Genomic DNA, 72089 nt, shown 5'->3' on the forward strand with positions numbered 1-72089 from the left:
TCAATAGGATGGTCTTTTGAAGATTTCCAAGCTGGTGGAAGGTCATTCACTTCAGCTGTCCTTTCTTCCTCATCTTCTTCATGACTAGTGTCTTCCTCCTTCTCATGGGCAGCTGTTATGGACTGATCAGTTTCCGTAACGGCTTCCTTGAGTATGTCTTCTGTAGATACACCTGCGTCATCAAAAGAAATACTTTTTCCGACACTTTTCGGATAAAACTCATCAAAAGAAACATGGACAGATTCTTCAACAGTAAGTAAACGCTTATTACATACTCTATATGCTTTACTTGATTGTGAGTATCCAAGAAAGATACCTTCATCCGCTTTTGCATCAAACTTCCTAATATTTTCCTTACCATTATTCAAAACAAAACACTTACAACTGAATACGTGAATATGTGACAAGTTTGGCTTTCTTCCTTTTAAAAGTTCATAAGGAGTTTTATTTAAAATAGGACGAATTAAGATCCTGTTTAAAACATAACAAGTTGTGCTAACTGCATCAGCCCAAAAATATTTTGGTAGTCCGCCCTCATTTAGCATTGTTCTTGCCAACTCCTCTAAAACACGATTTTTACGCTCCACAACGCCATTTTGTTGTGGAGTTCGAGGAGCTGAAAAGTTATGCTCAATACCATACTTGTCACAATACTTATCAAAGTGATAGTTTTGAAATTCACCACCATGATCGCTACGAATTGTAACTATTTTGGAGTTCATTTTGTTTTGGGACAGATTTGCAAAATTCTTAAAAGCAGAAAAAGTTTCATCTTTGCTATGAAGGAATATAGTCCAAGTAAATCTAGAATAGTCATCAACGATTACAAGACCATAATAATTTCCACCTAAGCTCTTTGTCCTAGAAGGTCCAAAGAGATCCATATGGAGAAGCTCAAGGAGTCGTGAAGTTGAAATTACATTTTTGGATTTAAAAGAGACCCTCGTTTGTTTTCCCATTTGGCACGCGTCACATAGGTGGTCTTTTGAAAATTTTATCTTTGGAAGACCGACTACTAGATCCTTAGATACAACCTTATTAAGCAAATCGAAATTAACATGCGCTAAACGTCTATGCCAAAGCCAAGAATCATCATTCAAGGTAACTAGACATTTAGTACTTGTTAAAGATACATCAAAAAGGTCAAGCATATAGATATTGTTTACTCTTACACCCTTAAACATAACGTTCTGTTCAGCATGTTCAATTATGCAACAAGTTTTTGTGAAAGAAACTTTATAACCCTTGTCACACAATTGACTTATGCTTAACAAATTGTGTTTAAGCCCCTCTACTAAATGGACATTAGAAATAGTAGTGGTAGAGGGATTACCTACACTACCTTTGCCGAGTATAGCTCCTTTGTTATTGTCTCCATAAGTAACATATCCCTTCTTCTTAGCTTTGAAGTCTATAAAAAGCGATATGTCACCGGTCATGTGCCTTGAGCAACCGCTGTCAAGCAACCATCTCCTATCTACGGAAGCAAGGCACTCATCCTACAATATCAAAAGAGAGAAGTTGGTACCCAATTTTCATTGGGTCCAAGTGGGTAAGTGCTAACATGGTTGCCTTTTGGCTTCCATTGATAAATACCTTTAGGAACAAGAAATCTCCTAAACTTGCATTTCTCAATGGTATGGCCAGCATGACAATAATAATGACATAAACCATGATGATGTGTTTGTTTATTCTTGTTCATTAAATCCTTTAGAATAAAAGAGTATTTTGCATATGGTGGATTTAATGACTTCTTAAACAACCTAGAGTCAACGACATAAGTAACCTTAGGTTGTAAAGCTTTTTCCAATTTGACCTTGAGAGTGTTTACCTCTTTTTGCCAAATATGACAAGCTTCACAATACCTAACTTTACTACATCCATCAATGTCAATATTTTTTGAATTTTCTGCAATACTAGCTTTTAACCATTCTAAATCTTTTTCAGCTTTGTATACTCTACCTTCCAGAAATGAAAAAATTTGTTTATCGGAAGATAATCTTTTAAAAGCATCTACAGCTTTGTTATGCAGTTTTTCAAAAGCTATTTTCAGTTCAGAAAAAGTCATAGAAGAGAAATTATTATAGTAGGCTTGTTTTACCTTTCTATCCTTGATTTTCTTCTTGTGGTAGGACAAATTTTTGGTGTGCGCCATAAGGCACAGATTTGCGGTTTCATCACTATCACTTGAACTTTGTGTGCTTGATGAATCACTATCACTTTCCCATGCAATGTAAGCTCTTCTTTGTTTGCTGTACCCTTTTGTTGGAGCTTTTCCTTGATCCTTATACTTCATAGGATAGTCTGTTTTATAATGTCCAGATTTACCGCAATTAAAGCAAGATCCTTTTCCTCTACTCTTCTTATTCTCTTCCTGTTTTGAATCTGTAGATTGTCTTCGAAACTTCATGAGGTTTTTGTCGGAATGCTTGACTCCGTTCTTTCGAATGAATCTATTATATCTCCTTACAAAAAGTCCCATTTCCTCATCATCCGAATCTTTGTCACTACTAGAATCATTGTCACTTTGCTCTTTTCGTGAGGACTTAGAGCTAGAGGCCACAAGAGCTATTGGCTTCTTCTCTCCCTCTTTGTCTCTCTTCTTTTCCTTTTCCTTCTTACTTTTGTTCTCAAACTTTTCAAGACTTTCTAATGCTTGCTGATGTTCTTCCAGCTTTCCAAACAGAGTTGTAATCGTAAGTGTCGTTAGATCGTTGGCTTCCTTAATAGCTGTTACTTTAGGTTGTCATTCCCTGCTAAGACATCTTAGAATTTTATTAGTAGCTATTTCATTGGAAACAGGTTTTCCAAGTGCATTTAACCGATTTGTGAGATGAGTAAATCTCTTTTGCATGTCGGAGATAGATTCTCCTTGTTTCATGCGAAAGAGCTCAAACTCTTGATTGAGTGTGTTAATGCGGGACTGTTTTACTTCAGTAGTACCCTCATGGGCAACTTCTAAAGCATCCCACATTTCTTTAGCTGTCGTGCAATGGGATACCCGATAATACTCATCAACACCAAGTGCTGAAATTAGCATATTTCGAGCTCTCCAATCACACGACCACTTTTTCTCATCTTTCTCATTCCAATCAGCTTCTGGTTTAGGAACTATGGCGCCAGCCGCATTTGTCATAGTAATTTGAAAAGGACCATTTTCAATGGCAGCCCATACTAGCCTATCAACAGAATTTATATGAACTCGCATGCAGTCTTTCCAGTAGCCATAATTTTCACCGTTGAAAATCGGCGCTCTATTATACGCCCCCTTTGGTTCAGAATCCATATCGTTACAGGCAGTCACAGAGCACCAGCGAACCGACGCTCTGATACCACTTGTTAGACGGTGTGGCTAGTGATCGAGAGGGGGGTGAATAGATCACCTCTTTAAAATAAACAGATTTAAAAATTTTATCAGAGTTATTGAAACTTAGCGAAAAATTACAGTTCCGAATCGACTTCCGTCTATTCTGAACCGCTACTAGAAAACCGGACACGCAAATTTATTGCTGGATTTGAATTAGAACGATAGAGATTATTAACACCAGAATCTTATCAAATCAAATGCACTTATCACTAAATCCTAATTCCAATGAATAAAACTCAGCTAACAGTTTTGTCAAACAATTGGTGTGTATGTGATCAATGATGAACAATAGTGGAGTTTAGATAAAGAAGTTTTCTTACCACTATTGTATCACGAAATGTACAGCCACAACACACCAACTGAAATCACAAAACTGTTGAAAACGTAAAGAGAGATAAGGAAAGAATACGATACGCGGAGATTTGGTAAGGTAGTTCCCCACTGTCGTCCTCGTGTGTGGGTACGTCTCCCTCTCAATTTCAAATGAAATTGAGAACTGTGATTATCAATAATGCCGAATTCGTTGATACAAGGTTACTATACAAAGACAGAATTCTAAATGCTAAGATCTTCTTCTTGTATAAAACCTCCACTTGATCTGAGCTCGGTCAAGAATTTCCTGCAAGAAATTGCAAACAATTCATCGGTTCCACGACCTGTTTGCGAAATTACCCAATTTCCAAACCTTACGCTACGGCTGAATCTGTTCTGCAAACGTGACTAAAAAACCCGCAAGAACACTCCAGTTCTTGAAGGACAAACCATTTGGTTTTTCCTCGAAACCCCCTTCAACCTTCAACTCAGCTAGATCCTCGATCGTTCCACTGAACACCTCAGCTAGATCCTTGATCATTCCACTAAACGTTATCTCGTTGATCCTTTAATCCAAAGAACAAGAATGATTATGTGTTGATGTTCTTGAATAAAAGAGATTGAGAAGATGAAGAAGATGCAGTCTCTTTCAGGTTTCTATCTGCTCAAACAATTGCTGCTACACACTCCTTGATTTGTGTTACAACTGTTTTTCACTTCTGAATTCGTACTTTTTCTTTTGCTGTCAAAATACTTCTTATATGTGAAAGACAAAAGCTGTTAATAGACAAAACAGAATTATGTATTGATACAAAAGGTTATGCATCGATACATACTGTGGCTTTGATTAATTTTAGAGAATTCATGTAAGCATGTATCGATGCAAAGCTCGTATGTATCGATACATAAAGCATTTTAACTGAGCATGTATCGATACAAAGATCGTATGTATCGATACATAGAACATTTTAACTAGGCGTGTATCGATACAAGACTCGTATGGATCGATACATACTGAAGCAAAAACGTTTTGTGATTTAAAACAAACTTATGGATCGATGCAAAAGAACATGTATTGATACATACTGACACAAAACAATTTTTATGAGTTCTTTTAAGAAATGTATCAATGTGGATCTTTATGTATAGACACGAAACAATAGTATATGCTAAAAACACAAATGAAACATGTAGAATAATGCACAACCAACAATTAGACAATGATCACACAATTTGCTATCATTCAAAACTTATTCAAAGTAAAGAATTTGCTCACAGATTGTTTGGATACGAGTTTCCTTACTCGGCCATTCGAGCAATCTTCATCCAACAAAATATACTCAAACACATCAACCTTAATTTCTCGCCTCCGTGCGATCAACAACTTTTTTTTACAAAATAACACTATTTAGTCTGTTCTAAAGCGAACTCAAACTAGCGCTTAAGCCTCCACCGCGAGCAAACAAGTCAATCTTTAACCATTAGAATGTGATCTAAACACTTGTTCGATAAAACAAACTTCAACCAATCAAACCTATATTTTCTCTCCCCGTGTGCGATCGAAACCTTTTCACAAACGAACATCGTTTAGTCCATTCTACCGCAATATAAACAAGCTCTTAAGCCTCCCCCGCGAGCATACAAGCCAAACGTTTAACGACTAGAATGCGACCTAATTTTTTTTCCACTAAAATCAATAAACCAACACTCATTTTCTACCAAGAACTTTGTAGTTTTGAGTTCTCCATCGCACCTAGAGATATGCAGGAGTGAGATTTATCATCTCGTTAAACACTATAACAAAAACCCAAAAACATCTTTTGTCTTGTACAGAACCACGTCGCTTTGAATTCCTCATCGCACCCGAGGATACGTAGGAGTAAGACCCGTAATCTTGTCAAACACCATAAAAAACATTTTTGCAACCTCTTTTCTTTTCCTTTTTACACTTTTTATCACTCGAAGAAAATAAGTAACATAAGCTAACTTTCAATCGAAAATTTAACTAAAAGTTTCCCGTTGAGTACAACGGACGTGAGGGGTGCTAATACTTTCCCCTTGTGTAATCGACTACCGAACCCGAAGATGGTTGCGATGACCATTTTCTTTAACTTTTAAGGGTTTTATTGATATTTTCCTTTTCCTTCTTTGGAATAAATAAAGTTTGGTGGCAACTTTATTCGTAACAGTTTCCGTGAGCGCACGAGTGTTTTGCGAATGATCATATTTTTCGAGATGCGATAGTCGGGGACTTTGCTCCAACCTAGAGAGAGTCAAGCCTATTTTAGTTCTAGAGAGATTCAAGCCTATTTTAGTTCAATTTATGATGAACAATAGCTTTGTTGACTTTTTTTCTTCTATCTTCTTTTCTTTATCTCATTATTTTGTTGTTAACTGTTATCTGTTGTTGGTTCTCATGATAATATTGGGGGCTCTCTGATTATTGGTACTTTGTGAGATAGTCTCTCTACCAGAGTATGAGGAAAATCATAAGATTATGACGGTGGTAGTGTAGTATTGGCCCGCAAGGTACCTTCCTCGTAAAGATGATACGAAAACCCCACCTATAGTAGATTATCTTGGAAATGTTATTGTCTCACGAGCCTTTGGAAAAGTAGGCCACACATGACCATGATATGCTTTAATTGTGGGTTATTGATTTTGTTTGACTGGAAAAGTAGGAAAATCCTATGGCCTTGATATGTTTGATCAAAAGAGAGATCTAAGGCACAAGATCAATCATGTAGCCACACGAGTTAGCCTTGTTTTTTGTTTGTCTTTAGCCCTGAGCCAATGGTCTTTGGGCCTAAGAGCTTTTACTCCACTCTACTTCTTGCTCCTCTTATTGCGCCCCCTTTTTCTTTTTATTTCTATATCATTTTTTCGGGCCTCAAGCCCACTCCATGTTATTATTTTTGCTATAACACTCCCATGTATAATTACACCCCTCCCTTTAGTATTTTTGTGTTCCTATTTTATTTTATTTATTTAGTTTTTAGTTAATTAAATAAATATTAAATAAAATCAACCTTTCAAAAATAAAATAAAATAATTAATCAACATCAAGTGGTTTTAAAAAATATATCACTATTTCACCATCTAATCAAAAAAATTTCACATCAATTTCAAACAATTGTGAATCAAATGCTTGATCAACATCAAGTCTTTTCAATTTAATCAAAAGTGTTTCAAACATCTTTTTTTCATAAATAAATCAGATGAAGAAAGGACATTGGGGTGCACACTCCTTTAAAACCTCGAATAATCGCTCCCGAGGCACACGCCTTGGTCTTACCAAACATTCATCTTCCGGCATAAAACACTTAACCAAATTAGGATGAAAAATGACATTATGGTGCACACTTCTTTGAAACCTTGAATAGTTTCCCCTGAGACACACATCTTAGTCTTACCGAGCATTCGTCTTACGCAAATAATTTTCCAAAAACACTTGGATAAAAAAGGATATTGGGGTGCATACTCTTTTGAAACCTCGAATAATCGGCCCCGAGACACACGTCTTGGTATTATCGAGTATTATTCATCCTCCTAAAAACAATCCAACTAATCCAACTATCTTTTCTCTCAGCCGCGTGATCGAAAACCTTTTCACAAACGAACAATATTTTATCCATTCTATCATGATACAGACAAACGCTTAAGCCTCCCACGCACGGGTATACAACCAACATTTAACCACTATAGTGTTACCTAAACATTCGTTCACTAAAATTAACCAACAAGTACATGGTTTTCTATCGAGAACTACATAGATTTGAGTTCCCCATCGCACCTAGGGATACGTAGGAGCGAGATTCAACGTCTCGTCAAACACCCTAATAAAAAACTTATTTTTCGTCCTTCTCTTTTTCCTTTCAAACTGTAAATAACTATAAGAAAACAAATAACGAAATCTAACACTATATTCATAAATCTAATTAAATAGTTCCAACGGATGTGAGGGGTGTTAATACATTTTCATCACATAATTGAATCTCGAACCCGAATTTGGTCATGACAACCATTTTCTTTTTATTTAAGGGTTTTATAGATATTTTCCTTTTTCTTTTGCAATAAATAAACTTCGCTGGCGATTCTGTTATTATTTCGAGCGTGTGAATGTCTAGGATATTCTTTGCGCCGTGACAAGTTGATCCAAACGCCGATCATACATTATGTGGTAAACATCTTTATGGAAATTGGAGAAAGAAGTATCTAGGAGAACTAAGGAAACAATCTTTATGGAGAGCTGCTCGAGAAACCACAATTCACAAATGGGAGAATGCTAGTGATAATATGAAAAAGTTAAATGAAAAGGCATGGAAGGAAATAACTCAATTGCCTCCATCTATGTGGTCCATGTCAGTTTGTAATCTTCATACAAATGGTGACTTGTAAGTTAATAATATGTGTGAAGCTTTTAACAAAGCCATTTTAAAATATAGGAACAAACTATAATATCTCTCGTAGAAGGTTTAAAATTCTATATGACCAGTAGGATTGTTAAACTTTGGGGCTTTATGCTTAGATATGAAAAAATATATGTCCTATAATACATAAGAGGTTGGAGAAGTAAAAAAAAGTTGTAAGTTGGAGTCCCATGTGATTTGGAGACTTGAATCAATCTATCTTTTATGTGTAAATGGAACTAATCAATGTGGTAAATTTGAAAGATAAGACATGTCTGAGTATGGGCTCTGATTTAACTAAGATACCTTGTGTACATGTTATTTGTTGCATGTGGCTTAATAGCAACAACTCAAAAGATTTTGTTTTACACCGATACATGTATGCATTGTAATTGTGTTCTTTAATGTGTTTAAATAGTAAAATTGTTGCTAATTCTATTTTTTAATTTGCAGGAAAACTACCTTTGTGAACTGTTATAACAACATCATTTTGTTGAATAATGGACATAAATTATGGCTAAGATATGAAGGATTGTCAATTCAGCCTCCATTTGTTAAAAGAGCTCCATATAGATTAAAAAAAACAAGAAAGGCCAATGATGAGCCAAACACTAAAATAATAAAGAGAGTCATAGAAGGACAAATAAGATATTCGACTTGTAATAATTTTGGACACAATAAGATAATATTTATAGAGAAGATAACAGTTGACAAAATGATACCAAATAAGGAATAAATTTGTTAATTTATTTTGTTTGTTCGGTTATATATTCTATTTTATTATGATAATTTTTATAGTTGTTATTATGATATGATAATTGTTATAATCGTCTTTATAATAATTATTTATTTGTTTGTTCATGTAGTCACACAAATCATTTAAGGATCTAGGAACTAATTCAACACATTTAAGTTTAAAAATAAAAATAAAAAGTTATTATTTGTTGATTTAAATAAATTAGAAAGAGTTAGGTTAAAGACAAAATGAAGTTATAAATTAGTTTCGGTAGTCGTTTTTTTCCTCAAATTATTCAGTAGTTCTTACCTATATAATGAGATAAAAAAAGTGTATTGAAAATGAACCATACGATATTTTGTACTACATAGATTCATTGTGGGTCTAGGGCAGCAGGGCAGGAGAAACGAGTGGAGGACGAAATTGGAAATGATATTTCGAGCTACATTCCACGTTATTTGCATTGTCTTCTTTCTACTTGGAAAGCGCCGAACAAAATTTTAGATATTATTATTCACCAAATACTCACTCATCGAGAAGAGTCAAAATTCGCTCACTGAGTCACAAGAAAGTTAGTAGAAAAAACAATGGAAGAGGAAGGAATAGGGTTAGTGTTAGCCAGAGCCACAGAACTTCGATTCAAGATCACCAACTGCATTCACCACAATCCCAAATCTTCTCCCAATGCTCTCGGCGACGACGAAGAAGAAGACGATGATGCTACTGATAGGCTTCTCAATATTTGCGATGCACTCGAAGCTTTGGAGACTCAGCTTTCTTCTCTGCAGGTGCATACTCTCCCCAAATTAAAATTACTCCTTTTTGTTATTAAGTAATAATTGGGTTTTTATTTTTAGTTTTTATTTTTTCACTGTTCATTGAATATGAATTTAGGTCATTTTTTATATTTTTGTTAATTAATCTTTTTGTTTTGTTATGTTACTTCAATACAAGTGTGGTTGAGATTTGGCGACTTAGTTGTATTATTGATGTGAAATGAAACTTAGCTTACTGCAACTACTAAATAGTTTATCAATCAATATACGTTCGGTGTTTCACACTCTTTGCTACTTTTTGCTACAACAAAAATAGATTTTTCATCTCTACTATTACTATTAGAGAGTGTCTTGGGGTAGCACTATAGTAGAAAAGATTGTGGGAAATAGACGTCGGTTGTTTGGGCATATAGAGAGAAGACCGGTAGATATTGTGGTAAGAAGGATAGATCTGATGGAGAGGAGTTAGACAGGTAGAGGTACAGGAAGACCTAGAAATACTATACGAGAAATTATTAAGAAAGATCTCGAGATTAACGATTTGGATAGAAACATGGTCTTAGATAGAACATTATGACAGAAGCAAAGTAGAATCATTCACGGATAGCGGCACGGAGTGGTCGACCACAAAAGTGGAATAGCGGGATGACCCTCTATTTGTTAATTTTTTTTTGTGTGTACAAATTGCATATAATAATTATAAACATACATTTGATATTTTTCTTGAAGTGCATAAATGACTACATAGGAAGGTTAAAGTTGAGTCTCAATTCAATTTTGATTGAAAAAAATCCAAAATTGTCCTTAAAACTTAAAAACGTTGTAAATTTATGGGGTAATTTTGTTTTTTTAGAGGGAAAAGGATAGTGGGCCAGAAACCGCTCCAGACCGGAAACCGCTCTGCTCCGCTATCCTGCTATTTACCCTATAGCAACCGTTATAGTGTTCTGCACCGCTAAGACTCTTCCCATAGCGGCTGGCCTCTGCTCCGCTCTGCTATTGGCCGCTATTGACTACTATGGACAGAAGTTGATTTATGTATCCGACCTCACTTAGTGGGCTAAGGCTTGGTGGTGGTTGTTGTTGTTGTTGTAGTATTTCTACTATTAGTAGAAGGTTATGAACTTATGATCATTGATTTTGTAATAGTATTTGTATAGTATTTGTTATATGCGTTGTATTTTTTTTTATATTTCTTTTAAGAATATTTCTACAATAACAAGACATCAAATTGTTGTGGTTTTTGTTGTCTTCTTCACTTAATGGCAAAAAGATCTTATTGTTGTTGTTTGGTTTATGTAGTCGGCTTCGCTAAATGGGGAAAAATCTTATTGTTGTTGTTTGGTTTATGTTGCCGGCTTCACTAAATGGCTAAAAGATTTTAGTGTGGTTGTTTTGGTAAAACATTCAAAATATGATTGAGATAACATTTTTGGAATACCAAATTGGTGTGTATAATTTACAGGTTCTGCAACAACAACAACGGTACGAAAGAGAAATTGCCTTGGCTGAGATTGAAAACAGTCGCAAAATGTTAATTAATAAACTCAAGGAGTATAAAGGTAAAGATTTGGAAGTGATACATGAAGCTTCCACTTTTGCCAGTGAAACAGTGGAGCCAAACAATGATCTGCTACTTCCTCCTTATCCAACCCGTCCTCCATATTCTATGTCTCTTGACAAGGAATATCTGTCACAGAACCCTTCTGTCAACAAGTCTGGTCGCAATGGATTAATCACACTTGATAACGTGATCGAGCCTAAAAAGAATCCAAATGAAAAAGAGAAAAATCATGTTGAAGATGGAGGCAAAAGTTCAAGAAAAGGATTATGGTGTGTTATAACTTCTGCAGCAAAAACAATGCTCACAGTTGTTGGCGTGGTATCAATATTGAGTTTGTCTGGATTTGGTCCTAATTTGCACAAGATTCGTTTCAATGCACAAGGCAGGCATCACAGACTAGAAAACGAGAACGTGACATCTACCATTGAGAGATTGTGTCCACCTGGGAGAGTTTTGGTGATGGAAAACGGGGAGGCTCGATGTCTAGTGAAAGAGAGAGTTGAAGTTCCATTTTCATCTGTTGCTGCAACACCTGATATAAACTATGGAAGTGGTTAAGATTAGCATTTATTCTCCGCATTGTATATCATTTCCCCCAATTTTATGTTCTAATTTTTGTTGATATGATGTTGAAAAAATTACCTTGGTGGTTGATTTCATAGTCTTTTTTTAGTAACTGATTGATTGTCATGGTTAGTGGTTGATATTTAGGTAACTGTTGCATTTGATCCTACTTCTAAAGTCGTGGGATCAGGCAGTCCCTTTTTTCCTCTGGGGATTTGTCACAGAGCAGCATAGCAATTCCCTCTTTTTCATGCAGATTTCTGCTCAATGTTGTGTAAGCCTCGTGTGAGACACGCAGCGACCAACCCACTCCTTGTTGTGCAAAGCATATCCCTTTTGTAACTTTCTCTCTGACCTCATTTTTTATGTACAAAGCTGTCAATGAGCTCCTCCTATTTGTGAGAATGTGATCAGCCTTTCTGCATATTGTTTCACATCAGTGGTGGTCTTTACGGGATATATTTGATCGCACTTTTGTGCAAACAGAATTGAAAATGCTCCATTTCTTGTATATCTCTGCAGATTTGTAATCTCAATTGATATTGAGTGAAGTGTTTTAAGGTGATGTGTGATGTGGTTGACTGATATGATGTAGGATTTAAACCACCATTCGAAGATGGAGTTGAAGCAACAGAGCATATTTTGGATGAACATAAAAAACTTGGTGGAACAAATCAAGATGCAATCCGAATGTAAAAAAGGATCAAACTGCCCAGTTTCGACCCGCTTTCATTAATCCTACGGAAAATTTCATTTTAAGTCCTTTGATATATCTGCATATGAAAGATAGGTAACATAATTTTGAACTTGATGGATAGAGTTTTTGAGGAGGCAGGAAAAGAAAATTTTGTCCAAATTTATAACCTGTTAAACGTATTACAAGACAATTTAAATCAAATTACAAAACAATTGATAAGCTGATCCCTCTACAATTTTGAAAGAAAAAAAAAACAAATTTTTTGTGATAGAATAATTATTCGTAAGGTTTTCTTTAAGGGTATTCTTGAGGATTATATCTAGATCTTTTGAATGTGCTGAGAACACCGGTATAAAGGAGAATATGAAATTCTTTATGATAAATGGATGTTTAGTAATTAGATCCCATGTAATGATTTTAGTAATGATATTAGGTATAAGAGCTACTAATTAGATCCCATCTAATGATTTTAGGCCTATATAGGTACGCTCCTTTAAAAAAAATGGCACCCCGTCTTATTTTCTAGAAAAAGAATGGAAGATCTACAAATGATTCTCTCGTGTAATAGATTAATATGGAATATTTTATCTAACACAATAATCATTCAATATTTTGGTACATCTTGGTACTGCAATACTCTGGTACATGCTGACACGGGTGGCAAAATGATGTCTTAAGTTGGGTCATCCCCTTTAATCCGCTTTTAAAATAGGTTGAGAATAGGGCGGGGCAGGTTAATTTTTTGAATCCAAATGGATTATTTTAGGGTTTTAGTGTGTTTGTTTTAAGTTTTTGGTATTATAGTTACATTGTTTTGTTTATGTTGAAGAATATGACATTTACATTAAAACTTGTTAAAGTTTTACTATGTGTTGTTAAAATTTATCGATCTCTTTGGTAATGATTAACAATTTTGTAAATTATGTAGTAAATCAAATTGCAAAAAGATAAATGGCGGGCCAACCCACCAACTCGTTAGTAAACGCGGCAAGCTTGGCTTTTGAGATCAGACGTCTAAGTTGACCCGCCCCGCCCCGCCCCGCTTTTGGACGGGTTTAAACGGGGCAGACCTAAATGGACCGGGTCACCCACTTTGCCATCCCCACCTGCTGGTACAAGCTGTCAACAATATTATCTTGTCTCAAGTACTCAAACTCTGTCAGGTTTCTCTAGTCAACTATAAGTTATAGAGTTTATGTTTTTAATCCTCTAGTAAAAGATCAAATTGTCAATCTCTGAGAGTTCATTTCTCTAGCTACCATAAAGAAAGTATATTCTTTGAAAGAATAACTTAGTTAATTTTTCCTCTCAAATGTATGAATCGAGAAAAAACTAAGCAACAATACAAATTGTACAAGTTTTTCATGACATAAAGTACAACTTCGGGTGCAATAAGCCTCGTTGCAAAAGCAAAGTACACAAAAAACTTGCTGCAAAAAGTACAAGATCTCAATGGCTCGTTTCTTACAAGATAAAAATTATCCAACAGTTATAAAAAAAATAAAATTATTTAATGACTAAACTTCTCACTATTTTATTAATGATTCAGTAAACCAACTTGCATAACAATTCTAAATAAACATTTTCAAGAATCAACTTAGAAAAAGAAAGAAATTCCATAAACATATTGAGAAGAAGCTCTACTAAAAGAAAGAAGCAATTGAGTGATCTCATTGTAAAAAAATTCTATTAAAAAATTCAAACACTTGTATGTGTGCAAGTAGAAAGTCTAGGAGAGAAAAGATATGTCTTTATGTGTGTTGTTGACTACTCAAGATTCACTTGGGTCAAATTTATTAGAGAAAAATATGACACATTTGAGGTGTTCAAAGAGCTATGTCAACTTCTTCAAAGAGAAAAATGGATGAGGATAGTAAAAATCAGAAGTGACCATGGGACAAAGTTTAGAAATTCTAAATTCTCAGAGTAATGAATGTACTTCAGAAGGAATTGGTCATGAATTTTCATCTCCTATCACTCCTCAACAAAATGGGGTGGTGAAAAGGAAAAATAGAACTCTTCAAGAGTCAACCAGAGTTATGTTACATGCCAAGAAACTTCCTTACTATTTATAGGCTGAAGCAATGAACACAACCTGCCACATACATAATAGAGTGACCATCATAGTTGGGGCTAAATGAACTCAATATGAGTTGTGGAAAGGGAGAAAGCCAAGTGTCAAGTACTTCCACGTCTTTGGGAGAAGGTGTTACATCTTGGCAGATCAGGAACAAAGAAGAAAGATAGATCCTAAGAGTGATGAAGAAATCTTCCTTGGATACTCTACAAATAATAGAGCTTATATAGTGTATAACAAGCACACTAAGACTATGATGAAGTCCATAAATATGGTCATTGAAGACTCTCCTAAAGATAAGAAAGAGGAAGAAGATGAGGTTTCTCCTCATCAAACTGATGTCCCAGACAAAGTCCCACCCAAGGAGTCTGACATTGTGCTTGAGATCACAAATTCTAATGATCTTCAAATCAACAAGGGAACATCTATCAGGGTTCAGAAGGATCATCCTATAGAGAATATCATAGGAAATCTCAACGAAGGAGTTATGACAAGATCCAGAGAAAGTATTTCCAGTTCATGCTTTATCTCTAAGATTGAGCCCAAGAATCTCAAGGAAGCATTTAATGATGAATTATGGATCAATTATATGCAAGAAGAACTTTGCCAGTTTGAAAGAAACAAGGTTTGTGAGCTAGTTCCTAGACCTGAAGATGTGAACGTCATTGGTACCAAGTGGATTTACAAGATCAAATCTGATGAAAGTGGTAAAGTGACAAGGAATAAGGCAAGGTTAGTTGCTCAAGTGTATACTCAAATAAAAGGAATGGACTTTGATGAGACATTTGGCCAAGTAGCCAGACTAGAATCCATTAGACTATTGCTAGAAATTTCATGCATGCTGAAATTCAAACTGTTTCAAATGGATGTTAAAAGTGCCTTTCTAAACGGGTATCTCAAGAAGAGGTCTATGTGGAGTAACCTAAGGGATTCACTTATCCAAACTCTCAAGATCATGTTTTTAAATTAAAGAAAACTCTATATGGTTTAAAACAAGCTCCAAGGGCATGATATGAAAGATTAACTGAGCTCATGATCAACAAATGGATACAATAAAGGATGAATAGACAAAATTCTATTTGTGAAGAATGATGGATGGAAGCCCATGGTAGCCCAAGTATATGTGGATGCCATAGTTTTTGGTGGGATGTATGACACGATGATGCAACATTTTTTCAACAAATGAAATCCGAGATTGAGATGACTCTTGTAGGAGAACTAACTTACTTTCTTGGTCTTCAAGTAAAGCAAATGGAGGACAATATTTTTGTGTCTCAAAGCAAGTATGATAAGAGCATAGTGAAGAAGTTTGGTCTTATCAATGGAAGCCATAAGAGAAATCCTGATGCAACTCACTTGAAACTTTTTAGGGATGAAAGTGGAGTTGATGTTGATCAAAGTATCTACAGAAGTATGATAGGAATTTTTCTATATCTCGCAACTACTAGACCTGATATTACATTTGTTGTAGGAGTATGTGTTAGGTACCAAACCAATCCTAAGATGAGTTATCTTACTCAAGTGAAAAGAATCTTGAAGTACATAAGCGAGACCTACGACTATGACATATTGTACTCTCATGATACAAATCTCATACTTGTAGGGTATTGTGATGCAAAATGGGTTGGAAGTGCTGATGACAAAAAAAGTACATCAGGGGGATGTTTTTTCTTGGAAAAAAATCCGATTTCTTGGTTCAACAAGAAGCGAAATTGTGTTTCATTATCTATTGTTGAAGTTGAGTACATTGTTGCTGGAAGTAGTTGCATGAAATTACTCTAGATGAAACAGATGCTGAAGGAGAACAATCGAACAAGATGTCATGACATTGTTCTGTGACAACTTAAGTGCTATCAATATTTCAAAAAATCTTCTTCAACACAGCAGAATCAAACATATTGACATTCGTAATCATTTCATTAGGAATATTGTGAAAGATAAAGTGGTCAATCTAGAGCACATAGCAACTAACAAACAACTGGAAGATATTTTCACCAAGCCATTGGATGATGCCCACTTTTAAAAGTTAAGAAGTGCATTTGAAGTGTGCATATTGAAGATCCTATAGCAGTCAAAGACTAGGAAAGATGCAAAGAGACCAAGTCAATATCTCTCTCTTATTCTCTATGATGCACATATATTCAGGGTGATTAATTCCTTTCCAATCACTCTCTTTATCTGGTCTACCAATACAAGCAAGAGAAAAATTATCACATCATTTTCTTGCATCTTCAAAGTGTGTGTGTTGGTCATCATGAGTCAAAGACCTGGAGCTTCAAAGAAGAAATACTCTGACAAGGGAATTAAGGCTGAAGAAACGAAGAACAAGGGTATTAGTTCCACCTCCCCTGTAAATGGAGGGCATGTTCAAAGTGCCTCATCTGTTAGAACATCTATAGTTGGTAAGAAACCTGTCACTGAGACGAAGGTCTTGAAGAAGCAACGCGTTCAAACTCATGATTCTGACTTAGAGGCTGATGAAGACTATGTTACCTTCCTTGAGTTAGGTCGTTGGTCAAGTGATGTAGTCTGAAGGATGTTTCAAGTTTTTCTATTCTGGCCCTCGTATCTGGGCGTTTTTTTTTTTGGATTTGTAAAGGCTTTATAGCCTCTTTAAACTTTTTTTACAATAAAACAACCTGATAAAATGAGCTTTATTCTCCTATTTTTCTGAATTTATTATTTCTAATTATTTTCTCATAATCATATCTTTGACCCAACTAACCAAATATTTATTATTACTAGCCTCACGCTTCCAATATTCACATTCTCCACCCCATTCTCATTATTTATATAATTCTAATTAATTAATTAACTTTATTACTCACAAAATATATTTAATTAAATAATTTCATACCCAATTAAATTAAATAAATAAATAATTAAAGTTGACAATTAAATAAGTTAGGGTGTTACAAAAGCTTTCTCATAAAAAATATTATTTGTAGTAGTGAAAGTCACATATAACAAGGGATTTTGCCAAAATACAAAACAAGAAGGCCAAATCCCTAACATCTTTTTGGAGATGATATCGCCAACCAGCGTTCCACCATTGATGGTGATTTTTTCCTTCAAACCTTCCATAACTCTCTTCTTTTGAAACCATATTAACATAAATAAATACAGAAGAAAAGAAAGGTTTTGAAGTGTTACCTTGAATATGACAAGCTTACTTACTCACAAGTTGTATACTCCACTAGAGAAGTGGTGCAAATGTATCAGAATGAAGGTCAATGTTGAAACAGTTTTTAAGTGTCGGGTTTTGTTATCGTATCCACAGAGATTGTAAGATATCACTGCCGTTCAATGGTTGAATTAATCTTAACTTAATGTAACACTAGGGTTTTGGTTTTAATCAAGTTATCTTGCATACAAAGTAATTAATTGCGGTAAAAGTTACGTTTTGATTAATATGAGAAATATTGTCAGAGTTAGGTTTCAATGATTACATTTGCTTTGCATGTATTTGCTCGGTCAACAATCTTATAAACTCCCTTAGATGATAAATAATTTCACAAAGTCCTCTCAATGCGTTTCTCTCGAACACCCATTGTGAGTTTTGTCATTTTGATCCATTGTTTCTCTCGAACACAATCTATCAAAAAGACAACGTTTTGGTTCAACCTTATGGTGAACAAAATCATTCGTTACTATCTCTAGCTAACAAACAAGTTTGGATGAAAACCTAGGTCAAGAGTCGGTAAACATCTCTCGATCAAATACCAACACAAAAGAGTTTTAAATAGAAACAAAGTTTTCATCATATATTTACCGTTAAAGAGTTTACATATGAGGATCCTTACATTTACACACAAAGCTAGCAATCACCTACATCTAACCTTGACAAATGGAAGACTTAGCTACTCATTTTCATGGTAGCTTGGTCGGCAAGTAAGGAAAGAGGGTTGATCAACATCCAAGTTGAATAATCGAAGTTGGATGGGAATCCACCTTCTTTTTGTGGAAGATGGTTGCTAGATGAAGAGAAATGAAATTAGGGCATAAAATCTCCCACAAAGCAATGCTGTAAAATATCTAGGAGAAAGTACAAAAAATGGAAAAGTTGGTAAAAATGAGGTCTGGTGCCCAAAAGTGGCACCTGCTACTTATAGACAAGTGCAGAACTGTCATGTTCGCTAGGCGAGCAGAATGGCTCGCCTAGCGAAGGTCCAAAATGAGCACAGAAGGCTCCTGCGCCCAGAGAAAACAGGGCGTTGGTGAACTGTCATGTTCGCCTAGCGAACATACCTTCGCCTAGCGAAGGAAACGCCTCAAGCTCGCCCCCAGCGAGGTTGAGAGGTTTTGCTACTGGAATGCTCGCTGGGGACTCGCTAGAGCCTCGCCTAGCGAGTGAGTGCTGGCTGCACTTTTTCACCAAAACAGAATGAATTCGCAGCAGACTTCGCCATGAGCTCGCCTAGCGAATTAATTTGCTAATTTACTGGAGCTGTTCGCCAGGAGCTCGCCTAGCGAACCCATTCTTCGCCACAGCCTCGCCTAGCGAGCAGGCAGATGAAATGCTCCTTTGCTTTGGTTCCTTTGCCAATTCTCTTGTGTCTTTATTATCAATTAATTCATGCCTTTCCTGCACAATAACAAACACATCAAAGGCACCAAGCTTGTTTATCAATGTACGCATTCCATGTAAAATAAATGTGATTTTGACAATTTTAGCAAGGCAAAAGAGTGAAAGATGCCCACATATGATAGCTCAAATAAGCAATTTTGGGCATCTAACAACTCTCCCCAACTAGATTCTTGCTTGTCCTCAAGCAAAGTATGCCTCTTGAAAGACAAGAGGATTTGCATAAAGAAACAGTTTCTCCGAAGTTGGATAAACGGCTCAAGCACAAGCGAAATTCGCATATACAAGTTCCCAACGGTTTGAATAAAATAATACCTAGGAACTTAAACTTAAATAGCAATGCAAAATATTTATCTATCTACAACAATACTCTTCTGAATGAATCATCCTATCTCTCCTCTTCGAATAAGGAATGAAGATTTTGCGCGTTTGCAACCGCGGGACTAATCTCGCTCTCTAACAAATAATGAAGAAATCAAACAGATTCATACAATGTCTAATCAATTTAAAAATGGTACTGTGGAAGCATAAAGATCACTAAGGGCTTTTCGGTTGAAGCTTGGTCAGGTTAACAAACAAGGGTCATTTCTAAGGCCATTGAAACGAAAGTGCCGATGCAAAAGAGACATTCACAGTATTATTCACACTACTCGACTTGTTTCATCTGTTTCTTATTTGTAACCTTCACAACACATATTCCACAACTCAACTCTTATTTTTCACTATTTTTCTTCCAAGCAAGCATTCATTTTCATTCTTTATATTTTTGTTCTTTTCTTTCACATCAAATGTACAAAACAGATGTTTCTTTTCTATATTTTCTATACATATATTTTTCTATGCTTGCTCGGTTTTTCTTTTCTTTTTCAAGAGTTGTGGTGCTTACCAATTCTTTTTCGTTCTCCCCAACTTATTTCTTCCACACCCTAAGTGAATGCTCTTACCTTTTTACGGCAAAAGAACAATAATCAATATTTTCCGGGTTGTAAAAAAAAGATTTTTGAGATCTCGCTTTATTTCAAGCCGAGATTCAACTGTTTAGGCTCAAAGGGGTTAACAAATACTCTCTCTGCTCACAGGTAAGTTGTTTTTGGATGTAGTTGTGCTCGAAAGAAAACAAGTGCCTTGATCATTTCTAATTGCTTCCACAATTTCACAATAATAACAGACAAATAATGAATCACATGAATCAACAAAACTTATTAGAATCCAGCATTTAAGTGAACAATGGAGGTTTCCTCACACTTTGTGGTTTTAGGTTCTAGATGAAACATTCATTCAATTATGTTGCACAAAGACAATATTCAATTTACCAAAAAGAGTAAAGTTCCTAATGCATTCTAAAATTCTAGCCGACGGTAACCATGTACCTTAGCTTCATTCACTTGTTATTCTTATCATTGCCATCCAAGCTCGGATGCACCTTCATTGGGTACTTCTTGAGGAGCAACCAATCTAGAAGGGTTTGCCACTCATTCAACCAAAAATTTATTAAACACACAAAATTAACAACAAACATAAATAACATTAACTGAAAAATAAAATTTTGTTCGTGGGGGACAAAACACCCCAATAGTACAACCCATGGTCAAAATACAAAATTCGAAAGTACAAATAAAAATGACATAATAAAAACTGAAATACAAATACTCAAAAACTTAACCCACAAAGGGCTCAAGACTCCTCTTCACTACCGGCTTCAGAACCGGTAGCCTCATCATCAATATCCTCATCATCAGCTTCAGCTCCCTCCCCCTCACCATAGACTGGCCTGTCCACAGGCCAATTAGCGTTGAGCATAAACTGCTCACGCGCTAACAATGCACGAGCACCGGAGGGGTCATTACCTTGCAGCTCTAACCTCTGCATACTGTTGTGCATGTCAATCATAGCTCTTTGGGATGCTGCCATCCACTCAAAACTGTAGTCACAAACAGCCCTCAGGTACGGATCAAGTCCGGGAGAAGAAGCACTAGGACCATCAGCAGCCCGAGTACTTCCCGAGGCCGTACTGCCAGCGGTAGCCTTAGCTCTACAATACTTAGCTACATACCGATCATCAATTGGAGCCGGGATCCTAACCTGTCCACGAGACGGAAGTCTCACCCTAGCCTGTATACATAAGCTCATAATCAAACACGGGAAGGCCAGTGGGCAATTCACACGAGCCCCCGATTTCAGCCCACTCTCAACCACAGTCTTCAGCTCATTGGCGATTATCCTCGCCACATCAATCTCAACATTAGTGAGGATGGAATGGACTAAATGTGCCACTGGGATCGGCACAGTAGAGGTGTGTGATTTGGGTTGGATGTTGGTTAAAACCAGAAGTAGAATCAGCTGAGCCATGGGAGTCATGTCCTCCCGGTGATATCTCACAGGAACCCCAGATGGGTTCGGCTCAACCGATCTCCCAGCCAAAAGCAGGTCGGTGGTAATGGCAGCGACGTCTCGATGAAGTCTGAGGTCGGTGTGGTACTGGTCTCTCTGATCAGCTCCCAGCTGGAGCGGTTCCCCTAGGATTCTGTTGATCGCATCCCGGTCAAAAGGAATAGTACGCCCGGCAACTCTAGAAACCCAAGTGAAGGGCTCGTCATCGTCGGGCAGTGCGTTAGCATAAAACTCCCGCACTGTACCAATGTCATAATGCTCCAAGGGACTTATCAACCTGTCCCACTTCTTGGCGTCTATCAACCCGGAAAAAGTTCGGTAAGTGCCCTGCGGGTTGATCAGAAACCGCCTCTCAGGAAGGATTTTTCGCTTCTCCAAAGCGATGTAACGTGCCGCTTGTTTCGGGCCTACGAACTTGTCGTTGTCGAATTGAATTGGCACGGTCCTGGAAGTAGTTGCATCTCCTTTTCTCTTCTTACCAGCTCCAGATCTAGACTCCATTCTGCAAAATATACAAAGACACAATACACACCAACAAACAGATTAGCCATTTAAAACAAAATTCAAAATACTGTCATGCTCGCTGCTGCTTCGCCTAGCGAAGCTGCAGCGAACGTTCGCCCCAGGTCACCTAGCGAGCTGCTAGCGAACCTTACGGGTTTTGGGATTTTCTGCATTTTCAAAGATGTTTCCCCCAATACCCGTACACACAAGGTTCCCACAGCAAAACCCAATGATTTCTCATGATAATGAATTGTTCAATGCTATTGGGGATGCCTAATTTCATGGAAAACCTAAAGTAAAATTGAATTAATCTAATTTGAAACCTAAGTGTACAACATTGCAAACTCCCAAAATTACATGCAACCTCCAAGTTTCCCATACCAAATTGATCCTATTTGCTATGCATGTTTGGAATTTAAGAGTAAACAAAAAAAAGAAAAAGAAGTGGGGCAAACCTTTGGTAAACGGATTTGGAAAAGAGAAGTGGGGAGAGTTTGCAATTGGCGAAAGAGCACGTGTCGGTGATAAAGATGCAACAGAGGGAGTTTGAGAAACCACACACGAAATCCTCAGCAGAGCAGTTCAGACGATTTTTTTTAGGGTAAGGGCAAAACTGCTCTGCTGAGGTATTTAAATAGAACAGTACTGGTGCGCTCGCTACTGCCTCGCCTAGCGAGAAGTCAGCGAGCGCGCTCGCTGCAGACTCGCCTAGCGAGCTGCAAGCGAACATGACAGCAAGTGCAAAGGCAAATGCAGCACTTGCAAGTCATCCAGCTTGGGTACAGCACATTGTACTCAATACAACATAAACATAAAACAGGAAATACTTACAATGTTGGGGTGCCTCCCAACTAGCGCTTGTTTAACGTCGGCTAAGCTCGACGGTGTGATGCTCACAGGGGAGCATCGAGCGGCTGAGCACAACTCTCGCGATCCACATGACCGCCGAGATACACTTTCAATCGTTGGCCGTTCACGGTCCAACTGTCTTTCTCGTCCATGTCTTCAATGATAATGGCCCCGTATTCTTTTACTTCTTTCACCCGAAATGGCCCGGACCATTTTGATTTCAACTTCCCGGGAAACAACTTCAACCGGGAGTTGAACAATAAGACCAATTGTCCGGGCACGAATTCTTTGGTTCGGATCTTCTTGTCATGATATTTCTTTGCTTTTTCCTTGTACAACCAACTTGAGTGGTATGCGGCATTGCGCATCTCCTCCAACTCAAGTAGTTGTACTTTCCTTTTGTTACCGGCCAACTCATGTTCAAAATTTAGAAATTTTAGGGCCCACAAGGCCTTGTGCTCCAATTCAACCGGCAAATGGCAAGTTTTACCAAATACTAATTGAAACGGAGTTAGGCCAATTGGAGCTTTAAAGGCCGTACGGTAGGCCCATAATGCTTCGTCCAATTTTTGGGACCACTCTTTTTTAGAATTAGACACGGTTTTTTCTAGGATTCTCTTAATCTCTCGATTAGAGACCTCCGCTTGCCCGTTAGCCTGAGGGTGGTACGGAGTTGTCACCCTATGCGACACACCATAATGTTTTAGAATTGTTTCCAAAGGTGCATTGCAAAAGTGTGACCCTCCGTCACTTATCAACACTCGGGGTGTTCCAAAACGGGAAAAGATGTTTTTCTTTAAAAATTTTATCACCGTTTTGGCATCCGCCCGAGGTGAGGCAATCGCCTCAACCCACTTAGAGACATAATCAACAGCTACAAGCATGTACTCATTCCCGTAAGAGGGTGGGAAAGGTCCAACAAAATCTATGCCCCAACAATCGAACACTTCCACTTCTTGGATATTTTGGAGAGGCATCTCATCTCTCTTACCTATCCCACCACTTCTTTGGCAACTGTCACAACTTTGCGCATGGGTATGTGCGTCTTTGAAAATAGTTGGCCAATAAAATCCCGATTGAAGAATTTTTGTGGCCGTTCTAACCCCATTATAATGTCCGCCATAAGGCGAGTTGTGACAATGCCAAAGGATGCTCTGGGCTTCATCACCAGTTACGCATCTCCTTAACAGGTTATCACTACCCAACTTAAACAAGTATGGGTTATCCCAAACATAATACTTCGCATCCGAAAGGAACTTCCTCTTTTGGTTCGAAGTTAGATCGGCCGACACACAACCACTAGCCTTGTGGTTTGCAAAGTCTGCAAACCACGGCCTAACTTGAACCTTAAACAATTTTTCATCAGGAAATTCTTCCCGGATTTCCTTTTCAGATGCGGTAACCTCGACATTCACCAAGCGGGATAAATGATCCGCTACCAAGTTTTCCGACCCCTTCTTGTCTTTAATTTCGACATCGAATTCTTGTAACAAGAGGATCCAACGGATGAGCCTTTGCTTCGAATCCGGCTTGGTCAGCAGATATTTAATCGCCGCGTGGTCGGTGTACACCACGACTTTAGACCCTATAAGATAGGACCTAAACTTTTCTAGCGCATACACTATTGCGAGTAGTTCTTTTTCCGTTGTGGCATAATTTATTTGAGCCTCGTTAAGAACCTTACTCGCATAATGTATAGCATGAAAAGTTTTGTCCTTTCTTTGGCCAAGTACCGCTCCAACGGCATAGTCACTCGCGTCACACATTAGTTCAAAATTTTCATTCCAATCGGGAGCGACTATTATTGGAGCGGTAACCAATTTTTCTTTTAAAACCTCGAAAGCTTGCAAATAATCGTCGGTGAAGAGAAATACCTGATCTTTGGCGAGTAAATTGCTCAAAGGTTTAGCCACCTTTGAGAAGTCCTTGATGAAGCGCCGGTAGAACCCCGCGTGCCCCAAAAAACTACGGATGCCCTTCACATTGACCGGAGGGGGTAATTTTTCAATTACATCAACCTTAGCTCTATCCACTTCAAGCCCCCTTTTAGAGACTTTGTGGCCTAGCACAATCCCCTCGGTCACCATAAAGTGACACTTTTCCCAATTTAGCACCAAATTAGTCTTCACACACCTTTCCAACACCGTCTTCAAATTTGCCAAGCATAGACTAAACGTCCCACCAAACACCGAGAAGTCATCCATGAAGACTTCCATTGTTTTCTCTATTAGATCGGCAAAAATAGCTTGGACACATCGTTGGAATGTCGCCGGTGCATTGCAAAGCCCAAAAGGCATTTTTCTGTATGCGAACACTCCAAACGGACACGTGAAAGCCGTCTTCTCATGATCAACCGGGTCAACCGCAATTTGGTTGTACCCGGAGTAGCCGTCTAAAAAACAGTAGTATTGTTGGCCCGATAGTCTTTCAAGCATTTGATCCATAAATGGGAGTGGAAAATGGTCCTTACGAGTCGCGGTATTCAACCGTCTATAATCTATACACATTCTCCATCCCGTGGCAACTTTAGTCGGGATCAATTCGTCTTTGTCATTACGGATTACGGTCATTCCACCCTTCTTCGGAACCACGTGCACGGGACTAACCCACGGACTATCCGAGATCGGGTAAATCATTCCCGCATCCAAAAGCTTCACCACCTCCTTTCTTACAACCTCTTTCATTGTAGGATTTAAGCGGCGTTGTGGTTGAGCCACCGGGCACGAATTCTTTGGTTCGGATCTTCTTGTCATGATATTTCTTTGCTTTTTCCTTGTACAACCAACTTGAGTGGTATGCGGCATTGCGCATCTCCTCCAACTCAAGTAGTTGTACTTTCCTTTTGTTACCGGCCAACTCATGTTCAAAATTTAGAAATTTTAGGGCCCACAAGGCCTTGTGCTCCAATTCAACCGGCAAATGGCAAGTTTTACCAAATACTAATTGAAACGGAGTTAGGCCAATTGGAGCTTTAAAGGCCGTACGGTAGGCCCATAATGCTTCGTCCAATTTTTGGGACCACTCTTTTTTAGAATTAGACACGGTTTTTTCTAGGATTCTCTTAATCTCTCGATTAGAGACCTCCGCTTGCCCGTTAGCCTGAGGGTGGTACGGAGTTGTCACCCTATGCGACACACCATAATGTTTTAGAATTGTTTCCAAAGGTGCATTGCAAAAGTGTGACCCTCCGTCACTTATCAACACTCGGGGTGTTCCAAAACGGGAAAAGATGTTTTTCTTTAAAAATTTTATCACCGTTTTGGCATCCGCCCGAGGTGAGGCAATCGCCTCAACCCACTTAGAGACATAATCAACAGCTACAAGCATGTACTCATTCCCGTAAGAGGGTGGGAAAGGTCCAACAAAATCTATGCCCCAACAATCGAACACTTCCACTTCTTGGATATTTTGGAGAGGCATCTCATCTCTCTTACCTATCCCACCACTTCTTTGGCAACTGTCACAACTTTGCGCATGGGTATGTGCGTCTTTGAAAATAGTTGGCCAATAAAATCCCGATTGAAGAATTTTTGTGGCCGTTCTAACCCCATTATAATGTCCGCCATAAGGCGAGTTGTGACAATGCCAAAGGATGCTCTGGGCTTCATCACCAGTTACGCATCTCCTTAACAGGTTATCACTACCCAACTTAAACAAGTATGGGTTATCCCAAACATAATACTTCGCATCCGAAAGGAACTTCCTCTTTTGGTTCGAAGTTAGATCGGCCGACACACAACCACTAGCCTTGTGGTTTGCAAAGTCTGCAAACCACGGCCTAACTTGAACCTTAAACAATTTTTCATCAGGAAATTCTTCCCGGATTTCCTTTTCAGATGCGGTAACCTCGACATTCACCAAGCGGGATAAATGATCCGCTACCAAGTTTTCCGACCCCTTCTTGTCTTTAATTTCGACATCGAATTCTTGTAACAAGAGGATCCAACGGATGAGCCTTTGCTTCGAATCCGGCTTGGTCAGCAGATATTTAATCGCCGCGTGGTCGGTGTACACCACGACTTTAGACCCTATAAGATAGGACCTAAACTTTTCTAGCGCATACACTATTGCGAGTAGTTCTTTTTCCGTTGTGGCATAATTTATTTGAGCCTCGTTAAGAACCTTACTCGCATAATGTATAGCATGAAAAGTTTTGTCCTTTCTTTGGCCAAGTACCGCTCCAACGGCATAGTCACTCGCGTCACACATTAGTTCAAAATTTTCATTCCAATCGGGAGCGACTATTATTGGAGCGGTAACCAATTTTTCTTTTAAAACCTCGAAAGCTTGCAAATAATCGTCGGTGAAGAGAAATACCTGATCTTTGGCGAGTAAATTGCTCAAAGGTTTAGCCACCTTTGAGAAGTCCTTGATGAAGCGCCGGTAGAACCCCGCGTGCCCCAAAAAACTACGGATGCCCTTCACATTGACCGGAGGGGGTAATTTTTCAATTACATCAACCTTAGCTCTATCCACTTCAAGCCCCCTTTTAGAGACTTTGTGGCCTAGCACAATCCCCTCGGTCACCATAAAGTGACACTTTTCCCAATTTAGCACCAAATTAGTCTTCACACACCTTTCCAACACCGTCTTCAAATTTGCCAAGCATAGACTAAACGTCCCACCAAACACCGAGAAGTCATCCATGAAGACTTCCATTGTTTTCTCTATTAGATCGGCAAAAATAGCTTGGACACATCGTTGGAATGTCGCCGGCGCATTGCAAAGCCCAAAAGGCATTTTTCTGTATGCGAACACTCCAAACGGACACGTGAAAGCCGTCTTCTCATGATCAACCGGGTCAACCGCAATTTGGTTGTACCCGGAGTAGCCGTCTAAAAAACAGTAGTATTGTTGGCCCGATAGTCTTTCAAGCATTTGATCCATAAATGGGAGTGGAAAATGGTCCTTACGAGTCGCGGTATTCAACCGTCTATAATCTATACACATTCTCCATCCCGTGGCAACTTTAGTCGGGATCAATTCGTCTTTGTCATTACGGATTACGGTCATTCCACCCTTCTTCGGAACCACGTGCACGGGACTAACCCACGGACTATCCGAGATCGGGTAAATCATTCCCGCATCCAAAAGCTTCACCACCTCCTTTCTTACAACCTCTTTCATTGTAGGATTTAAGCGGCGTTGTGGTTGAGCCACCGGGCACGAATTCTTTGGTTCGGATCTTCTTGTCATGATATTTCTTTGCTTTTTCCTTGTACAACCAACTTGAGTGGTATGCGGCATTGCGCATCTCCTCCAACTCAAGTAGTTGTACTTTCCTTTTGTTACCGGCCAACTCATGTTCAAAATTTAGAAATTTTAGGGCCCACAAGGCCTTGTGCTCCAATTCAACCGGCAAATGGCAAGTTTTACCAAATACTAATTGAAACGGAGTTAGGCCAATTGGAGCTTTAAAGGCCGTACGGTAGGCCCATAATGCTTCGTCCAATTTTTGGGACCACTCTTTTTTAGAATTAGACACGGTTTTTTCTAGGATTCTCTTAATCTCTCGATTAGAGACCTCCGCTTGCCCGTTAGCCTGAGGGTGGTACGGAGTTGTCACCCTATGCGACACACCATAATGTTTTAGAATTGTTTCCAAAGGTGCATTGCAAAAGTGTGACCCTCCGTCACTTATCAACACTCGGGGTGTTCCAAAACGGGAAAAGATGTTTTTCTTTAAAAATTTTATCACCGTTTTGGCATCCGCCCGAGGTGAGGCAATCGCCTCAACCCACTTAGAGACATAATCAACAGCTACAAGCATGTACTCATTCCCGTAAGAGGGTGGGAAAGGTCCAACAAAATCTATGCCCCAACAATCGAACACTTCCACTTCTTGGATATTTTGGAGAGGCATCTCATCTCTCTTACCTATCCCACCACTTCTTTGGCAACTGTCACAACTTTGCGCATGGGTATGTGCGTCTTTGAAAATAGTTGGCCAATAAAATCCCGATTGAAGAATTTTTGTGGCCGTTCTAACCCCATTATAATGTCCGCCATAAGGCGAGTTGTGACAATGCCAAAGGATGCTCTGGGCTTCATCACCAGTTACGCATCTCCTTAACAGGTTATCACTACCCAACTTAAACAAGTATGGGTTATCCCAAACATAATACTTCGCATCCGAAAGGAACTTCCTCTTTTGGTTCGAAGTTAGATCGGCCGACACACAACCACTAGCCTTGTGGTTTGCAAAGTCTGCAAACCACGGCCTAACTTGAACCTTAAACAATTTTTCATCAGGAAATTCTTCCCGGATTTCCTTTTCAGATGCGGTAACCTCGACATTCACCAAGCGGGATAAATGATCCGCTACCAAGTTTTCCGACCCCTTCTTGTCTTTAATTTCGACATCGAATTCTTGTAACAAGAGGATCCAACGGATGAGCCTTTGCTTCGAATCCGGCTTGGTCAGCAGATATTTAATCGCCGCGTGGTCGGTGTACACCACGACTTTAGACCCTATAAGATAGGACCTAAACTTTTCTAGCGCATACACTATTGCGAGTAGTTCTTTTTCCGTTGTGGCATAATTTATTTGAGCCTCGTTAAGAACCTTACTCGCATAATGTATAGCATGAAAAGTTTTGTCCTTTCTTTGGCCAAGTACCGCTCCAACGGCATAGTCACTCGCGTCACACATTAGTTCAAAATTTTCATTCCAATCGGGAGCGACTATTATTGGAGCGGTAACCAATTTTTCTTTTAAAACCTCGAAAGCTTGCAAATAATCGTCGGTGAAGAGAAATACCTGATCTTTGGCGAGTAAATTGCTCAAAGGTTTAGCCACCTTTGAGAAGTCCTTGATGAAGCGCCGGTAGAACCCCGCGTGCCCCAAAAAACTACGGATGCCCTTCACATTGACCGGAGGGGGTAATTTTTCAATTACATCAACCTTAGCTCTATCCACTTCAAGCCCCCTTTTAGAGACTTTGTGGCCTAGCACAATCCCCTCGGTCACCATAAAGTGACACTTTTCCCAATTTAGCACCAAATTAGTCTTCACACACCTTTCCAACATCGTCTTCAAATTTGCCAAGCATAGACTAAACGTCCCACCAAACACCGAGAAGTCATCCATGAAGACTTCCATTGTTTTCTCTATTAGATCGGCAAAAATAGCTTGGACACATCGTTGGAATGTCGCCGGCGCATTGCAAAGCCCAAAAGGCATTTTTCTGTATGCGAACACTCCAAACGGACACGTGAAAGCCGTCTTCTCATGATCAACCGGGTCAACCGCAATTTGGTTGTACCCGGAGTAGCCGTCTAAAAAACAGTAGTATTGTTGGCCCGATAGTCTTTCAAGCATTTGATCCATAAATGGGAGTGGAAAATGGTCCTTACGAGTCGCGGTATTCAACCGTCTATAATCTATACACATTCTCCATCCCGTGGCAACTTTAGTCGGGATCAATTCGTCTTTGTCATTACGGATTACGGTCATTCCACCCTTCTTCGGAACCACGTGCACGGGACTAACCCACGGACTATCCGAGATCGGGTAAATCATTCCCGCATCCAAAAGCTTCACCACCTCCTTTCTTACAACCTCTTTCATTGTAGGATTTAAGCGGCGTTGTGGTTGAGCCACCGGCTTGAAATCCTCCTCCATCAAAATCTTGTGCATACAATAGGATGGACTAATTCCTTTAAGATCGGAAAGAGTCCAACCCATAGCTTCTTGATTGGTTTTGAGCACAATGATTAGACGGGCTTCTTCTTCTTTTGTCAAGAGGTTGCTTATGATGACCGGCTTTGCCTCGGTCTCATCTAAAAACACATATTTCAAAGTCGAAGGTAGCTCTTTTAATTCAATTGGCGCTTTCTCATCAATTACCTCCTTCTTCAAATTTTCTTCCTCTATTTCCCACGGTTGTAGGTCTTCCAAGCTATCAAGTTCCTTCAAACATTCCTCAAGAGCTAGCTCCTCCTCAACAGTGAAAACCTCCAATGAGTCGTCGAGAGCTAACTCCATAGGAGATATCTCGTGGATATGCTTTGAAACTTCCATAATAGCGTCTTCGATCACATCGATGCGAAAGCTATCATTTCGATCCTTGGAATGCTTCATCGCCTCGAATAGATCAAATGTGACCTCCTCATTTTGAACACGCACCTTCATTAAACCGTCATCAACATCAATCATCATTCTTGCGGTCTTCATGAATGGTCGGCCCAATATGAGCGGAGCATCATCATCTTCCTCCATATCAATTACAATAAAATCCACCGGGAAAAAGAATTTGTCGACCTTCACCAACACATCTTGGGCTACGCCATGAGGATGGGTCGTCGACTTATCCGCCAATTGTAATGTCATTCGGATGGACTTAATCTCGATGTTGCCAAGCCTCTTGATAATTGACAAAGGTATAAGATTTATGCTCGACCCCAAGTCAATAAGTCCCTTTCCGACATACACATCACCAATTTTAACCGGCAATGTAACTCTTCCCGGATCAACCTCTTTCTTAGGAAGCGTCCTTTGAATGATGGCACTACAGCTCGCATCAAGGACGATGGTCTCCGGTTCCGTATACCTCCGCTTTTTGGTTAGTATGTCCTTCATGAACTTGGCATACTTTGGCATTTGTTCCAAAGCTTCAGCAAACGGAATGTTTATTTGTAATTGCTTAAAAATATCCATGAACCGGGCGTAATGCCGTTCATTTTCCCTTTTGGAAGGGGCATGAGGGTAAGGAAGATTTTGGACCGGAGTAGCGCTCACTACCTCCTTTCCCTTTGCAATTCTAGCACTTTTCCATCTAGGCTTCTTCACTACCTCCCTTAGCACCTCATCATTCTTATTTTCCTCAATCTCCACACCTTTTTCTTGTTCAACTTCACCATTATTTTTATCATTTTCAACTACTTCCTCATCACTCCACACTCCTACTTCACCGTCAACATTTTCATCCACTATTTTCTCCTCAATCTCCTTCTCTTTCTCTCTTTTTTCACTCTCCACTCTTTTTTCATTTTCACTACCCAACTCCCTTCCACTTCTCGTCACAATCGCCTTACAATGCTCCTTAGGATTTGTTTGCGTATTGGCCGAGAAAGAAGGACCGGTTTGTTGTTCAGCTAGTTGCTTGGCAAGTTGCCCAACTTGAGTTTCAAGATTTTTTATGGCCGCGTCATTACTCTTTTGATTGGCCATTGACATTTGCATGAATTGCGTCAATGTCTCTTCCAATTTAGAATTGACTACCGGCGGTTGTTGAGATTGATACGGATTTTGGGGAGGATTTTGACGGCTAGAAGAACCACCTCCATAACCTTGGTTATGATAATAGTTGCTTCTAGGTTGGAACCCTTGGTTCCCTTGGAATTGTTGTTGTTGTTGTTGTTGTTGAGGGTGCGGTTGATAAGGTTGTTGTTGTCTTGGTTGATAGTCCCGTTGATTGGCCATGTAATTTACTTCGTCAAAACCGGGAGGTGGACAAAATCCGGTGTCATGTTCACCTTTACAAAGTTCACAACAAGCTATTTGTTTAGCTTTTGACGGTTCTCTTAACTCTTTGATTTGTTGCGTTAAAAGTTCCACTTGTTGTGAGATGAGCTTGTTTTGGGCAAGTATGGCATCATTCGTCCCTAACTCAAGCACTCCCGCCTTCTTCAAAGAATTTCCACGACTTTGACTTTGAAGATCATTCAAAGCCATACGGTTGATAATGTTGGTGGCTTCTTCGGCACTCTTTGACATCAACGAGCCACCCGAGGTGGCATCCAACAACGTCTTACAGTTTGGTTGAAGTCCATTTCTGAAGATATGGATTTGAGTTAATTCATCAAATCCATGCCCTTTACATTTCCTTAGCATGGACTTGAATCTCTCCCACGCTTCATTCAACGATTCACTGGTTCCTTGAGAAAACACCGAGATGGCCGTCTTTGATTCCATGAATCGGTTATGAGAGAAAAATCTTTCAATGAATTTCTCCTCTAACACATTCCAATCTGTCATTACGGCAGGTGTTTGATCGAGATACCAATCCTTTGCTTTACCGAGCAAAGCGTGAGGAAATAAACGTCTGAACAACGGAAGCTCCTGAGCCTGATCCACTCCGGCAGCCAATGCTATCTCATAGAATTTTGTGAGAAAAGCAAATGGGTCTTCATGGTCCATTCCGGTGAATGGACTCCCATACAATAAATTCAGAGTTCCCGTCTTCATCTCAGCTTGCCTTCCAGTTTGGTTGGCAAACTGAGCGGTGTTCCTTGGACTGTTGATACATGGAGTAGAAATCGGTGGTGGTGGTTGTGGCTCCATGTTTGGTACGAATGGGTGTGGATTTGTGGTTGAAGAACTTTCTCCTTGCTCTTGGCGTTGCCTAGCCTGTTGCCTCCTACGTCTTGTTTTGCTATTGAGCCTCCTTGCGGTTCTCTCGATCTCCGGATCAAAAAGAAGTTCGTCCACAGGGATTTTCCCTCGCATAAAACGTAAGCTGCACACTAAACCAAACGAATTACAAGCACAAGTCAAAAATTCACAAGCTAAAACTTAAACAACCAATGCGATGCTCGCAATATCAATTTACAATCCCCGGCAACGGCGCCATTTTGTTGAAACAGTTTTTAAGTGTCGGGTTTTGTTATCGTATCCACAGAGATTGTAAGATATCACTGCCGTTCAATGGTTGAATTAATCTTAACTTAATGTAACACTAGGGTTTTGGTTTTAATCAAGTTATCTTGCATACAAAGTAATTAATTGCGGTAAAAGTTACGTTTTGATTAATATGAGAAATATTGTCAGAGTTAGGTTTCAATGATTACATTTGCTTTGCATGTATTTGCTCGGTCAACAATCTTATAAACTCCCTTAGATGATAAATAATTTCACAAAGTCCTCTCAATGCGTTTCTCTCGAACACCCATTGTGAGTTTTGTCATTTTGATCCATTGTTTCTCTCGAACACAATCTATCAAAAAGACAACGTTTTGGTTCAACCTTATGGTGAACAAAATCATTCGTTACTATCTCTAGCTAACAAACAAGTTTGGATGAAAACCTAGGTCAAGAGTCGGTAAACATCTCTCGATCAAATACCAACACAAAAGAGTTTTAAATAGAAACAAAGTTTTCATCATATATTTACCGTTAAAGAGTTTACATATGAGGATCCTTACATTTACACACAAAGCTAGCAATCACCTACATCTAACCTTGACAAATGGAAGACTTAGCTACTCATTTTCATGGTAGCTTGGTCGGCAAGTAAGGAAAGAGGGTTGATCAACATCCAAGTTGAATAATCGAAGTTGGATGGGAATCCACCTTCTTTTTGTGGAAGATGGTTGCTAGATGAAGAGAAATGAAATTAGGGCATAAAATCTCCCACAAAGCAATGCTGTAAAATATCTAGGAGAAAGTACAAAAAATGGAAAAGTTGGTAAAAATGAGGTCTGGTGCCCAAAAGTGGCACCTGCTACTTATAGACAAGTGCAGAACTGTCATGTTCGCTAGGCGAGCAGAATGGCTCGCCTAGCGAAGGTCCAAAATGAGCACAGAAGGCTCCTGCGCCCAGAGAAAACAGGGCGTTGGTGAACTGTCATGTTCTCCTAGCGAACATACCTTCGCCTAGCGAAGGAAACGCCTCAAGCTCGCCCCCAGCGAGGTTGAGAGGTTTGCTACTGGAATGCTCGCTGGGGACTCGCTAGAGCCTCGCCTAGCGAGTGAGTGCTGGCTGCACTTTTTCACCAAAACAGAATGAATTCGCAGCAGACTTCGCCATGAGCTCGCCTAGCGAATTAATTTGCTAATTTACTGGAGCTGTTCGCCAGGAGCTCGCCTAGCGAACCCATTCTTCGCCACAGCCTCGCCTAGCGAGCAGGCAGATGAAATGCTCCTTTGCTTTGGTTCCTTTGCCAATTCTCTTGTGTCTTTATTATCAATTAATTCATGCCTTTCCTGCACAATAACAAACACATCAAAGGCACCAAGCTTGTTTATCAATGTACGCATTCCATGTAAAATAAATGTGATTTTGACAATTTTAGCAAGGCAAAAGAGTGAAAGATGCCCACATATGATAGCTCAAATAAGCACTTTTGGGCATCTAACAGTCAACCAGAGGAAATTAAAGAAGATGAGATAAGTCATAAATAGAAAAAGAAGCGCTCTCAAGACTCATGAATGATGAAAAAGGAGATAGTAACCCCATGAATCCTCATATATCCTCTAGCAAATATGAGTGTATGATTCAAAGTGGTTGATGTTGGAAAACGTGAACCACCAACAGTCTAGAATTTACCTTAGAATTTTCAGGATACTCGAATAACTTAGTACAAGTAGACGTCATTGTTATTAGACGTAGGGCAACATGTCAAGACTCCCTTGCAAAAGTTTTGCCAATCATCAAGGATATATTTAATTTGTATGTTCCCAATGTCATTGATGTTCCATAAAGGCTCTTCCACTAGTATTCATACTGAAGGCATGTGTAGCAAGCATTTGCTTTATGCGTAAGAACAAGGGTTTGGGGGAAATTGTTCAGGGTTGTTTTCTAGTCCCACGATGGAAGGCCCAACAACAAGCTTCCCACAAAAAGGCGCGCAAAATTGATGGGGCCTCACCCTAGCTAAGGACACATGATTCCGACCTCTAGCATATTTCCCACCATTATATGTGATCAGACTGCAGCCCGAATCAGGCGTCATATCTCACGAGAACGATTTTAACTGCCCACATTATATTAAGTTCAACACATACCATTTCAACTATTCTCTCATTCATACAAATACTACTTTCTAACTCATTCATTGACATATACATTAGAGTGCTAATCTTGTAAGTTCACCCCTGATGTGTTGTATAAGAAGCTCATTCATCATTCCAAAACTCTATTCCACTCGATATCTACCAATTTCTGATTACAGTTCAGAATTCTTTGTACATCTTATATTGAGAATATTATTTGACTTTTTGTTCAATGATTGCAATATTAAAATTCAATGTTAAATGTCTCTTTAGCCAAAGAAACTTGTTTCAAAAGAAATGTTGATTTACTTTTTCAATACAATGTTTAATTAGTTCTTATTGTTGGTGCAAAGGTAGAATAAATGATGAATGGAAATATTCTATTAAGAGAATGACGGCTACAAAACATGATAAAAGTTACAATGATTGCCACCCTATTTATAAGCTAAAACTAGGGTTACTAGAATAGGATAAAATACTAAAATACCCTCTAACAAACTTAGGGGCTAAGAAAATAGTACAATTAATAAATATGAATTACTTCTAATACCATCCCTTAATTCATATTCCATAAAAACTTGTAACACCAATTCCATCCCTTAATCTGAGAAATTGATCAGTCTTGATAGCTTTCGTCAGAACATCTGTCAACTGTTTCTGAGTGCTGCAGTGTACAACTTCTAACACTCCCCTCTGAACTTGATGTCTCAGAAAATGATACTTGGTCTCAATGTGCTTGCTTCTCCCATGCAACACTGGGTTTCTGGCAAGATTGATTGCAGACTTGTTGTCAATCATCAGCTTCAGAGGTTTGTTTACTTTAATCTTCAGATCCTGCAATAGATTCAGAATCCACACAGCTTGGCATGCAGTAAAAGCACCTGCAATGTATTCAGCTTCACAAGTTGACAACGCCACAACAGGTTGCTTCTCGGAACACCAAGAAATTGGACCTCCTAGAAATTTGAATAAGTACCCAGACGTACTTCTTCTGTCAACTCTGTCTCCACACCAATCAGAATCTGAATAACTCAGAAGTTCTGACTCATCCTTTCTTCCAGAAGGAAATAATACTCCATACTTCAGAGTTCCCTTGATATACCTCAGAATCCTGACAGCAGCTTGGTAATGGGACCACTTAGGTTTACTCATGAACCTACTAACCATCCCAACTGAATAGCAAATATCAGGTCTGGTATTGCACAAATACCTCAGAGAACCAACCAACTGTTTGAAGGTTGTAGCGTCCACATCCTTTTCATCAGAGTCAGAATCCAGTTTCTGATTTGTATCAGAAGGTGTGACAGCAATCTTACAGTTCTTCAGATTAAATCTCTTCAGAAGTTCTAATTCATACTTGAGCTGATGCAAAATAATACCTTTCTCAGAGTATCTGAATTCCATCCCTAGAAAGTATGTCATTTTGCCTAGATCAGTCATTTCGAATTCATTCATCAGAACTTTCTTGAACTTGGCTATCTCCTGTTCAGAACGTCCAGTCAGCAGTATATCATCAACATATAAACATACCAGAGTCATATTTCCTTCAGAAGTATGCTGAACATAGACACCGTACTCCATCTCACATTTCTGAAAACCTTGCTTCTTGTAAAATGAATCAATCTTCTGATTCCAAGCTCTGGGTGCTTGTTTCAATCCATATAGAGCTTTGTATAATCTGTACACCATCCCTTCCTGATTCTTTTTCACAAATCCAGGAGGTTGTGACACGTAAACTTCTTCTTCTAATGGACCGTTCAGAAATGCAGATTTTACATCTAAATGCATCAGAGGCCAATTCCTATTAGCAGCTATTGCAATCACCATTCTGATTGTTTCATGTCTTGCTACAGGTGCAAACACTTCAGAGTAATCCAGCCCAGGTTTCTGTAGAAATCCTCTGGCTACCAACCTTGCTTTATGTTTGCCAATTGAACCATCTGGCTTTAACTTCTGCTTGAAAACCCATCTGACGCTGATGGCTTTCTTGTCTTTTGGAAGTTCTGTCAGCTTCCAAGTCTTGTTTCTCTCTATAGCATCAAGTTCTTCTTTCATGGCCTTCAGCCAGAGCTTCTGCTTAAGAGCCTCTTCTGTACTTATGGGTTCAGAGTCTACTAACATGGCACACTGAATAACTTCTCCTTCAGAGTCTACTTCAGTGTCTTGCAGCATGTCAAATTCTGCATATCTTCTGGGGATGTTTCTGATTCTTTGTGGTCTCTGAACTTGTTCAGAGTCTTGAGCTTCAGAGTTTCTAGCTTCAGATGGTTGACTTCCTCCAGAGCTTTGACCATCTTCAGGGTCTGGCATATTTCCAGAGTCTGAATTGCCACCAGAATCTGGATTACCATCAGAGTCTGGGTCATCAGAGTCTGGATCATCAGAGTCACCTTCATCTTCTGAGTCTTCTCCAGAGTCAGAATCACTATTAGAATCAGAATCAACGTCAGAGTTTACTCCAACTTCAGAAATTCTTAACTCTGAACTTTCTTCAGAAGTTATAACATCAGAATCAGATTGAGACTTATCCCAATTCCAAAATTCTGATTCCTTCACAATCACATCTCTGCTGAATTCAATTTTGTTGGTTTCTGGACAATAGAGCTTGTATGCACCTGTACTGTGGTACTCTATCAGAATCATCACTTTGCTTCTATCATCCAGTTTCTGTCTTCTGGCTTCTGGAACATGTTTATAGCAAACAGAACCAAACACCTTCAGATGACTAACACTTTGCTTATCTCTAGTCCACTTCTGTATTGGAACTATTTCCTTCAACTTCTTCGTAGGACATCGGTTGAGTACATACGTTGCAGTGGCAACAGCTTCTCCCCAGAGCTTCTGAGGAAGTTTCTTCTCCTTTAGCATGCTTCTCACCATATCAAGCAAAATGCAGTTTCTTCTTTCAGAAAGACCATTGTGTTGAGGGGTATAAAGAGCAGTAACCTCATGCTCAATTCCATTCTCCTCACAGAACTTCTGGAACTCTTTGGAGTTATACTCACCTCCACCGTCAGTTCTAAGAATCTTCAACTTCTGACCACTCTGATTCTCAACCTTCATTCTGAACTTCTTGAATTCATCAAACACCTCGTGTTTAAACTTAATAAGGGATACCCATGTCATTCTTGTGAATTCATCAACAAATAACACAAAGTATTTATTCCCTCCAATCGATGCTACTGGAAATGGACCACACACATAAGAATGTACAACTCCCAAGGCATGTTTTGCTCTTGGAGCAGTTTCTGACGCAAATGGCAATCGTGGTTGTTTTCCTTCCATGCAAACTTTGCATGACTTTTCAGGCTTCTTAATTGCAGGAATTCCATGTACCAACTTCTTTGAATTCAGATGTTTTAAGCTTCTGAAATTCAAATGACCAAATCTTCTGTGCCACAACTCACTCTCCTTCTCAGCACTTGTTGCACTAAGACATTCTGAGTCTGCAGTTCTGACATTCACCTTGAATGTTCTATTCCTTCCCTGTTCTGACTCCATAATCAACTTTTGATTGCAGTCATACAGCTTCAGAAGATTGTCCTTCATGGTAACTGAAAAACCTTTCTCAATTAATTGTCCCACACTCATCAGATTGCTTCTGATGCCAGGTACATACCACACGTTCTGAATCAATGCTGTTTTCCCATTGTTCAGAATCACTCTGACATTTTCCATACCTTCTGCATTAAGATATTTGTCATCAGCACATCTGATCTTTGTCCTCTTTTCAGAGTCAAAGTCAACCAGCCATTTCTTGTTTCCAGTAAGATGATTTGAACAGCCAGTGTCCATATACCACCAGTCTATCAGATCCATATCATCAGATTCAGAGGCCATCAATAGCACAGATTCGTCATCAGAACTTCTGGCTATATTTGCTTCTTCTGATTTTCTCTCCTTGTTTGACCAACAGTCTCTAGCAAAGTGACCAAACTTCTTACAACAGTAACATTGGATCTTCTTCTTGTCACACTTCTCTTTTCCCTTCTGAGCATTCTTTTGTCTATCAGAGGTTGAGCTTTCTGACTTCTGACCACCATCAGATCTTCTCCTGGCTTCTGACTGCTTCTGATACCTCCTATCAGAAGTTGCTTTCAGAGCCTGCTGCTCTACTTCCCTTTCAGAAATTCTCTCAGTCAAACGCAACTCTTGCGCTTCTAGACTGCTCTGCAGCTCTTCAATTCTCATGGTGCTCAGATCTTTGGAATGTTCTATTGCTACCACAATGTAATCAAATTGAGAGGTAAGGGATCTCAATACCTTCTCCATGATTGTTTCTTCAGAAAGAGTTTTTCCACACGCTTTCATCTCATTAGTGATCAGAATCACTCTGGAGATGTATTCAGAAACTTTCTCATTATTCTTCATGTTGAGATTCTCATATTGCTTTCTCAAGGACTGAAGCTTCACCTTCTTCACTGATGCGTCACCACCATAACATCTAACCAGTGTGTCCCACGCAGCCTTTGCTGTCGTTGAATCTGCAATCTTCTCAAACACATTTACATCAACACATTGATGAATGAAGAACAATGCTTTCTGATCCTTCTTCCTTACTTCCTTCTGCGCGTTTTTCTGTTCATCCGTCGCATCTGCTGCTACCGGAACATAACCATTAGTGACAAGATCTAGAACATCTTGAGCACCGAACAGTACACGCATTTGGATCATCCAACGATTCCAGTTTTTACCGTCAAATACTGGAAGTTTGGTGTTCATGTTTCCGTTTCCGTTCATCTTTCTACCTTGCACAGTACACTCAGATTTCTCACAGTGTTTCCCAACCCACAGAATTAAAATTCTGATAAGATTTTGTTCAAGATTCAACACGAATCTAAGAATCAAAATCAAACACACAAGACCTCACGTTCACTTGTGTTTCCCGTGTTCCCCAATGAATCTGAACCGAAGCTCTGATACCAATTGTTGGTGCAAAGGTAGAATAAATGATGAATGGAAATATTCTATTAAGAGAATGACAGCTACAAAACATGATAAAAGTTACAATGATTGCCACCCTATTTATAAGCTAAAACTAGGGTTACTAGAATAGGATAAAATACTAAAATACCCTCTAACAAACTTAGGGGCTAAGAAAATAGTACAATTAATAAATATGAATTACTTCTAATACTTATCAACTTTATCTTAATTGTTTTTTTTTGTTAAGGAGTATAGTAGCTGGAATTCAACATTTAAAGATGAATAAATGGGATATCGCTGGTTCGAATCTGCGCTCCCGCATCTAATGTCCCTACATAGTTACCAACTGATCTGCGTCTAAACTAATTTTATATTATTAAATTTCACTATGAATTATATCAATATATAATAATTAATAGTAATTAAGTACAATTTTATAAAATTGTTAAATTTCTTTATTTGTATGTTATTTTTTTAAAATATGTGTGTAACAAGTAAAAAAACTTTTGTTTTGATACCGAGAGAATATCATAAAGACATGTATTATTAAAAACAATTAAAAGTAAAATTAAAAATACTGTTTTAAAAGTAATGTACTCATAATTACTTAGACCATATGAGTTATCTCCTATACTAGTGATATCTTGTTTGAGTCACGACGACCATAAATGTCTTATGAATGAAAGAATGTGTTAATGATCTTAAATTGGAAATATTTTCTGAAATGGAAATATTTTCTGAATTATATTATTCACTCCAAATAAGAAAATTGACTTTTCGTAGCATCAACGATAAAAGGACGTGGTGTGATATGTCACTATAACTTCTTAGTTATAGACAATTTTACGTACACTATGTGTTATCCTAGTTTTATAAATAGTAAAAATTATACTTACTTGCCACTAAAACTTATGTAAATATAGTTTTTTATTTTTAAATTTTATTTTATAAATATAAATTTTATTTAAAAAGTACAATAAAATTTATTTTTTATTTTCTAATACTGTTAATATAAAATAAAATAAAATTATTCATTAAAAATATTTTTTCAAAAATGACAAAATTAAATAACTTAAACAAATCAAATTTTTATTAATTTCAAATATTATATATATATATATATATATATATATATATATATATATATATATATATATATATATATATAAATATTTTTTCAAAAATGACAAAATTAAATAACTTAAACAAATCAAATTTTTATATATATATATATATATATATATATATATATATATATATATATATATATATATATATATATATATTATACACCTCTACAATCAATTCATCAAAAATTTATTTGGCCAAAATGGCTAGCCCTATATGGAGAGTCAATTACACATTATACAATCAAACATCATTAAAGGATGTTGACAATTTTTTACATTATAAGTATGAAACAATCAACTTTAAAAAGAAAGATGCCATAAGTAGCTGAGACCTCGAAAACATAACAAATCTCAATAGGAGATCACCTTTGAAGTAGGAAAATCAGAATCCTTAAACATCATGAAACAATAATTCAGAGCATGTATGACAGAGTATTTCCTGATTCATTTCAAATGAAGTGACGAGCAATTGCAACAAGCATCTAGAATCCAGAGTATAAGTGTCATTAGAAAAGCTTCTATAATCAGATCAGTCAATTGAACATGACTAAATTGTCAAATTAATCTTAATAGATGTAATTTTGTTCATACTTATAATAGAAATGATAGTAATTATCATAAGTGTTGTACAAATCATGAATCGGTCAATACAAGTCCTCAACAAGTATCACAATCAATTCAATCATTCAAATTTCGTAAGGAGATAATTAATTTAACTAAATACATGAAAATTAAGAAATATTTGACTAAAAAAAATGCACGAAGAAAACCATAATCACTAAGAGTTATCATAATTTGAGTGATCTAACTATTAATTCCTCTAACAAAAATAAATAAATCAAAGAATCATTATCATGCGAAAACTCTTGGTCACTATAATGTCAGCATCGCATTCGCATATCCTATCTAATAACAAGCAATGTAAGAGATTAACATGTGAAACCTGTTAGACCCCATTGGTTTCACAGTTAGATAACAAAGCAAACTCTTGGAACTGAAATGCTTCTGAATACAACAAAACTACAACATTATTACTCAGTTATAGCTTTGAAATGCTCTCTCTTTGCTGTCACCCGGCACTATATCATTGCATGAAACACAAGTGTGGTGGTGGATATGTTATAGTTGAACTAATCACTGATCATAAAATTATAAAATTACCAAAGTAAACAATTGCATAAAATAAAATAATAAAAATTTGTTGACAGCTACACAAACGCGTGTTTCCACATTCAAGGTGCTATTTTCAATTTTGTAGCTTTTTGAAAACGTGCTTTACAAAAATGACATAGTTTTCAACCCAATGATCCTTCGTCATGTCATGCGTAGTAATCAATCATCTCTATTCATCATTTTTCAACAAGTGTATCAATAATGTCGAATTAATAAAAAGATGGAATCTATGAGGATAGTTTTTAACAAGATAAAATATGTGTAATGTATAAAAATTAGTAAAAATGAAATTTTTCGAGTTTTAGTGTGAAAAATAAATAAGAGATTAAACAAAATTACGAAAGCGGTCAGATTGTGTTTTAGAATCCCCTATTTCTCTATTGTTGATTTTTGATGTCATGTATGAATGATCTTATCACTATAATCCCATTGTGAATTAACAAAACCGTTATAGCCGATCCCCTATGAAATAACTCACTAACCACTACTCGGAGCTTTTTATCCCTAGTTCGCCAGCGTAAGCAGTGTTAGGCGATGAACATAACATTAATTTCCTATTCCTCTACTCGGGATCTCCTATTCCTATTCAACAGACGTAAATTTCCCTATGTCCAACACATAGACTAATGATCATTATTCCCTATGTGCCCAAAATCAATTTAAAAGAGTATATCACCTAAAAAATATTAAAAGTAATAAGCAATTGGATGAAATTATAGATCAAAAGGTTCATAAAAAGTCAAATCAACATATAACCCAACAATATTGAAATAGATTCATCATAACACAACCTAACCTAGAGGAGTTTAGTTACTCATACTTCAAATAACAATACCACAATTGATAGATGAAAATAACATATAAATTCCCTTGAAGTAATGGACTCCAATGACTTTAAATGCACTAAAAAATTTCTTCGATGCTCTCCAAATCGTGTTTTTCTCTCTAAATTTCGTAAATCTTATCAAAGTGCAAAAACTCCCTTTTAAAAAGAGCTTAGAATGAATCAGACGCGTCAGAAAAAGCCCAGAAAAAAGGACCATCGCACACGATGCAACTTTTATGACCCCTATCGTGCGCGCAATGCTGCACAATGGTGCATGTGATTATTTCCGAAGCTGCACTCTTTTTTTGCTTATTTTTCACTCAATTTTTCACTTAGTCCATAATCTTTACACTTAGCTATTTTTCCTAATTCTTTGGTCTTTCTTCTTCATTTTGTCTCATCTTTCACTCGTTTTGATCTGATTCTTCGATTAAATTCATACAATAACGAGCTGTCATCACAACCCCAAACTTGAATCGTTGTTTGTCCTCAAGTAACTCATTGGACAACTGTACATTTCAACAGAAAACAAGTCACACAATAACAATCGAACATCACCAAATTAAATATTTCTTTTACCTGATCATTATTCTAGCTTCCAACTTCTATCCGATAAATTCGAAAAACGTCATCAACATTGACGAGTACTCAACATGTCTCTCAGCTCACTTTGATTCACTCAACGAATAAGGGGATCTCTCAATCAACATGCAAAATCAATTATGTTTAGCTTAATCATGTTCTAATGTAGTTTATAGAAGTCACAACACACACATTAGAGGTTCTTTTAGGATATTTATAGAAAAGTAGGTTTAAACCTTTGGAGTTAGGTGCATAGTTCTCCTTCTATCATCATACCTCTTTGTTCCTTTTTGTCAGTACTAGAGATTTTTGATCTTTCTTATACTTTCATTCTTTTTTTTTGAAGTGTCTTTTTCAACTTCTTTTTTTCTCAATTTTTTTGAAAATTTGGCCAATATTCTTTAGTACTCCAACCCAAAACTTAAAATTTTGCTCACTTCTAAGAGCAACCCCAAACTTAATCTTTTTTATACACTTTAGGAAGTATACTTCTACCTAACTCCAAAGAGATGATGGAAAGAAAAGATCTTTCAAATCATATGGCTAAGAATTTTAGGCTACATCACTGAAAGAAAGACTAAAGCTCAAAGTGGTTAGGAATGGATATACATATTACTACATAGTGGCTTAAAAATGCTCAAAGTTATAAACAGAAAACTGTCTCAGTGTGTGTCAGTCAAACCAGATGAACTTAATCAGAAATAGATCAAACCAGATAAAATAATAATGCATGGTTACACTAAAAAAGAAAGAAAATTGAACAATGAAATTTATTTAACTCAAACCTTACTAAATGAGGTATTTGTAGGTTGAGTACAAGTGCGTTGATTCTTTTCTCATCCTTTGCATTCAAGTTGCTAGTTGCTATTATAATGATCAAGTTTCTTTTGGATAACTTGTTCAATGCTAAAGTCCTAAACTTGAAAATCCGAAGAAAAAAAACACAGCTACAAACTCGTTTATTAAAGAAAATTCCTCTTTTGGACGACCTCGAATAAAAATAAAGTAAATTCTGCAAAACAAGAAAACTAGTTATAACCGATGGGTTTCCTCCCATCTAGCGCTTCTTTTCCGTCATTAGTTTGATGTCTCATGCTTAAAACATGTCATGCACAAACGTTACCCTCACGCCGGTGAAAACTCCTATAGTTATTCCTTTTTGAACTTTACTACCTTTTCTTCCAATTGGTAGCATGTCTATAGATCCTCCAAATATGGTGTCCATTCATATGCATTAAACACCATTTTTCCTTATTAAATTTCAAAAGTTCACCTATCTCCACATCTATTTTTGCCTTCCCGGTTGCCAAGAATGGCTGCACGAGAACAACTGACCCTCCTGAATCTCCTTTCATGTCAATCACCACAAAGTCTGAAGGGAAGGTCAAACCACCGACATGAACTAGCACATCTTGTACAATACCAAGTAGATGTGTAACAAACGAATCGTCTAAAGTGAGCGTCATGTTTCTCGGTAAGATCTCTCATATCTTCAATTCCTTAAATTTGCTCAACAACATGATATTACTGCTCGATCCTAAGTCACATAAAGCATGTGGGATTTTCAATCCAACAGTGGTGCAAGCGATGGTGAACTTTCCTGGATCCTTCATCTTTGGTGGCAAGTCTTGAGGTTCTTCTATCCCTTATTTCTTTGTCATGTTTACCTGTTCTTGAGTCAACTTCAGCTTTCCACCCTTCAGCAATGTCTGCATAAACTTAGCAAACTTGAGAATTAATTCTAAAATTTCATGAAACGAGATACTTACCTGAAGTTTTGTCAATATTTTTTATAAAAATTTCAAACATTCTAGCCTCATCCTCATGTACCAGTTTCTTCTTAATGACGAGGTACAATGGCTTTATGTAATCTGGTAATTCTGGATTTGGCTCACTCAAGACTTTTTTTTTGTTCTATTCCAAGGGGAGTTTTTATAAATAAGTTGATCAATGGTGACTCCTCTTTCCTCTTTGTCACCTTGATTTCCATTCTCATCTTTTTCAATTCCACCTTATTTTTTCTCAATCACATCCTCTTTAACTATTTCAGCTTTACCCTAGTAATCACCCCAAAATATGTTTCCACGGCCTTGCATGATTCATTCTTAGGATTATCTACAGTGTTACATGTAAATCCTCCACTTGAGCTTGGCAAAGCATCTATTTTTCTGGATAACTGACCAATCTACGTCTCCATATTCTTGATTGACGTATCATGGTTTCTAATCATAATTTCATGGTTCTTATTTATCTGACCAAAGCTACTTTGAGTGATTTTATTGAAATTCTGCAAGGTCTCTTCCAACTGTGAAGGTTTCCTTTGAAACAGAGCTTGTTGGCTTTGTTGCATACCTTGGTTAACATTTGCAGTTTGACTATTGCTCCAGCGGAAATTTGGATGATCTTTCCAACCCGGATTGTATGTGTTGTAATACGGTTTATTTTTTTGAAAATTAGAAAATTGGACTTCTTTACTTGACCCTTCCAACAAGCATCTTCCATTCGCATATTCTCCTCCACAAAAATCACACCTAAGTTCTTGTACTTGACTCACTTTGGTTTACCTAAGCTGTTTTCAACTAGATTTTTATTCAACAATTCAATCTGAGCTAAAAGAGAAGCATTGGTATCAACAACTAACATACCTTTAGGCGTTCCCACATTTTCAATCTTGATCAACCTTTCGCTTTTTGAACGATACTCATTCATACACATCTTCTCAATAAGGTCTTTCACTTGTGGTTCAGTCATTTGACGGATGGTACCTCCCGCGGAAGCATCTAATAACATGCGAGTTTGACTCTTGAGACCTTTGATAAAATTTTGCATCTGATCCATATTATTCATATTGTGATTCAGGCATTTGCGTAACAAAAGTTTGAATCTTTCATAATTTCTGCTCGACCCTCGATAAACTGAGTAGTAGTGAAGAATCTTTCTAGGAATTTTTCCTCCAATTTCTTCCAAATTTGAATTGTTCCACTTGGAAGGCAAAGTAACCTATCTTTCTCCCTTCAAATAAGTGAGAACCCAACCAACCTCAATTTAACCTGGTCTTCAGTGACATTGGTTGGTTTGCACATTGAAGTTGTTTCGTAAAAACGTGCAAGATGCTCCCACGGGTCTCTAATCGCGTTTCCGTCGAACATATTTTCTCTTAAACCTGAAAGTACATAATTCTTAATATCAAAGTTAGCAGGTTTTGCTGATACAAACCCTCTCGAAATCCGTCCTTCATGGATTCTTTTATAGTAATCCCTATGGTTATGGGTGTGAGTGTAACTTCGTTTAGATGTATTTTGTATGATGTCAAAACTATGATACTTAAGCATTAATGTATATTGGACGGTATCCTCTGATTCTCTATGCGCATCTTATAATTAAGAAGCATAAAAGAATTTGAAATCAACTTGGAAAAGGTCTCATGCATAAAAAATGCATGAAAAATATTTTTTTGTAAAAAATGCATGAAAAATATTTTTTTTGTAAAAAAAATGCATTATAGGTTGACACATGTTGTCTATAGGTTGACACATGCTGTCTACAGGACGACACATGTTGTCTACAGGTCGACCTATAGAAACATTTTCACTGCTATAGGTCGACACATGCATTCTATAAGTCGACACGTATGTTGTAGTATTAAAGCCTGTAGCTTATGTTTCATGTGCTTAATCCTCAGGTCGACACATACGAAGCATATAGCTGTTACAGGTCGACGCATGAACTTGAACAGTTCGATGCATGCTGTTTACAGGTCGACGCATGTTGTTTACAGGTCGACGCATAGATCTTACAGGGCGACCTATACGATAATTTTTTTAAAAATATTCATATTTTCTCCAAGTTCTTTGCATTTCCTTTTTCCCTAAATCACCCATGCATATAAATACTTCATACATGCATCATTCTATAGTAAGGTTTCTAGAGTGAGTAAAACCTACATGAATCCAGGATTTCAAAGCATCTCATCATCTTCAATTCAATCTATGCATACACACAATCAAACTACACATAATCATTTTTTAATTGGGTGCCATCTAGATTAGGATTGATAATGTCCAATTAGGTTTGTTGTACCGAGAATATTGGGTTAGGATCTTTGAGGGATTCAAATAAGAAAACCGGTTTACGGTTTTCCTTCAAGATCTTTAGGGTTTGAAGGTTTTTGACAAGACTGTGTAATTCGGATCTGATCGAGTGAAAGCTTTGAGACTAGGTGTGTAAGAAATGGAGTAGCGTGAAACGCTGGATCGTGTTGACAAATCTTAGGTTCAACAAGTGTGCACTTGGGATTAATTCATTCGGGTGAAAGCCTTGAGACAAGGAGGTAGTGTAAGGAAGTAGCAACAATATGTGAATTGAAGTTCCATTGTTGGTTACTGATGCTTGATCTGACTATATATAAAATATAGTCTGTCGGGTACTTGACTGCAAGTGCACAGTCCAGTCGCTTTAGTTTTAAAAGATATCGATTCCACAGGGACCTATGGTCAAACTAGTGTTACTAACGTCATTATGTTTAGCTAAGGGAATGATTAGTAGAAGTTTGGGGGCAAAATAGTAAATCTAAGGGAAATGTAGTTTTAAGAAGGAATTTATGGAAGGAATCAGTATGTAGCGCATTAATTGTTAGGGATTCGATAAGTCACCGGTGAATAGTTTAAATGCCAAATATCTCTCAGTAGAAAATATTTATTTAAAAAGCTTTATCTCACACTTTCGTGATTGTTGATTCGGCCTATAGCTTTAAGTCAGAATGTACGCTCTCGCTGTCCCATTTGAAGTTAAAATTACTTTTTGAAAATAAATAAGTTCTAATTGCTTTTAAAGTGCTCTCGCTGTTTTTAAATTCAATGCCTAATTTTTACTATCCAGCTCGAGCCTCACGCTCTCGCGATTGTTGGTTCTCACCTTAGTTAATTTCCCACTCTCGTGGAAAAACCGTATTAAATAGATTTTCACGCTTTTGTGATAAAGTTAATTAAATTTAAATTAAAAACCTCAGCCTAAAAGATTGTTTGAGAAAAAGGGTTTTCACCGATTATTATTAAATCCCATCAAAGTAAATTGCTAGATACCGATACCGGTAATTTAGCCTGACATGTTAAATAAGGCAAACACAACGCATATACAGATCAACATTGCGGCAAACATGATTATAATAATAATTGGGCAATAATAATAATAATTCAATAAAAACCTGGCAATCGAAGTAACAGAGTATAGCGATTCTTGGAGCACTTGAGCAGTCCTCCACAAGTCGGTATGCTTTGCTTCTTCAATACAAATTGCTTACTAAAATTAAATAAAGTGTAGTAGTTCTCCAGTGTAGGAAACTACTACTATGGCTAACTGGAAAACGGAAAGGAAAGGAAATTCTAAAAAAGAATGGCGAATAAACTAAGGCAACGAAAACAAGGTTGCTGAGAAGAAAATACTAAAAAGCTAGAAAGCTGTAAAACTAAATTGTAGAGCGTAAGTGTGAATGTAGGCATCCCCAATTTTTCCCATTTTGGTCCTTTATATAGTGCTCCTTTAGGTCTTGGTGGTTGAGATTTTTAAGGAAGACTTGGTTTGAATGAGGAATCCGTGGGAGTCAGGTTGTTGGAGGGAATTTAGGCACGTTTGGGTGCCTGTGATTGACTATTTCAAAGCGCATATTGTGGCCGCGTGACGCTCGTCATGGGCCTGTGACGGTCGTCACAGTCTGGGTCGTGACGAGCGTCATGAATCTGTGACGGTCGTCACATCAACAAATTCTGCATATCCTGTTTTCTGCTTTTTCCTGTGCTTTCTCATCTGTTTCTTCTTCTTTTTCTTCCTTTTCTTCATTTTTCTCATTAATGCATGGAGATTTAAATACCTGCAAAAACAACACGAATACTTGCGCAATAATCGGGATATTAATTAAAATGGTATGATCTTTGAGTGTAAATCAAGGCAAATATCTGATGTGTTTTCGCGTTATCAAACTCCCCTAAACTTGAATCTTTGCTTGTCCTCAAGCAAATACAATTTGAAAACAAAGTTAAACGCAAATACCTTACCCATTCGTACGTGGTTGTCAGGCGGATTGTTAAGATGACCGATATTCAAGTAGAACACTAAAGATATTGTGACGACACGAGCTTTCAGCTTTAGCGTAGATCTCTCCTTTGCACAAGTCGGATCAAATCATGCTATTATAGCTCAACTTGGTGTCTTTGTTTCTATTTCACCCGGTTTCATTCTAGCGCAATCACATTAAGCCCTTTGCCTCCGTGCACACTTAGTGGAGTAGCCGATTAGTGACTTTGATCCTTTTCTTAGCACGGGGGTCTGATACACTAGTGTGGTACCCCTTTATATATCCCCTTTTTTGAAGGTTGTGGGGGATCAAACCGTAGTTCGCTCTACCGAGTCCAGTACCAGGTACCTCTGGGCCAACCAACTGGGGTTTCTGTTCCTTCTTTTTGCATATCTTTGCAACCTTTTGTATGGTTCGTTTATCAATTTCTTGATAGCAACAGTATGAAGGAGTTTCTTAATTTGTAGGAATCAAACACTTATATTCATTGGCTCTTCACGTGGTTTGCGCTTGAGACGGTGCTGACTGCTAGTATAAACTACTAGGGGTTAATCTAGAATGGAGACTTAAGGTGTCGATATAATGGTTATTCAAACTGATCTCGTAGAAGTGAGGGATCTAGGGTGTCGGGACGATATCGATTTTGTTAGATCTTTCTCAGTTTTCCTAACAAAGCCTCCGCAAGACAACCTATGTACTCGTAGGGTATGCATTTAATCTTAAGGGAAAAAAATTTGTTATGCCAAAATATGTATAAATGATTGAAAAGGACAAACAAAATTTTTCGTATTGGCTGAAAATATTAGCAATAGAAACAAGTAGAGGAGTGATAAGGATTTCCTCCCATATTTAAACAATGCATTATCCTCAATGCGACAATATACAGAAATAAAAAGAAAGAAATAAAAATCACAACTCGTCGTTACGCGACTGGCTTCTGCATGCTCTGGCTCTTGCTCTTGCACGCTCACCTCTTCCTCGCTGGGTAGAATCCAATCCCACGTGCTGAGCGTACTCCTGGATGGCATCTACGCGATAAGTCAGGGCACTCATCTGGTCTGAAAGTTCCGCCATCCCCTGATCATGCCAGTTAGCATAATCGTGCTGATCCCGCTGTATTTGTTGGATCGCTTGCATCATTTTTGTTTGGCGGTCTTCCATTCTTTGGTTGTGTCGCAGCATCTCGAGGTAGATGTTTTCCATGGAGGAGGGTCTTCGTTCGCTTCTCCGTTGTCCTTGGGAAGAAGTCTCTGCAACATGCTCTTGAGGTGGTGGAGGCATGCCTCTGTCAAGCTCCTCCTCGACTTCATCTACACCATTATCAGGATTTCCATCATTTGGCTCGGGGGCATCCAGATCAAAAATCCAATTTGCCATTTCTCTTGGATCTGTGCGGTTCTTGTTGGGCATGATGATGCTTCTAACTACCTTGTTTCTGACAACCGGATGATACTTCCCGTCATCTCTTGCTGTGATCAGGTGTGAAGCACGACAGTAGTCGATGTCGAGGAATTCTGCCTCCAGGACTGGTAGGTTAGCTAGCCCATCTCCCAGGTTCAAGCCTAATGCTATGGAGGTGATGATTCCCCCACAACAAAACACCTGGCTGCCTCTCATGCATGCACCCTGGATGTTGGCTAGTAGGAAAGGAGTAACATTGAACGCAATTTAGGCAAACACACAGTGAAGAAGGAAAAGTTCCTTGGAGTTTACCTTATGGTTGCTGACTCTTCCAAAAACTGTGTGCCCCAAGACTCGGTGAAAGTATCTAATGGCTGGGTTGTGGATATATGTTGCGTTAAGCGTATCCCAACTCGTGGCGTTCATGTTGGTGAGGTTGTGCCAAACTGGAAATGCTATCTCTGACCATCCTTCTGGGATGCAGCTGTGGATTCCTTCTCCATGTCGGAAACCAAGCATTCTCGCTATCTGGGTTTGATTTAGGGAATACTCGGTGCCGAACATTCTAAATGTGGAGACTCCGGTGAGGTATTGAGTAGCACCAAGGGGTGTGATATAAGAGTAGGAAATCAGAAATTCCAGGGTCAACGCTTCGTAGGTTGGCTGTGGTGTGGTACAGAGTTGCGTCAAGCTGGAGTTTATTAGCATCCACTCCATGCCCTCCAAAAGTCCTAGCTCCATTAGGCATTCATGATCAACATACCTCGTAGCTTGAACGGAGCGTTGGTAGAACTTGAGGTAGTTGTTTCTTTGGCGTTCGTCGACTTCTCCATTTCGAAATACAACGGTTGATAGGTCGGGAGTAGCTCTTTCTTGATGGGCCATTTGTGAGGTGTATGAAACTTTTGGTATTGGTGGGTGAGATGGAATATTTGTGTGTTACACGCTTGAAGAAAATGTAGAGAATTGAATGGATGGAGAGCAGAATGGTAATGAGAGTGGTAATTGATGAGGAAGAAGAGAGGAAAAGCGCATGCATTTATAGGCGAGCTCTCTGGAATTCGTGACGGTCGTCACAGGGGTGTGACGGTCGTCATGCGCAACGGATGCGTAACGGTCATCTACAACGGTCAGATGCTCGTAACGGTCATTTGCATGTCGTGTGATGATCGGGGCAGATCCGTGACGGTCGTCACGTCTGTGAGACAGGCGTCACCCTATATGTGACGGTCGTCACACGCTGATTTTCAATTTTCAACACAGGTTGCAGCAGCATATGATATCAACATAATAATGATAACTAAGCAATTGAGTTTTAACAGCATAAATGCAAAAAAAAAAAATGAATAAGCAGAAATAAATGAATTGCAAATGAGTTAATAAATTAAATTTAAATGTAACATAGGAAAAAAATTGTAGCGATAACATAGCAAACAAAAGCAATAAAATAACAAAGGTAATAAAATAAATGTGCTCCCTCCCCACACAAAACAAAGCAGTGTCCTCATTGCTTAGTCTGAGTAGGAGAAATCAGTGGTCAGTAGTATTAGCCACGGTTTTGTCCCAATGCAGCGACAACTTTGTTCAGGTGATGAAACTGCTCGACGGCTATATCCATCAGGCCTAAGACATCAAAGCGTATGAGCTTTATCTCTTCTTTCACAATTGTGATGTCAGCTTGAAAACCATTCAGACGGGTGATGAGCATGCCATGATTATCAGCGTATGATGGAGGGACCGGTTCATCAATGTTATAATAGTTGGGAGGTGTTTCAGGGTCAGATTCTTCCATATGGATAGGGTCATTGATACACTCATATTTAGGCGGAGTCTCGGGAGGTGAAGGTGGATCAATAGGGTGTTCTTCTAAGTCATAAAGCCAGTTATTGTGGTTGTGAACACTCGTTTTCTCATGGTTGGGCAAGGTAAATAGTCGAACCACTTCGTTACTGATTAGATAATCAAAGGTATTCGTCCCAATGTTTCCTATGATTCTGCGATTAAAGCAAAATTCGATATCCATGGGTCGGATGTTTCCAAATGGTACAAGCTCATAAAGTGGGCGTACAAGTCCTATGGCGTCTACTATCATGGTTACTAGCCACCTATTATTATTGGGGTACGGTTGTTCTTAGCAAGGTGAACAAATCTTTCCATCATGAATGTCACAATATTGACATGTCGACCTTGATCGACACATAGCAAGATGAAGAGCTCATCGCGGGATACTAAGGTGTTATTCTCTTCCTTACCAAATAAGGTGTGGGCTAGAATTTTATGAAAGTATCGGATAGCAGGGTTATGGATCTTTTGTGAGTGCATCTCATTCGGGTTTGGGTTGGGTTCTCCAGTTATGCTACCCCAAAAGTCATCTAGGTCGATGTCATCGATTAGGTCCTCCTGGCGGGTAGTAAAGACAAAAGGGCCACTAGGGAATCCTAGGAGGTCAGCAAGGTCTCGACGGCTATAGGTGAAATCCATGCTAAATAGCCTAAAGAATATCAACCCTTTGTTAAGTCCGTAACCATGTTCGGGGTTGTATACAAGGGAGCTAAGGAATTCTAAGGTTAGTTCACGGTACGTGACAAACCGTCTCTTAATGGCTGCGTTCTCCCACCCAAGCTTGTTAAACATAAATAGGATGCTATCTCGGATGCCTAATTTATCCATGGTCGGTCCATCATAATATATGGTCAATGCCATATCCTTCCGGGCTAGATAATCATACCGCCTTCTTTGAACTCTGCCTCTGAAAACTGTCTCTATTTGTTGCATGATGAAAGTAATTAACTAACTAGTTAGTAATTTTCCTATTTATCAGTATCCAATATGTCTAAGTTAGTTACTAGTAGCAACAAGAATGACTGCAAAGAATCAAGAAGAGGGGAGCAAACAAAATAAAGATGAAAAGCAAAGAAGGAAAATAGTTTATAATAAAGATAACAAAAAGGTGGGTTGTCTCCCACTAAGCACTTTGTTTAATGTCGTAAGTTCGACAGTAGCGTCGCGGTGTACTAGGTTTTGGGTCGAGCGGGCAACTCTATGAGTCTGAGACTGTTCGAATAATCTCTATTTTCGATATTATGATAATGCTTTAGTCGCTGCCCGTTTACTATAAAAGGGTCACTATTCCTACCTTTTATTTCTATCGCACCACTATTGAGGACTTTGGGGATCTCGAAAGGGCCGGACCACCGAGATTTGAGTTTTCCTGGAAAAGTTTAAGTCTTGAATTGAATAGTAGCACTATGTCGCCGACTTTAAACTCCTTCGTAGAAATGCGTTTGTCATGCCATCTTTTGGTTCGCTCTTTGTAGATCCTGGCATTCTCGTAAGCGTCCAATCTCAGCTCTTCTAATTCGTGGATGTCCAAAATCCGTTTCTCGCCTGCGGAAGTATAGTTTATATTTAGGGTTTTAATCACCCAATATGCTTTGTGTTCTAATTCCACAGGGAGGTGGCATGATTTACCATAGACTAGTTTGAAGAGTGTGGTTCCTATTGGGGTTTTGTATGCCGTCGTGTAGGCCCACAAAGCTTCGTTTAGTTTGGATGACCAGTCTTTTCTGGATATTCCTACGGTCTTCTCAAGAATTTGTTTTATTTCTCGATTCGAGACTTCGACTTGCCCGCTAGTTTGTGGATGATACGGTGTTGCTACGCGGTGTCGGACTCCATATTTCAGAAGAATTTTTCCAAATATATTCGATATGAAGTGGGAGCCACCGTCACTAACTACGAGTTTTGGCACACCGAATCTAGGAAAGATAATGTTTCGAATAACTTGATCACTACTCGTGTGTCATTTGTTGGAGAAGCTATAGCCTCGATCCATTTTGAAACATAGTCGATAACAACGAGTATGTATTTATTTCCAAAAGAAGTTGGGAATGGTCCCATGAAGTCAATCCCCCATACGTCAAAGACATCCACTTCTAAGATTCCTGTTTGTGGCATTTCATCGCGTCTTGAGATGTTGCCAGTGTGTTGGCACCGGTCGCATTTTATAACCGCGTTATGGACGTCTTTCCATAGAGTCGGCCAAAAGAGGCCTGATTGCAGGATCTTAGTGCAGGTCTTTGAGGTACTTGCATGCCCTCCATAGGGGGCGGAATGGCAATGAGAGATTATATCTTCTATTTCGTCCTCCGAAACACATCGATGGAAAATACCGTCGGTACCTCTTTTGAAAAGTAGAGGTTCATCCCAGTAATATTGTTTTAGGTCATGGAAGAATTTCTTCTTCTGTTGGTAAGATAAGTCTGGTGGAAGTACTCCGACGGCTAGGAAGTTGACAATATCAGCATACCATGGCAGAGTTGCATTCGCATGTATTTCTTCCACGAATTCTTCTATTTCTGTATCGTTCAATTTTAGGCCAGACATATCTCTTTCCATTTGGGCTATGAGTCGTTCGTAAGGGAAATCGTCATTAATTGGAATTGGTTCAGGCTTATTCCCTTCGATTTGTGATAAATGGTTTGCTACTACGTTTTCAGTACCTTTCTTATCTTATATCTCTAAATCAAATTCTTGTAAGAGCAGGACCCATCTTAAAAGTCTTGGTTTGGCATCCTTCTTACTTAACATATATCTAATAGCGGCGTGGTCGGTATAGATGATAATTTTCGCCCCTACTAGGTAGGAACGGAATTTGTCCAAAGCGAACACGACGGCTAGAAGTTCTTTTTCAGTGGTGGCGTAGTTCATTTGGGCTGGATCTAGCGTTCTGCTCGCATAGTAAATAGCATGAAGCTTCTTATCCTTCCTTTGTCCTAGTACTGCGCCTACTGCGTAATCACTCGCATCGCACATGATTTCAAAAGGTAATCTCCAATCAGGTGGTTGCATTATGGGTGCGGTGATTAAAGATGTTTTCAGTTGGTTGAACGCTGTTAAGCATTTTTCATCAAAGATGAAATCAACGTCTTTCATTAATAATCCTGTAAGTGGCTTGGTTATTTTCGAGAAATCTTTAATAAAATGTCGGTAGAAACCGGCGTGTCCTAGAAAGCTTCGTATTTCTCGTACGGTTTTAGGAGGTTGAAGGTTCTCTATGATTTCGATCTTAGCTTTGTCTACTTCAATTCCTCTATTAGATACCACGTGACCTAACACGATTCCTTGTTGAACCATGAAATGACATTTCTCCCAGTTTAAAATAAGGTTTACTTTCACGCATCTTTCGAGTACCATTTCAAGGTTGGATAGACATCCTTCAAAACTCTTCCCACAAACAGAAAAATCATCCATAAAGACTTCCATGATGCCGTCTATAAAATCGGCGAAGATTGCCATCATGCATCTTTGGAATGTTGCGGGAGCGTTACATAAGCCAAATGGCATTCGTCGGTAGGCGAATGTACCATAAGAGCATGTGAAGGTAGTCTTTTCTTGGTCGTCAGGATGGATTGGGATTTGAAAGAATCCTGAATAACCATCTAGATAGCAGAAGTGAGAATGCTTAGCCAATCGTTCAAGCATTTGGTCAATGAAGGGTAGAGGGAAATGATCTTTCCGAGTGGCTTTGTTTAGTTTTCTATAGTCAATGCACATTCTACTTCCGGTCACAACTCTTTGTGCTATGGATTCTCCCTTCTCGTTCTTAACAACTGTAACACCTCCTTTCTTGGGTACTACATGAACGGGGCTAACCCATTGACTATCGGAGATCGGGTATATGATTCCAGCATCTAGAAGTTTCTTTACTTCATCCTTGACTACGGTACTTAGGATTGGGTTAATCCTTCTATGGTGTTCTCTAGAGGTTTTACAATCTTCCTCTAGCATAATGCGATGCATACAGATAGAAGGACTTATTCCTTTTAGATCGGTGATGTTATATCCTAACGCTGTTGGGTATTTTCTTAGAACATCTAGTAATTTCTCTGTTTCCATCTGTCCTAAGTCAGCGTTGACTATTACTGGTCTTTTCAGTTCAACGTCTAGGAATTTGTATCTTAGGTTCTTTGGTAGTGCTTTTAATTCCAATTCAGGTTTCTTTGGGCATGGCATGTGGTCGGGTGTAAGTGCTAAGCATTCGCTTAGACTTTCGTTTTGGTATGGTTCATGCCAATTATCGTCTTCAAAGATTGGAGGGATTTGGATTTTCATTATATCAGAATATGTGGTTTCTTGCATCTCCATCTCTCGCACGCACTCGTCTATGACATCAAGTAGATAACATGTGTCGTCTATAGCTGGCGCTTGTAAGAATTGGGTCAAGATGAATTCAACCTTTTCCTCTCCAACTTCGAATGTCAGCTTACCTCTCTTTACGTCTATTATGGCTCCGGCGGTAGCCAAGAATGGCCTTCCTAATATGATAGGTGTACTGGCATCTTCTTTGATGTCTATGATTATGAAGTCTGTAGGAATGTAGAATTGTCCTACACGTACTGGGACATTCTCTAGTATACCGACATGATATTTGATTGAGCGGTCAGCTAATTGAACAAACATCTTGGTCAGTCTTAATTCTCCCATATTGAGCCTTTTACAAATGGTTAAGGGCATTACACTAATGCTGGCTCCTAGATCGCATAGAGCTTTGTCTATGACGAATTTTCCAATGACACAGGGTATGGAGAAACTACCTGGGTCTTTTAGTTTGAGAGGCATGTTATTCTGGATTATGGCGCTACACTCGGCAGTAAGTGTAACTGTTTCGTCATCCTCAATCTTTTTCTTATTGGATAGGATTTCCTTAAGAAATTTGGCATAGGAGGGCATTTGTGTGATGGCTTTTGTAAAGGGTATCATAATGTTTAGTTGCTTTAGAAGTTCAACAAATTTCCTAAATTGACTCGTAGTTTTAGAACTTTTGAGACTTTGAGGATACGGAATAGGTGGTTTATAAGGAGGTGGAGGCACATAAGGTTTTTCTTTCTCTTCGGCCTCTTGGGTATTATCTTCTGTTTCCTTTGGTTTAGTCACCTGCTCAATTGAGGTTTTATCTGGTTTTTGGTACATGGCAGGGTTTTGGAGTCTTGGATCTACGGGTCCGTCTATTTCTTTTCCAGTCCTCAGTATAACGACATTTGCATGTCCCTTTGGATTAGGTTGCGGCTGTCCATGAAATGTTCCAGCTGGAGCGGCTGTAGATGCTTGATGTTGAGCCACTTGTGAAATCTGTGTTTCAAGCATTTTATTGTGGGTGGCTAAGGCGTCTACTTTATTCGCTAGTTGTTTAAGTTGCTCGCTAGTATGTATGTTTTGGTTGAAGAAGTCTTTGTTTGTCTGAGCTTGGGTAGCTATGAAGCTTTCCATCATTAATTTGAGATTTGACTTCCTAGGCATGTTAGGAGCATTATTAGCTGGCTTTTGATATCCAGGCGGAACAGCTGGTGCTTGGCCAGGTGCATACAAGGCATTGTTATTCTTATACGAGAAATTAGGATGGTTTTTCCAACCTGGGTTGTAGGTATTCGAATAGGGATTTCCTTGTGTGTAATTCACTTGATCGGTTGGGACTCCTGCTAATATTTGACATTCTTGTGCAGTGTGTCCAGGGTTTCCACATAACTCACAGTTTGGAGTTACAGCAGCCACGGTGGCTGCGAGTGGTATGGTCAAGTTATCTAATTTTTGAACAAGGGCATCTACCTCTGCATGAACATGGTCAAGGCTACTGATTTCGTACATTCCACCCTTTGTCTAGGACTTTTCTACTGGAGTTCTTTCACCTCCCCATTGGCAATGGTTTTGGGCCATGTTTTCAATGAGTTGATAGGCTTCGTTGTATGGCTTGTCCATAAGTGCACCGCCCGCGACAACGTCCACTGTAAGTCTTGTGTTATATAGAAGCCCATTGTAAAATGTGTGAATGATCACCCAGTCTTCGAGACCGTGATGTGGACATATCCTCATCATGTCCTTGTATCTCTCCCGCGCTTCGTAGAGAGATTCTACATCTTTTTGCCTGAGTCCGTTGATCTGAGCTCTTAGCATAGCAGGTTTGCTCGGTGGAAAATATCGGGATAAGAAAACGTTCTTCAGTTCTTCTCAGGTTGTAACTGAGTTGGAGAGCAAGGATTGCAACCAAGCCCAAGCTTTGTCCCTTAGTGAGAAAGGAAAGAGGCGCAGTCTTATCGTATCTTGAGATACACCATTTGCCTTTACAGTATCTGCGTATTGCACAAACTTGGTCAGGTGTTCATTAGGATCGTCCGTAGGATTTCCAGCAAATTGATGTTGTTGGACGGCGGATGATAGTGAGGGTTTCAGCTCAAAATCGTTTCGATTGATAGCGGGGGCAGCAATACTGTTATGAGGTTCTTGTTAGGACGGGGTAGCGTAGAATTTAAGAGGACGATTATGTGGTCCTTCTTCAGCCATGTTTGGTTTTTCTTCTGGTTTAGGAGGAGAGAAGATATCGAGAATATCGTACTTTTGTTGATATTCGTGTATTCGGTGTCTCACGTATAAGAAACGCTCTAATTCAGGGATTGGTGGTGCTAAGTTATCGCCTTGTGAGCGAGTACTTGGCATACAATCAGGGAAAGAAGGGAGAGAAGATTAGTTTTTATTTATACCTTAGTCTATACCGTGTGTAAGACCCCAATTTTGACCCTAAGATCCCTCATGGCATCATAACATTGCATTTGCATTGCCTCAAGGATCTTTAGCATCTTGGTTCCCTTTGCCTTTGGGTGGGACTCCTTGTGATTGGTTTGAGATCACCAAGAATGCTTGAATTATACATCATTGTTTCTCTTACTTTTGTTTACTAACCAAAAGCACAAAAATGTGTCACTAACATCTTTTGTTTGAAGCTTGAGTATCATCCAAGACAATTTGTGGGTTCTATTTAGATGATCAGTCAACACAAGGGAATGGCTTGAGATACTTCCAACAGGTTCAAATGGGGTCTATTCGTCAGTCAAAACGTTAATCTTGAAGGAGCAAAAGTTTGTTCATGAGCTGTCATGCTCGCTAGGCGAGCAGAATGGGTCGCTTAGCGAGTCCCAAGAAAAGCCACCAGAATCACCTACGCTCAGAGGAATTTCTTGAACTGTCATGCTCGCTAGGCGAAGCCCACGTGTTTAAAATAAAAATAAAAATAAATAAATAAATAAAATATAACATAAATTTTTTGGACTTGGGCCTCTCTCATTTGAGCCCACAGGTCCACAAAAATCAGGTTATAAATTCAGAGTTTCAGTGAAACAAAAGGTGAATTCTATTCCTATAACCCTGGCAGGGAAAAAGATAGTGAGAGAAGAGCTAACAGAGGTCAGAGAAACCTCCAGAGACTAAAGGGAACTCATCGGCAAAGAACCAATTCCCGCTCATATAAACCCTAAGAGTGCTTTGCAAACCCAACCGTGCCATTCAATTTCATCGGTCTCTCCAATCAGGTTTGCCATTATCCCCATTACTTTATGCTTTTAATTTGAATGCTCTAAATGTATGAGGTATTATGTGTGAATTTGATACCCTTTTGATGCATGTGTTTGACAAGAGGTTTAGGCCTCCTACCCCTGGTTGCTTTTTGTGAGCTTTTTGTGAATTTTAATGGCATGATTCATGTGGTTACATTTTGATTTGGGGGCAACTCTTGATTACCCTATATTGTTTCTCTAACCTGTTTGTTGAGTTTTGTTTTGTGAGGGCTCACATGACTCTTGCAGAGATGGCTTGCCTGGTGTTCCACTTTATTTGTGGGATACCACCTGGAGGTCTATTCCGATTACCTGTACTGACTCGCTTTCTTTGATGGTGTTTAGCTTGGAAGAGTCTTTGGGTTTCTTATTTATCTAATTGCTGTTACTTCAGATCTTTATCCGTACGGTAGATCTCTTGATCCTTTTACTTTTCCCGCATGTTACCGATTTCTTAGGTTTCGTATAGCCTCTCGTGGCATGTCATTTAAGGTAGCGCGGTTCCTTCATATAGGACTGCCTTTTTGCATGAGCATCCCTAAATACCCCAAACTCATTGATTTTTCTTCTCCTAAGAACACGTTATCTCCTTCTACTACAGGCGAGTAAGTCTCCAAAGGTCGAGCATCCGGTAGATTGCGTAGTAACGTCGTTCACCCCAAAACACAACCCTTACCCCATAGGTGGTCGAACTACGTTTTGCTCTGATTTTCATCCCAGATGAGATACGTAGGCATAAGACGCGATGTCTTAGCGAGCACACTCCTCTTTAACCCATAGGTAGCCGAGCTACGAAGACTCTGATTCTCAGATTTAGATGAGATACGTATGCAGTGGATGCGACGTCCGTGCGAGTCATTTTCTTTTGACCCTTCTTTTAGTAAGTAGTACATTAGATAAACATACACGCTTTTCTCATCCCTTCAATCATGTTTGCACAAATAAATTTTCAAAAAACAACAACAACCTTTGCAACAAATGTGAAAAGGGCTCCCTAGGAGTACCTAGGATGCTTTGGGTGCCTAATACCTTCCCATTGCATAACCAACCCCCTTACCCAGATCTCTGACATTTTTACTAGTTTTTGATTCGATAAAACTTTTAGGTTTTTGTTCGTTTTCTAACCATTCCTTTGGATAAATAGAAGTGCGGTGGCGACTCGACTTTGTATGATTTACCTTGGATTTAGTCAATATCTCTAATGGTAACGAATACCCTGCTACAGAAAAATGGCGACTCTGCTGGGGAATCGAAACATCCTAGTGGGTTTTGCCTACTTTTCATATTTGTTGTATTGTATTGTATATTTTTTTTGTGACATATTTTTGTGCAATTTGGGATTACTGTATTGTATATAATGATTGAATTGTTTGAATATTAATTCCTTGTATGCTTGGTGATCTTTGTGAGATGAGTTCTATACCCGGACTCAAGTGCACTTAGGATAGGAGAATGTCATAGTCTTGTCGACTTGTGTGGAGTTATTCCTTAGCAAGTTGACTTGCAAGTCCATTCACTAGGTGGAGGTTATGTTGGGATCAATAATGTCACACAAGTAAGTTGTGGTTAGACATTACTCTTTCCAATATAGACCTTAGAAGCCAAGGACCTTAGTTTACCAAGCCCATCTTGGCCTATTCTTAGGATGTAGTGCGAAAGTCGTTCAAGTGTAAGATTTGATACGATTGTTACGCGATACTACACTCATAAGAGTCTCTCTTGAGAATATTTTCGGAATACGAGTAGTCGTTTCTCCAATAATATCTGAAAGATGGGATGATGACTATGGGAACCTCTTGTAGAACATGTTTGGAAGGTTTAAACCCTAGTACACTCCCTTTTGGGTGGTTCTTAACCTAACTCCATGCTCGTGACTTACAACAAACCCTTGATTCATGGTTGATCCGTTCATGAATCCTTAATATCAATGGAACTTGGGTGTTGATAAGGTGTAAACCATAATCCACCAAAATGGATGATTGATATTAAGGATAACATGATCCATCCCATGACCTTTGTTTGGTGTGCTTTGCTTGATCGTTGAGTGTGATTGTTGCATTCATGCATTCATGCACCCATTTGCATTCATATCATTAAAATAATGAGAAAATTTTCAAGGAACTTAAGAGGTCTATTTGCAAAATTTTCAGACATGGAAAGACGAAGAAGTACAGTTTCAGACAACCAGACTTGAAAGAGTTAAGGAATCTGACATCCTATGTATTAGATCCTTTGGGTTTCAAGGCTCATTTTGGGAAGCTTCTTCCTCTTCTGACTACTCAGGTGGTTTCACGTTGCTTCACGTTTCCGGATTTCCAGCTTTTGCCTACCCTTGAGGAGTATGCTTACCTTGTGGGTATACCTATTCTAGACCAGTTGTCGTTCAGTGGCTTGGAGAGTATTTCTACTTCTCAAGAGATAGCTGACATGTTACACATATATGAATCTCTGGTTGGTGCTCATATGACTACCAAAGGAGGAATTCAAGGTCTCCCTTCTGAGTTCCTCATTGCTCAAGCTATTATGTATGGGAAGGCCATGAGTGAGGACGCCTTTGAAGCCATATTTGTACTTCTCATCTATGGGTTAGTGTTGTTCCCCAACATCGACAAGTTTGTGGATGTGAATGCTATTAGGATCTTCTCTACTCTTAATCCCGTTCCGACTCTGTTGGGCGATACCTACTTCTCTTTGCATATGAGGAATGCAAAGGGTGGTGGCGCCATTGTGTGTTGTTTGCCTCTGTTGTATAAGTGGTTTATTTCTCACTTACCTCAGACGGTCGCTTTTAAGGAGAACAAGGAATGTCTACGGTGGTCCACGAGACTTATGTCTCTCACTAATGATGATATCTCTTGGTACAACCGTGTGTATGATGGGGTGTAGATTATTGACTCTTGTGGTGAATTCTCCAATGTGCCTCTTCTTGGTACAGGTGGTGGGATTAACTACAACCCTGTTTTGGCGCGTCGTCAGCTTGGGTTCCCCCTAAAGGATAAACCTAATAACATTCTGTTAGAAAGCGTGTTCTTTCAGGAGGGTAAAGATCCCCAAGGATTGAAAGCTAAAATGGTCCGCGCTTGGTGCAATATTCATAAGAAAGGAAGGAGGGAGCTAGGTCCGAAGAATTGCATTGCTTTGGAGCCTTACACTGCTTGGGTAAGGAAGAGAGCGTCTAAGTATCTCATGCCCTACGAGTATCCGAGACCTACACCTATGATTATGGTTGGGCCTTCAACCCTCCCTAATCAAGGAGTAGAGGAGTTGAGAGACGAAGACCATTCACGTGCCTGGATCCGTGAACGTTAAGAGTTGCTTCAGCAGATTAAGGAGAAGGATGCGTTGATTGAGTTTCTTGAGCATCAGGTTATTGATGACCCTGATGATGTATGGACTTCTCTACTTCCTCAGTCTTCTAAGTTCTGGAAGAGGAGGTATGATCGACTCGCCAAAGAGAAGGCCGATATGGAGGCAGCCTACGAGAGGGAGGTGAAGAGGCTTCGCGCATCTTATCTTCCTGTGTCCCGAGCTTTAGATGATTGTTTCTAGGGATCCATAAGATGATTATTTTCCTTTTCTCTTGTATAAGATTGACGATGATGCACTTCTTTTCCCTGATATTATTTGATGAGATATTTCCATATGTCATAAAATGCTTAATATTTCCAAAATTTGCAAATAAAACTCTAAAGTTCCTTTGAAATAAAAAAAAACAAATCATATGCATAAGCAGGTTTTGTTTCCGGTCCCTTGCCCTGTGGTCTAACTCTGTGTCCTTCATTTATTTTGAAGACAAGCTGACTCACCGGTACTACACTAGAGCCAATATTTCAAGACCATGGATTCACGAGGCAGGCGCCGTGACATCCACCCTACACCAGAAACTGAAATTTGTGAAGAATAAGAAGCTGGTGGTGGTAGGGGGAGAAAGGGCTCTCCTGGTTAGCCATTTGTCTTCCTTCTCTTATATAGATGCTGAGGTTGAAGTTGGAACTCCTTTCCAAGCTTTATCTATTGCTGAGCCTATTGAGAAGAGAACTCCTTCATTTGCTTCCTACAAAGATGCAAAGTTGGCCATTGAGCGTGGTGCAACCACTGGTTTAGGAAAAATGATTGAGTTAGAAGACAACGAGTCCCGGGCTGGCATAGGTTTTTCTTCTGGTACTTTCAACAAGCAAGGGTTATTCAAGAGTGGAGGTTTTATCCACACCGGTCAAGATGAGGAGGTTGCTGCAGTTTTAGAAGAAGATACAAAGGATTCTGGCAACTTCATCATCCCTGGTGGGGTCTGCAACAATTGGGTCGCTGTGGATATTCCAACAGTTATCCATAAGTCAACGTAATAATCACTTTGTTTGGAAACCCTTCTCCCATGCCAAAAGGAGGAGTGATAACATTGATTGCGCATAAATACAATGATATTTTCATTCAATAAATTCATGTTAAATGTTTGTTTTTCCCATTTATTTTCCCATTTTATTTTTGCATGAAATTGGTGATCACATAAAACCTCAAAATGGAATAAAATCAATCTTTTCATCTGCATAATGATTTGCCTTGTTTGAATTCTAAAAGCTTTTCATATCCAAAATCATTATGCAGGCTGATTTCTAAACCCATTGAACATAATGACCCAACACCATCTCCCAATTTTGAATTCCCTGTATTTGAGGCAGAGGAAGATGATGTTGAAGAGATTCCTGATGAGATCACCCGGCTACTTGAGCATGAAGAGAAGATCATTCAGCCGCATCTTGAGAATCTGGAAACAGTCAACTTGGAGTCTGAAGATTGTGTGCGAGAGGTAAAGATTGGGGCACTTCTGGAAGAATCTGTTAAGAAGGGGTTGATTAAGTTGTTACGAGAATATGTCAACGTCTTTGCTTGGTCGTATGAAGACATGCCTGGTCTAGATACTGATATTGTGCAACATTTCCTACCTCTAAAGCCTGAGTGCATGCCTGTAAAGCAGAAGCTCAGAAGAACTCATCCTGATATGGAAGTGAAGATCAAAGAGGAAGTTCATAAGCAAATTGATGTGGGGTTTCTGGTGACTTCTACATATCCTCAATGGGTGGCCAATATTGTGCCCGTGCCTAAGAAAGATGGAAAAGTCCGGATGTGTGTGGACTATAGAGACTTGAATAAAGCTAGTTCGAAAGATGATTTCCCTCTACCACATATTGATATGTTAGTAGACAATACAACTAAATTCAATGTCTTCTCGTTTATGGACGGATTTTCCGGATATAATCAGATTAAAATGGCACCCGAGGATATGGAGAAGACAACATTCATCACACCTTGGGGAACATTCTGTTATCGAGTGATGCCCTTCAGTTTGAAGAACACCGGAGCCACATATCAACGAGCTATGACCACCTCGTTTCATGATATGATGCACAAGGAGATTGAGGTATATGTTGACAATATGATTGCTAAGTCAAGAACGGAAGTTGAACATGTAGAGCATTTGTTGAAGCTTTTCCAGCGTTTGAGGAAATACAAGCTTTGTCTGAATCCCAACAAGTGTATATTTGGGGTTCGTTATGGCAAGTTATTGGGCTTCATTGTTAGTGAAAGAGGTATTGAGGTTGATCCTGCAAAGGTCAAAGCAATACAAGAGATGCCTGCGCCCAAAACTGAGAAGCAAGTCCGAGGTTTTCTTGGCCGCTTGAATTATATCTCCAGATTCATATCCCATATGACTGCCACATGTGCGCCTATATTCAAGCTCCTCCGGAAAGATCAATACCATGATTGGACCGAGGATTGCCAGAAAGCTTTCGACAGTATTAAAGAGTATCTGTCTGAGCCTCCGTTTCTGTCTCCGCCTGTGGAAGGGAGACCATTGATCATGTATCTGACTGTTCTTGAAGATTCTATGGGTTGTGTCCTTGGCCAGCAAGATGAATCAGGGAAGAAAGAGTATGCTATCTACTACTTGAGTAAGAAGTTCACCGATTGTGAGTCTCGATATTCAATGCTTGAGAAGACATGTTGTGCTTTGGCTTGGGCCACTAAGCGCTTACGTCAGTATATGTTGAATCATACCACTTGGTTGATATCCAAAATGGACCCAATCAAGTATATATTTGAGAAGCCTGCTTTAACTGGAAGGATTGCCCGTTGGCAGATGTTGTTGTCTGAGTATGATATTGAGCATCGAGCTCAAAAAGCTATTAAAGGTAGTATCTTGGCTGACCATTTGGCACATCAACCAATTGAAGATTATCAGTCAGTTCAGTATGACTTCCCGGATGAGGAAATTCTGTATTTGAAAGTGAAAGATTGCGATGAGCCTACACTTGATGAAGGGCCAAAGCCTGGTTCCAGATGGAGTATGGTGTTTGATGGCGCTGTAAATCAGTATGGAAATGGTATTGGGGCCGTGATTATTACTCCTCAGGGCGCGCATATCCTTTTTACAGCAAGGCTAACTTTCAAATGCACGAATAATATGGCTGAGTATGAGGCCTGTATTATGGGATTGGAGGAATGTATTGATATAAGGATCAAGCATCTTGATGTATATGGTGATTCGGCCCTCGTTGTTAATCATATTAAGGGTGAATGGGAAACGAATCAGCCTGGCCTCATTCCATACAGAGATTATGCGAGGAGGATTTCAACGTTCTTTACTGAGGTTGACTTCCATCATATTTCTCGAGATGAGAATCGGATGGCAGATGCTCTTGCTACGCTTGCTTCAATGATTGTGGTTAAATTGTGGAATGAAGTCCCCAATATCACTGTGATGCGCTTGGACAGACCAGCTCATGTATTTGCAGTAGAAGAAGTAAAAGATGATAAGCCGTGGTATTATGATATCAAGTGTTTCCTTCAGAGCCAGATTTACCCGCCTGGGGCATCTGTAAAAGATAGGAAGACTTTGAGGAGATTGTCAGGCAGTTTCTACCTCAATGGCGAAGTGCTTTACAAAAGAAATTTTGACATGGTTCTGCTCAGATGCGTGGATAGACACGAAGCAGACCTGTTGATGACTGAGGTCCATGAGGGTTCATTTGGTACTCATTCCAATGGACATGCCATGGCTAGAAAGATGTTGAGAGCAGGCTACTATTGGCTGACAATGGAGTCTGATTGCTGCAAATTTGTGAAGAAATGCCACAAGTGTCAGATTTATGCTGATAAGATTCATATTCCCCCGACACTTTTGAATGTGATCTCATCACCATGGCCTTTCTCCATGTGGGGAATTGACATGATTGGCATGATAGAGCCGAAAGCGTCCAATGGACACAAATTTATTCTCGTAGCAATTGATTACTTCACCAAGTGGGTTGAAGCGGCGTCGTATGAAAATGTGACCAGGCAGGTGGTCGTGAAGTTTATCAAGAATCAACTCATATGCCGATATGGTGTGCCAGATAAGATCATTACTGATAATGGATCTAACTTGAATAACAAGATGATGAAAGAGATGTGTAGTGAATTCAAGATTGCACATCATAATTCTTCTCCGTACAGACCCAAGATGAATGGGACTGTTGAAGCTGCTAACAAGAATATCAAGAGGATTATCCAGAAGATGGTTGTTACGTATAAAGATTGGTATGAGATGCTGCCATTTGCTTTACACGGATATCGTACTTCTGTTCACACTTCAACAGGGGCAACCCCTTTCTCTCTTGTTTATGGCATGAAGGTTGTACTCCCTGTAGAGGTGGAGATCCCATCAATGAGAGTCTTGATGGAGGCCAAGTTGACTGATGCTGAATGGGTTCAGAGTCGTTATGACCAGCTGAACTTGATAGAAGAAAAGAGATTGACTGCCATGTGCCACGGTCAGTTATATCAGCAGAGGATGAAGAAAGATTTTGATAAGAAGGTCAAGCCTCGTGTGTTCCGAGAAGGTGACCTTGTGCTCAAGAAAGTTTTTTCTTTCGTACCCGATTCCAGGGGCAAGTGGACTCCGAACTATGAGGGTCTGTATGTTGTTAAGAGAGCCTTTTCAGGCGGTGCTTTGATACTTACAACTATGGATGGGGAGGATTTCACTCGTCCTGTGAATTCAGATGCAGTCAACAAATACTTCGCCTAAAAAAATAAAAACTAAATAGCTCGCTAAGTTGAAAACCCGAAAGGGCGGCTTAGGCAAAAATGAGCGTCTCGGTGGATTGAAAACCCGAAAGGGCGATCCAGGCAAAAGTTAGAGACACAAAAAATATATAATAATGATATATGTATCCCGCTAGATTGAGTACCTCATCCTGGGGCAATCTAGGAAAAAATTAGGGATTTGGCAAGTAACTGCATCCTGACAAGACTTTGTTCTACAACTGTCGTCCGTCAGAGATCCTTGCTCATTATCTGCCAAAGCTTCAAATACATCGGATTTAGAATTGGTGGAGAAATGGTCATTATGTTCAATGTATCCCTTTTCCAATATATATCACCAATTTCAAATTTGTAAAGATCTATGGAGTCTTGCCATTCGCAGACTACCATTCTATCAAATAAATTTGAGCCTTTTATCCAATTATTGGCACTCTTATCTGTTTCTATTCAACAAATGTTTTGCATGTTTTGATTAAGAAAATATCATTGTTTTAAACGATCAAATTTTTTATAATTTGTTTTTAAACAAAGTGAACATTCACAATGACGAAAGGATACTTGGGAGATCCTCAGTGCTCTCCCAAGGGTGGTACGATCCCCAACAGGGTAAGATTTTTGTCCATATTCCTAGCATGACTGTATCTCCTCCCTCCGGAACCCCTTGTGGTTTATCCTACCAAGTGGATTGCTTGTTGAGAGTCACCTCTCTTCCCTTCAGCAGAGTAGCAATCTTTCTTCCTCAGTAGCTTGGATCTCTTTGGGCAAGAGCGGTATTTGGTGGTTGATCCCGATAAATCCTTTATCTCCTCAGATAGATTCCCCAGTAGAGTTGTTGGTGTGGTGGACCTTGTCTGTGATAACTCTCATCCCCAGCTGGAATGATTGATGATTCATCCCCTGCAGAGTTCTTTGCTTCCTGGTATCTCTGATCCCCAACAAATTGGATACTCTCCGGTGAACTTGGATTTCTCTCTTGAGATGTAGTACCGGGTGGTTGATTCCTGGACCTGGTTGTGTTAAATATGTCTGTTTGTCAACATACATCATACATAAACCACGCGCATACATGCATAATCATAACATTCAGATATTCATGTTGCATTCTTTGCCATATATCGTTGTTTGGTGTCTCCTGCTATTTGGTGATATACTTCCCTAAGCAGACGTGTGTGTCTGATCTCTCCATATAGAGTCAACTCCATAGGCAGAAAGCGTCTATCCTTTCTTCCATATTCCCCACCGGGTTATATCCTCGTGGATGCTGATTGTTTTTGTTCCTTCCCAACACATATACTGGGATGGTTTTCCCCATTGAGTTATATCCTCACCGGGACATGTCTTGAATAGGTGTGCCTATCTAGTTTGATCCTAGATCGGTCTCTTGAGACTCTTTTCCTGTTTCCCCGTGGTAAATGAATAATTGCTCAATAATTAGTAATTATTATCCCCGGCGGAATCTGTGTTTCTCTACCCTCATACCGGTAGTTGTAAACCCTATTTCTTCCCTTTTTGCAGAGTAACTATTTTTGCTCATCTTTAATTGGTGACAATTATCTTCATCCAATATTCGATGATGATATCCCCTCATCTGCTTGGATAATTGCCCTGATTACGCAATTTATCCCCAACGGGTCATCTCTCGTCTACCTTGTTGTTGTTGGTAACGATTGTTTCTCCCCTGAATTGGTCATCATTATATACCTAGTTTCGGTATCCCGATGCCTTTTCTTTTTGGTCGATTTATCCTTTATTAACCCAGTAACCGGTTGTGGATAATCGTCCATGAGAGTATATTATCTACGTTCTGACGGTAATAGATAATATATCTCATGCACTCTCGGGTCTGAAGCCTTTTGTTCTTCCCCAGTTGAGTAAGATTCGTATCCCCTTTGTGGAGTTGAATATCCATCCTGTAATCGAGTTTGCTTTTAGCCCTCTTTTGGATGATGAGTGTTTTGGGAATATTCCCCAATTCACGCCTTGGTTGGTCACCTATTATATGCCCAGTAACCGGTATCCCTGGTGTTCCTTCCTCTCTGCTCCCTATTATGACTTTTTATCCCCTGTGGAGTCAGAGTTCCTGAGTTGAAGTATACCTTTTAGGTTTTCCTCAAACGTTTTGAAGTTTTGATATCTCTCACCCTTATACCGGTCTTGGATATTCATCTCTTCCTGAGCATGTTGTATCTCTCACCCTCATACCTGGCGTTCAGATCACATGTCTCCTTGAGCTTATTACCCAGTAACCGGTAATACCTCGTCCCGCTGCTTCCCCAGGAGTGTCCTTGTGGACATCCCCAGCGAAGTCCCTTAGTGGATTGTTTTCATCCGGATTTTATCCGAAGTATCCGATGTGGATAGTTTTTTGCTGTATTGGCATATTCCCCAATACATGCATCTTCGAGTCAGCTCGAGTCTTTCCATTGGATCTTTTCCCTTTGGAATTCTGTTCCCCACGCTTTGAGTCGTGACCTGCTCGCGCATTTTTATCCCTTTTCTATCCCCAGGAGAGTCCCCAGGTTCTTGGTCCCATGGAGTGAATTGCTCATATGGATTATCAGTGGCTTCTGATTTCTTTGCTTTCATGGACACATATCTCCATAGAGTACTACCATTTTTCATACCTACATTTGCATCATGAGGTCTCTTAGGGACCAAAATTCGTCTCTTTGTTATTATTTAAGCCCATTCTACCCCGTCGAGACGAAGATTTTAACCTTCACTTCTCCGGCTAGAATGACCTTAAATAGGGGCATCTGTAAGACACCAATTTTGACCCTAAGATCCCTCATGGCATCATAACATTGCATTTGCATTGCCTCAAGGATCTTTAGCATCTTGGTTCCCTTTGCCTTTGGGTGGGACTCCTTGTGATTGGTTTGAGATCACCAAGCATGCTTGAATTATACATCATTGTTTCTCTTACTTTTGTTTACTAACCAAAAGCACAAAAATGTGTCACTAACATCT

General features: G+C 39.0%; 2 protein-coding genes, 1 non-coding gene and 1 pseudogene across 3 annotated transcripts; 3 read left to right on the forward strand and 1 right to left on the reverse strand.

The window, feature by feature from the left end:
• Positions 1–9172: 9172 nt before the first annotated feature.
• On the forward strand, positions 9173–11840 carry LOC127105240 (plastid division protein PDV2). The gene is made up of 2 exons (XM_051042406.1): positions 9173–9612; positions 11066–11840. Exons 1-2 carry the CDS (start codon positions 9412–9414, stop codon positions 11720–11722), a joined length of 858 nt encoding a protein of 285 aa, XP_050898363.1. The 5' UTR covers positions 9173–9411; the 3' UTR covers positions 11723–11840.
• A 3844-nt stretch (positions 11841–15684) lies between these two features.
• Positions 15685–16284, forward strand: LOC127104317 (secreted RxLR effector protein 161-like). Its single transcript, XM_051041506.1, has one exon. The coding sequence runs from the start codon at positions 15685–15687 to the stop codon at positions 16282–16284; it is 600 nt and encodes a 199-aa protein (XP_050897463.1).
• Positions 16285–24345: 8061 nt separating this feature from the next.
• On the reverse strand, positions 24346–55554 carry LOC127104318 (uncharacterized; annotated as a pseudogene).
• A 3943-nt stretch (positions 55555–59497) lies between these two features.
• LOC127109401 (small nucleolar RNA R71) lies at positions 59498–59604 on the forward strand. The gene has a single exon (XR_007796699.1). It is a non-coding gene; the product is annotated as a small nucleolar RNA R71 (small nucleolar RNA).
• The last annotated feature ends 12485 nt before the right edge of the window (positions 59605–72089 follow it).

This window comes from Lathyrus oleraceus, chromosome 7 (genome assembly GCF_024323335.1).
Source record: "Lathyrus oleraceus cultivar Zhongwan6 chromosome 7, CAAS_Psat_ZW6_1.0, whole genome shotgun sequence".
NCBI lineage: Eukaryota > Viridiplantae > Streptophyta > Magnoliopsida > Fabales > Fabaceae > Lathyrus > Lathyrus oleraceus.

What these genes read in the sequence shown, in the direction of transcription:
- LOC127105240 (XM_051042406.1), top strand. Translation starts at nt 9,412, where the DNA reads ATGGAAGAGGAAGGAATAGGGTTAGTGTTAGCCAGAGCCACAGAACTT. An exon ending in CTCAGCTTTCTTCTCTGCAG is followed by an intron (nt 9,613 to 11,065) that starts GTGCATACTCTC and finishes TATAATTTACAG; the next exon opens with GTTCTGCAACAACAACAACG.
- LOC127104317 (XM_051041506.1), top strand. Translation starts at nt 15,685, where the DNA reads ATGAAATCCGAGATTGAGATGACTCTTGTAGGAGAACTAACTTACTTT.